This window comes from Homalodisca vitripennis, chromosome X (genome assembly GCF_021130785.1).
Source record: "Homalodisca vitripennis isolate AUS2020 chromosome X, UT_GWSS_2.1, whole genome shotgun sequence".
Lineage (NCBI taxonomy): Eukaryota > Metazoa > Arthropoda > Insecta > Hemiptera > Cicadellidae > Homalodisca > Homalodisca vitripennis.
The window spans coordinates 123,310,082-123,382,170 of NC_060215.1; the positions used below are offsets into that span (position 1 = coordinate 123,310,082).

The 72,089-nt window shown below is 34.7% G+C and overlaps 2 protein-coding genes across 2 annotated transcripts; one reads left to right on the forward strand and one right to left on the reverse strand.

Annotated features, from left to right (window-relative positions):
- The first annotated feature begins 20,058 nt into the window (after nucleotides 1-20,058).
- Nucleotides 20,059-23,422, forward strand: LOC124368594. Its single transcript, XM_046825836.1, has 3 exons — nucleotides 20,059-20,104; nucleotides 21,502-21,585; nucleotides 22,914-23,422. The coding sequence occupies exons 2-3, from the start codon at nucleotides 21,520-21,522 to the stop codon at nucleotides 23,313-23,315; spliced, it is 468 nt and encodes a 155-aa protein (XP_046681792.1). The 5' UTR covers nucleotides 20,059-20,104; nucleotides 21,502-21,519; the 3' UTR covers nucleotides 23,316-23,422.
- Nucleotides 23,423-23,613: 191 nt separating this feature from the next.
- On the reverse strand, nucleotides 23,614-56,287 carry LOC124369849 (neprilysin-2-like). The gene is made up of 8 exons (XM_046827979.1): nucleotides 56,171-56,287; nucleotides 52,074-52,121; nucleotides 51,027-51,133; nucleotides 48,715-48,853; nucleotides 45,665-45,870; nucleotides 44,475-44,654; nucleotides 31,029-31,246; nucleotides 23,614-23,747 (listed from the first exon to the last, which is right to left on the reverse strand). The coding sequence occupies exons 1-8, from the start codon at nucleotides 56,220-56,222 to the stop codon at nucleotides 23,687-23,689; spliced, it is 1,011 nt and encodes a 336-aa protein (XP_046683935.1). The 5' UTR covers nucleotides 56,223-56,287; the 3' UTR covers nucleotides 23,614-23,686.
- Nucleotides 56,288-72,089: the final 15,802 nt, after the last annotated feature.

A 72,089-nucleotide genomic window follows, 5' to 3' on the forward strand; every position in this document is an offset into this window, starting at 1 on the left:
TCCAAGAAATTTGTGGGATTCAACAATGTTAAACCCTTGTGTGTCTGAAATATTTGATAAATGTTTATTATGATTGTTGGGTTTCAACTGAATAACATTAATTTTTGAGGTATTTAAGATAAATCCATTGTTTTTAAACCATGATTCGAAATGTGCGAGTGATGTTCTAGTTTTTATGAACAAGTCATGTAATGATTTTTCTTGTAACAGTAAGGTTGTGTCATCTGCATATAAAAATATATTTCTAGGAATTTAATAGCGTAAATCATTTATATAGACAAGAAACAAGAGAGGGTCCAATATAGATCTCTGCGGAACCCTAAACTCAACCTCACTCCAGCCAGAGTAATATGTAATATCATCTACAGTAATGTTTTACGCTGTTTGTGACAGTTCAAGTATAAACAGGTCAAACCAAGAGCATCATCCTTATACCCAGACCATCTAGTTTGTGCAGTAACAGATCATGAAAAAAGCCTTGGATAAGTCACAGAATATTCCAGAAGTAAACTGTGATCCATCCAAGGCTCGGGCTATCTGATTAACAAAGTCCACTAGAGCAGTGCCTGTGGACAGTAATTTTCTAAAGGCATTTTGGGCACAGCACAATAAACAGTGGGACTCAAGGTCTTGCTGAAGTATTATATGAATTGACTTTTCAAAGATTTTTTAGACATTACTAAGTACTGAAATAGGACGGTAACTATTGAACTCATATTTGTCCCTTTTGAAAATAGATCTAATCTCTGTGTATTTCAGCCTTTCAGAAAAATGTCCAGGGGCAAAAGACACATTAATCAGTTTGGATAGTACAGGTGCAATCACATTGACACTTAACTTAAAAGCACATAGACTAACTGAAAAACAGGACCAACTGCTGTAACAATCTAAAGCCTTCTCTTCCTCTAGACGGACTCAAGGACACGCCTGACCAAGGAAAAACATCAACATTGTCCTGTGTTTGAAGGTTATTTTTGACGATGGAAGGATTGTGAAGGAAACAGGATTTTTTCGGACATTTGCATCGTTCAGTGAAACAAGAAATCAGTAACACTACGTTTCGAGATCTGCAATCTGATCTCTTCTTCCGGTAAAGAACTAACCTAATACATAATTACAAACTAGGTTAAAATAAACAAATCTTACCAAAGCGTTGTGGCACGCCTATGTCAGGAATCACAACCAACATGTTGTTTGTCAACTTCACTAACTTTATAACCATGCACTCAATAAAAAACTATACAAAACACTAATAATTATAACTGAACTACGGATATAGGTCACAATACGTCTTCATTCGTCTACTGACCACCTACGACTGACCAGAGGGCGCTAGCCAATGGTAATCGTCACGGCAGACCAAAACAAGATGGCGGAAATAAAAAGGAAGGGGGACAGGAATAAACCAGTACTAAATGACCCCTTGACAATTCAACTAAAAGAAATGCTTGTTAAGGCTCAAAACCAATACAATGCCTCAGGTAGAGAAGAGCATAAAAGAAATGCATCACAAATAAAAAAAGAATACAACCTAAGATTATGACAATTGAGACAGCAAGCTACAAAACACATTATAGCTGAAGCTGCCGATAAGACTAAAGCGCTCTGGAAGGTCATAAACTGTGAAAGGAAGTCAAAAGAACAGCCCAACCTACCCATAATCGAATTAGACCTTCAAAGTATCTTTACCTCAGCCCCGGCAAAGTCTCAATGATTTTTTCATAAACACAGCTGAAGACACAATAAAAAGAAATGGACAGGTTATCAATCAATTTGATGGTAATACCTATGTTCCTAATGTTCCTACACTCATCCTCTATCCGACAAACAGTCTAGAAGTATCCAAGGTTATAAATGGCTTAAAACCAAAGACATCTTCAGGATATGATGGAATCTCTGCCAAGTTACTGAAAACCTGTAATGAAGAACTGATTAACCCTCTAGTAGACATAGTAAACAAATCCTATCTTTCAGGAACCTTTCCAACTGCCTTAAAGTTGGAAAAGTTCAAGCAGGGTCCACCCACTCAACCATCACATTATCGACCAATCTCTCTGATACCAACATTTTCTAAGATCATTGAAAAAATAACATTACCTATAGTCATAGACCATGTAATGTCTAACAAACTTCTTTTAAGTCAGCAACATGGGTTCTTGCCAGACAAGTTTACAGCCACTGCACTGATTAGCTTGGTAGATTTCCTTATTTACTAATTAGAGGAAGGTAATACTGCTTCCGCAGTATTGCTAGATTACAGCAAGGCATTTGACTGTCTTAACCACGAACATCTTATGGCCAAGCTAACCACAATGAGCATTCGAGGAACTAGCTACAACTGGTTTCACAGCTATATGTCAGGGAGAACACAATTAGTTGAGTTAAAACATAACAGACAAGGATTCATACACCATATTGAATCTGACCAGAAAAGTATTACTCAGGGAGTCCCTCAAGGATCCTTACTGGGCCCAATCCTCTTTATTTTATTCCCTAATGACTTCCCTAGATATCTACAAGAATACAGTGAGTCACTAATGTATGCTGATGATACTGTCTTACTATTAGGTAATAAGAACCCAGAACAACACAGCACTCAATATGGCAGTACAGTACTATCATAAAAATAACCTTTTTGTAAATGAGACTAAAACCAAACAACTAGTCCTTGGGAAGCACCGACAAGAAATTGGGAGACAACCTGACCTTGAGATAGCTAACACTTGGGGTTAATTATTGACGAAGGCCTCAGCTGGACTCCTCACATTAATGTCCTTTTTAACAAGATAAGCTCAATTCTCTTTGTAATTAGAAGGGCGAAGAGTATGTGTGATACTGAAACAGCTAATATCGCCTACCACAGCCTGTTGGAATCCCATTTGTGCGATGGTATTGCTGTTTAGGGAGCCAATACGGGAGGTAATCTGGAACAAGTACACCTATTACAGAAATGTGCAATAAAAATACTTGGAGATCTCCAGCCCGGACAAACCTGCAGAAGACGTTTCAGAGATCTGAAAATTCTAACTGTTGTTAACTTATATATCTTGGAAGTCATCACATACCTACACCTGAAATCACCTGATTCCATGAAGAACGCAGCTCAGTTCCATAACTACAATACAAGACACTCAGCTAAATATTGCCTCCCTATACACCATCGTACTATGACAGAGAAGGAACCCAGCTACGCAGCAGCCAAGATGTGGAACACACTTCCCTTCATCCTGAAAATATCCAAGAAACAACAGTTTCGTAATCTTCTTAAGAACTGGCTCTAGATCATACCTTTTACTCTTTAAATGAATTTTTTGAATGGAGACTACTAGAAGATTTGCACATTTCGTAGAAGACAACACAATTGTTATGTTGTAAATATTTATTGTTTTTTAATTCAATTTTGACGCAAATTCTGTTCTTAATGTTCATGAATAAAGCACACTTGGCTATTGACTACTATTGACTATTAACATGAATAACAAGACAGGTATTGCATCCCATCCAACAGATTTAATATTTTTCAAACTAAGACTAGCTGGGTAACCTCTGCTATAGTCACAGGAGTGAATTTACTTTAAATACTTGAAGTTTCATCAATATTAATGTTATTAGTATTTATCTTAACTTTAGGAATGTTCAGACTATGTACACTTGAAAAGTAGTTATTGAAGTTTTCAACAATTAATTCACTATCATTTGTGACTCTTCCATTAATTTTAAATTCATAAGTGTTTGAAGTTCTAGTATTGAGACCTATTTCATTTTTTACAACTAACCAGCATGCACTCATTGTATTATTAGATTGTTCAACAAAAGCATTATTTGCACACAGTTTTAGTTTGTTTACAGTCCTTTTGAAACATTTTTTAAAACATTTTATTTAATTAATGAAGTCTGTATTATTACTGTATTTAGCCATATTATGTAAATCCCTTTTTCTTTCAGCAAGTGTCTTAATATCTGAAGTGATCCAACCAGTATTTTAATTGTGTACATTTTTTATCAATTTAGGAGGAACATTCTCATTCATACATCCAAGAAATGAGCTAAGAAATGTATTGTTATCACTGTTTAAGTTGTTATTAAATATAATATTGTTGAGATAAGCTCTCAATTGATCCAAAAATGTACCAAAATGCCTCTGAGGAAAAAATCTTTTCATTTTCCAGAGATTTTCTGATTTTAATTTTTAAGGAGGTAGAGGTAATATTACCTCTACCTCCTTAAAATAGAGAGCATTATGGTCAGACAAATCATGCTCAATGTTTGTTATATTGCACATTCCATATAACATATTTGTTACAATGTTATCAATACAACTTTCTGTATGAATTGTATTTTCTAGTCCACCCAAAACAGTTCAACCTAAAGCTATGTTGTTTTAATAGGCTCTTGAAAGTGTTAGTAAACTGTTGTAAAATTTTAATAAGTCAATGTTAAAATCAGCTAAAATCACATTTTTTTACTTTTTATTCTCCTTATTTATATAGAAAAGGAACTCTTTTTAACTTTTTAAGAAATGCTTTGGTATACAAATAGCCAGCTATACGATATAGTGTAAGTACAAGCAGATTGACACCCAATCTCAACAAAACATTCCTCAAAAAATATTCTTCATTGAATCTTGTGATATCAGACCTAAAATGTACGACAGATAAGTGTGTACAAGTATACATGAACCACCTTCTAATTTATTTCTGAAAATCCCATCAGCAAGTGTATAGTTTTTTAATTGATTTAAAATATGCCTATTGTCATGTTTAACTCAGTGTTCATTTATACATATTATCTGAATATTGTATAGAGTACTTTCTATACATATTAAAATTCATTTAGTTTTGAATTTATTCCTTGAATATTACGTTGCATAATAGAACCATTTATGGTGTTGTTATCAACGGATTTTAAACTTTGTGCTTTGCACTCTCCCTGTCTCTTACAAAATAGTTTTTCTTTGCATTATTATTACCTATACTAGACTTACTTGAAACAGGTAAATTTTTATTAATATTTGTTTTATTATTCATGGCATTTTTAGTTAATGGTGGAAAAGAGTTCATTGACCTAGGAGATAGAGAAGTCCCTGTAGCGTTAGGCGTACTCCATCCTATGAAGAGTGTACCGTAATGTGAGGCATCTGCTGGATCAGTGACAATTCCATTTAGCATGCTTGTGTCTCTGGATGGTGTTGTGTCATCTATAGGCAATGTAGTAGTAATTCCGGTAAGTGAGGTGTCATCTCCACTTGGTGTCATGGAATCATTAGTCATTAAAGAAGTTGTTCTAGACGGGGTACCAGCATTTTTCAGCACAGCAGAATCCGCAGTCGGTGACGTGGCAACATCAATTAGTGCGGAAGGGGTGTCAGTTGATATATCCCTTTCATTCAGTACAGCAGCATCCACAGACGGCATCGTGGTAGTATCGGTCAGTGCAGCGACAGCCCCAGAAACATCATCAGGCAAAGTGCTGGTGCTCAGTAGCTGTTTGACTGAGCCATTTGATGATATAAGAGTAGGTTTTATATCGCTCACTTCATCTGCAATAATCCTTCCTAAGGCTTGTTTTCCCCTCTTTGGTAGATGCATACCATGCATTACTTTTATCACTGAAGGTCTTCCAGATATAGTTATTTATTAGGAATATCTTACAATGTATTTCAGGACTTTAAAATTTCATGTCATATCTATAAGGTAGAGTGGATATCCATACATTGGCATTGCAGTTCTCAATCACATAGTGCAGCATCTTGTAAATGTTTTCAGTACTGTATTGTTTTATATATAATTTGAGCCACAAATAACACAACTTTATCAGAGGAGGTAATTATAGTACTTACTTAATTAACTTAATTTTACCCCAAGAAAATTTTCCATGTTGTCTCATGGTTTCTAAAATTACACCCATTTACATAAAAGGAGAGATGTGTCAAATCCAGAAAACTATCGTCCAATTACAATTTTGTCTATTTTAAGTAAAATAATCTTGCATGGTAGCACAGCTTCATGAATATTTTGTAAATAGTAACTTCTGTACACTTTACAATTTGGTTTCACACCTTGAAATTCCACTATATGTAGATGGAGTTGAAGCAATAATCGAATTAATTCTCAGTGGTTTTGAGAATAAACTTGTTGTCGGTTCAAGTCTGATGGACTTGAGTAAAGCCTTTGACACCATCTCTCATGCTTTGTTGTTTGTTGGTACTTTTCCAGTGTATTGGGATCACCAGAATTAGATCCATCTGCTAGACCCCAAGAAAATGCTTAAAAGTTCATCAATTGCGCATTTTCCTGTTTAATTTTAGCCCATTGGCTTGAAACCACCTTGATAGTTCATCCAGTGCCTCATCAATTTTACTTCCCAGTTCATTAAGGATTATCACATTGCAGATGTATCTGTATGCAGGCACACAGAACTAGTTTATTAGAAACATTTTTAGGCAAATCATTAACATAACAAAAAATGTTCTCCTCTGCCTGTCAACCTTTACAGCACTTTTTAGCAGCATCTAAAATATTTGTTCTATTGATATTATTCACTATTGATATTATAAAAAAAATTTATAAGTAAGTTTATAATGACTGTGTTTACACTTCTAATTTGGTTGCTTATAGCATGTTTGTATCAATCTTATAAATAAATAAAAATACCTTTTATTTTAACTGTTTCTCAGTACTTATAACTTGTTTGCGTAACAACTCGCATTAAACAACTCGAAAAAAAACAAATAGAATTGCTATGTGTAAGTTACAACACTAAACATTAACAATGATGGTAATACATCATTTATAAAGATTTTATAACTGCCTGATGACTAAAATTTAATAAATTTTCGGGTTTTTTCTAAGAAATTATGAACAGAAACAGCATTTCTGAGAAATTTGGGAAGATTATTATTTATCCTTGGTCTATGGTATGAGAAACTCCTCCTATCCACTTCCAGTCTTACTCTGTGGAAGTGAAGCTGTTTATCATGGTGGGTGCTGCGCTGAGAGACCTCATCCTGGTACATCAGCCTCTCGCACAAATACTGTGTCTCCCAAAGTGTTATCTTCCTGTGAATCATGCAGTGCATCATTATGTTGCACATAGTTTCTATTGGAAGCATGTTCAGTTCATATCTACAAGAAGACACACATTCAAACCGCTTCAGGCAGTAAATGAAGCAAAATACAGAGTTCTAAATTCTTTGAATGCTTTGGGTGTCCTCCCTTGAGATACTGTTTCTGTGAGCTGGATCACTGACAAGACCAGAGATTGGATCAGATCCAGCTGTATAGATTGCAGCAGCATTTCTGTATCTAGACAGATCCCTCGGCTCACCAAAGGTATGTTTAATGGAATTGAGCCTGTGGGCATAAAAAAGACATACCTTACTCCCTGGATTACCACAACACCAAGGGTTTTATCTTGTCACATACCTCCAAACTCTCACCATCGAGAATGGCACTCTTCCCTCTCACTTAGTCTGTATTACAGGTTTTGGTGCCACATAATGGGCAGTGCATTTGTCTACGTTTAATTTAATTGCAAATCTATTTAATATATATTCATATTTTCTAAAGAGATGAGCACCAAACTATCCCCAGGAGAATCTGATGATATGACAACTATACAGAAGATGGGTGCCACATTGAATGCCCGCACATTCTAACACCGGCCCTAGTAATAATGAATCCAATTCCTCTTCTTAATTAATGATTTTACTGTAAAATTAAAATTATTTTCTAAGCAAAAAGTTTTTAAATTTCAATAATCAACTCATTTGTATAAGTGTTGCTTCTCTCTTCGTGTTTCAGACTTGCTCTGGTAAGGAGCACATTTATACCCAAGTATTAACTTCTAAACAAAGAACAGAGCACTGTTTGCCGCTACAGTTTACCGAACTCGAGCTATCTACTCTGCCACTTTCAGTCTGCCTTTCGACTGTCTGCCCTGTCTACTTAGGCCACTAACAGCTCAGTCACTTAGTCCACTTAAACTGAAAATTTTGTTTGCATTTTTATTGACTTACTCGTCTAGGTGGTACTATAGTTACTCGATAGTTTTTCCAGTGAGAGAACAATGTCCGTCAGTTTGAGCTGTAACAATATCCTTTACTATATGTTTCTGCTTATCTGTCACGATAACGGTAATACACTAACAAGGGCCAGAGTAGAATACTGGACCTGACATGCTCTAAATATCATCCACTCCATGCATCTTTCTACATTACAACAAGTTGATCACTAGAGTTAATACAGGGCTCATAACACGATTCATACAGGGTGTTCATTTGAAAACACTTGAAAACCAGGATCACTGCTGAGTGCAGACGCTTAAACAGAGAAACTTTTAGAAAGGTTAGTCAAAAATTTGAAAATAGGTTATTTTTTTTGCTTGAACAAAAATGGCTACCAACTTTATCATTTTATTTTAAGTTTACAAAGAATTTACAACAGTATTCAGTGAGCAATTTTGTTGTTACTAGCAGTAGTACAGTAGTTTGTAGACTAATAATTGTTGTGTAAGAAATTACATAATTGGCTGCTGATACCAAACGGCTTGGCCGATTTCAATTTTTTTTAACGAAATACAGAATTTTTTACAAGCTTTAATTTGAGGTGTCACAAGTTATTAGTTTCCATTTCAAAATTTTGACTTTAGGTACGGGGAGCACCGCCTTTAAATGGGTGAGCACCGCCATTTTGAAAATTTGTTTGTTCCCTCAATTAGTACTATACACTCCTGTTTACACAGTTTGTATACTTGGGCTATAAATCTTTTGATACGAGTTTGAAGTTTTCAAATGAACACCCTGTATAACCGGACTGAACAATACTTCTATAATCTTACGTTTTAATCCTTTATCGCTACAAAAGCAAAGATACTGATCCAAGCCTGTCAATCTGGGATCATTTATCAAGCCACCTTGTTTCCTGTTCCCATTTTCTGCAGAGAAGAAGGTGTGGTTGACGTCGTCTTCTTCTAAGACCTCCTTGAGAAATTCTTAAACTCTGAACCTGCAGATCTGGAACATGTCCATGAGTAGTGGAAACGTATCAGTTACATTATTGGGAAAATGATGTTTTCAGTTTCATAATGGAATGAATTCAGTCGAAAATAGTAAAGGAGCTAGCTGATGGGAATATACCCAAATATCTATGGGCATTTTTGTTTTGCCAGTAATGGGTAAGTATTTCACTTCGTACAAATGTTCTCACCGCATTCTAACTTCGCCTGGTAATATAAAACATCTTTACTTTATTTTATTTTTACTTTATTAGTCGTCCGATCTACAATGTTTAAAATGTCATTTCATTTGTTGATAATTTTTCTAGAAACTTGTATTTGTCACTTTTTTTAATTAGTAGGCACTTCTTATGATAGTTTTGTTTAGATACTTAAAACGGCCGCCATTTAAATATTTAATTAACCTCTCGGTTTGAAGGTAGGGTACTATGCAGTATGGAATAATCCAATATGGAGGTACATATGAGTGGCAGAAATACGAGTATACTGCTTCTGACAGCGTATTTGTTTCCGCAGTAGATGTTTTAATGTTTGTATAGTTGGTAATATATTTTCTCTAGAACCCTAAAATTCCTAGTAATTGACGGATTGTTGGAAATGTGTAGATATTTTAAAATCTAAAGCTGCTTCTACTCTTCTGAAAAACGCTATGACATGTTTTGAAAAATTTGGTGTCCAAGAACACTATTCTTCTCAAATAAAAATTTTAATTTTTTCGTTTTTAGTTGTTTATTTTAACATTGGTGATGCCTTGAAGAATGACATTTGTATTTTCGACAGCTTGGTGTGTCTGTCTGACTTGTAAAACATGTCGAGACATACAAGTGCTATAGACTATGTGTGTTTGCTGAGGACTAATCTGATACTTTTTGCTCAATATTTAAGCTCAAACTCAAAGTTGTACCAATAGGTAACGTTCGTATCTAGATAGTTTGTCTTCAGTTCTTACTGACAGCAACAAGTTCATTTACTAATGAACAAGTATTTAATACTCGGTTAATTGAAGTACATGATGTCTTTCATAAGTGTGGTGTTAAATTTATGAAATTAGCAAGTTACTTTTATAGGTGTACTGGACTTACAAAACCCCAGTACAAAATTCCCTTCAAAAAGTCAAAAAATAAAAAAAACATTATGAAAGTATAATATATGTGGTACTTTTTAAATCAGTAAATAATCTACTTCCTTTTGACTAAGTAAAACATGGGTCGTCCATTAAAAAGATGACTAGAACCCTAAACCTTCTGCTTGCTGATCTTGGAAAATTTTTCATTATAATATGTAAAAACTAGAAGAAATTTAATGCAGATTCATGTTAAAAACGTTTCACTATAGGTACTAATAAAAAAGCTCCAATAGTTTGAAAATTTTGACCAAAAACGGTCTATTGAGCGCAACGAGTGAACGGTGTAACCAATAATAAACTTTACTACATTAGTTAGTTGGTTTTGTTATCATGCACAGCTTTGCCCATTTAATCTTTGCTTTATCTATTAAAGTTTTCAAGATCCCTTCAGTGTGCATACACTGTATACTAAGTTAAAATATCTATAAATAATCTATTTATAAAGTGTTATCACATATAAATAGACAGAAAGACGTACGGAATGTCCTTTGACCCAAAAATCAATGCAGTTTTTTCCCGGACCAAGAGAAATCGATGTATTAAGTTTCAAGAGTATAAAAAACCTTTTATGTAAACAGTTATCGTACATACGGTCTGACTGATCTTTGAAAATTTTACTCTAAAATCTATATAATTCTTCCTTGGACCAAGAGGACCTTTTTGTCAAGAGTTTTCAGACAGGACAGGCAGACTAGATAAGTTCGATCAGACAAATAGACAGGTAGATAGACAAACGGACAGATACAACCATACAATTTAAAAAGGATATGCCGAGTCCTTAATAATGGACAGATCTGTGAAAGACCCAAATGGTAATATAAAGAGTCTGACAGGAGCTAATATATCTTGTCCTTGTTGCCCAAGTACAATGTGAAGTAAATCTAGTGAAATACTGTAAAAGTTTATAACGATTTGTAGTATTGGCTGGGACAATTATATGAAAGGTAAAGTTGATAATTGTAAGATGTACGTAATAATCGCTGAATTATTGTTCAAGGCTGACAATCGACAACCGATGGTCTTACGATAGGCATTGGTGATCCAGGAGTGGGTTCACTTTAAAATTATGACACATCAAAGTTTTATTTAACTCAATGCATAGGCAAAACGGTGTAGTACCTTTACAACCGTTTTGGTTAAAATTTTTATAGATACCGGGAAACTAAATTTATAGAATATTATTTTATCCGTGCACATTCGAAATTTTGACTCAAAATTTTTATTAATTTTAATTGAAGGAAACTGAGGGAAAGCTTGGGACCATACGTACAGTTATATAACGGCTGAGTTAAATTGGAGTCTAAGGGTATGCGTACTGAACCATGTTGTTATATGCTATCGCACAATCTGAACAGATCTAATATTTCAGAAAACAATACGAGTAAATTTATTATTTTAAAAATAATTAGATTAAAAAATTACCAAAAGGAAAACAAATTCCGCATCTGAGGTGAAAGTGTCCCCATTATCTTAAACCTAATGTTATGCTTAAGACATGGGGTTCATACGTGTTAAATGTAGAGAAGTGAGTCTCTTTCGACACCTAGCTGTGTTGGTTATCCCACCAATGGTTGTAGAGTGTGGCTTTATAAACTGACTTTACATACACGAACCAGCGAGAACTGCATTTAAACTCTCTCCTCACTTGCATAACCTAGTAAATTCAATCCGTATCTGTATATTACTCGAAATGTTTATTTCTATTGGTTAGATAAAAAGGATATTGGTCATTAGATTATGTGTTGTTTTTACCAAGTATCCGAGCGAGAACTGCAGGTGGGCCTGGTTAGAGTTCGTGAACGGAGACACATTTTATTGATTATCACTGTATTACCTTTGTGTTGGAACAGGTAGACTCCAGCGTAAACTATGTTACTGTTGGAACTGACTCTCGTATCTTCATCAAACCATGTTTGATCGAAACTCTCCTAGTAAAATCTGCTGTGAGGTACTTTCCACAAATCGCACATTGCTCGCTAGTGTACCAGTGTAATCAGATAGGGGACGGCTCGATTACTCCACTGATCGTTGGCCCAACGACCCTCCTGGAAGAAATGTAATTTGTACAGGGGGTTTTTGGCCCAACGACCCATTTTACAAACACATATAGGTTCGATTACTACACTGGTTCGTTGGCCCAACGACCCTATTTGTTTCATTTCTGTAAATATTAAATATAGGGTCGTTGGCCCAACGAACCTTGTATTTTTTATTTACTGGTATAGGTTCGTCGGGCCAACGATTAGTGGTGTAATCGGACCATGAATTAATATTTAGCAATAACATTTGAAGGAGGTCGTTGGGCCAACGAACCCAAGTGAAATTAATCGTACGATGTTCAAAATAGGGCCGATTACACCACCAGGCGTTGGCCCAACGACCCACGCCGCTACATTGGCTCATTTCAGCGGCCAGAGGGTCGATTAGTCCACTACTTCATTGTCCTTCTCCTTATAAGTCCCCTTGCAAGGCAATGTTTTACTTTTTTAGCACTCCAGTTAATATGTCGTTTTAATGTTGTTCTCAAGATACTAATGTATGTAGAAAATATGTCATAACTGATAAAGTAACCTCATATATATTAAATACTAAAAATAAAATATATACATATTAGTAGGAGTATGTGCTATTATATTAGTATCCACAAATGCTACTATGAGATGACATTTTGTTTTTATCATTACCTGTTTAATATTTATATAACAAGGTTGATATAAAGTATAAGTGGTTTCATATGTAACCCAATATTAGATTATTAAATTTCGTTGATAGTTATATTTTGCATGGTTAATAAGAAGTCGGTAAAATGTATTGGAATTCCGTAAACGTTGTTAGACGCGTATGTTTTACAGGTTTAGGAATAATTATAATAGGAATATCATATAACGTCTTAACGCCATTTCAAACCTGATTATATTTTCATTATAAAATGTATCGATAATTATTTTGCATCTTAAAAACCTATTATTGTAAGATTTCTCAGGCTCCATAATGCTTAATATCATGTGAAAATTAATAATTGTTAAATAGTTATAACTACAGTTTGAAGCGTTATTTACATATTTTATGGTGTTTGACATTTGACACAGGTTATTAATATATTATTAAACAAGAATGCAATTTTAAACGAATGCTATGTATAGTTCGATAGATGAACCACTTTCACTGACAGATATTTTGTAACCATTTTAATTTTCAATCTTAAATCATTGGAATCAAACAATTATAAAATGCAAATAGCATAACAAGACACACAATGGAAAATATTAACACAAGATTTATACGTAAAGAAGAACATATAGTATTTGTCGATTATTACATTGCCAGTGCTATAAAATAATTAAGGTTGACTGAGGTTTTGAGCAGGACGATATGGTGTTAGCTGAATTATTGAATTAATTCAATTTAAATAGTTTCAATAAGATGGATATTCTTTTAAAATAATCTATAATGAATAACTTTTATAAACTATATCAAGACTCCTCCTTAATACAAACACTTATTCATTGATTATATAATGATTATGCAATAAAGCTACACTATTTAACGATGTGTTATTGTTTGACCGCAATAAATCGATACTGGAAGTATATGATATATAATCTAATTAAAAATATATTTTAAATTATAAAGAATTAGTGCAGTTTGTTTATACCAGTTTATCCATAAAAATATTTCTATGAATTATTTTTTTTTTTTGAAAGGTTGGGTTGATTCCTATTAAATAACAAACTTGTATATACAGTACCTACATGGTAACTAGATGTGAATACAATTGATATACTGTTCAAAATCTTACAATTTAGACAAACAAACTGTCCTAGTAATAACAATCCTCGTTTCTAGGCACTGAACTATGTGAAAATAAGGCTACATATATATTATTTTTAATATTATATATTTCCACTGTACTTTGCACCTGCAGCCCCGCTCTCCCCTCCACGTTTTACTACATTTCAAGAGCCCGACAACCCTACATATAAACAAAAACACAACAAGAAGAGTAATGTTCTTAATAGACGTTTATCTACATCTATTTAGGTGAAATTTCACATATAATACGAAAAAATACCATTTAAAGCAAAACTAGATGCTCAAAGATTAATTTATATAGTAATTTTTTTAAACAATAAAAAACCTAGATTAAGAATTTGATAAACATTGCAATTTATAGTCTGAAAAACAAAATGCCACATCGACCATATACATGCATTCACTGTAGTTGTAATCCGAGGTCAAAACCCTCAGGCGTTTCACTATAAAGTCGGTTTGTGGAATGAAAGATTAACAAATAAAGTTTGAGACAAGTCAAGTGCATATTTTCCATTCAATTTTTGCTCCATGTTAAAAATAGAGCCTCGGATGAGCAGGCAGCATCCACTAGCGTGTCCTCTTACGTACGGGATGCTCGCATAATCAAGCAACATTAGATACCGCTAATAAAAATTACACAGAGTCGATAAAAAAACCCTCAAAATTAGCATAACGATTGAATGATCCACTGACTTGAGTAAAGGTTTAGACAAGTAGTTGTAATGGGGTTATAGAAGCGATGCGACAATATGCTTTTCGAGGCTACATCACGCCCAACCCCGAACACAACACTAACACTGTTGCTGTCTTCACTTTTACATAGAGGGTAACTACAAAGTTTTCTTGTACTATAGTCAATTTACCTAAGGTTTACGCTGACACTCTAAGTAATGTTTGATATGATAAAGGTTGAGTTTTAAAGTGACACGAGCCTGTTTTATGTGTTGTTGGCTCAGTATCTGTAAAGTAATTTATACACATTCTTTTTATTTTTCTTCTTTTAGCCGCCCCTCAAAAACCTGCCGTTCTCGGTGGCTGCCTAGTTTGCCTAATGGGCACGATTGATTCTCCTTCTGTACAGGTCCACTGCTTCACTATCTAAGTCATACTGGACAATAATATAGAGTAAAAGTAAATAATGTACACAAATTTGAGGGTTTTAAAAATGTCATAGAACACTTCTCGGTGGTTGTTAATATAATTATAATAACCTTAAATACTAAAAGACGAGCTACATGATTTGATAACATCTAAGTTGTGGAGTTCACACCACATCGAAACGATGCTTACCCAATTAAATTCTTACAATGCATCGGTTTTTATGTGGAGAAATATCTTAAACAACAGATCTTAAACCGGAACAATATTGTGACTGAGGGTAGCTTTCCACGGTTAGGCCGAAATAGTTGGTTATGACACCGGCTGTGTAAACCGAAGGACTAACCCGTTTACTATATTTTTGATGTAAATTAACTGTAAAAGAAAACCACCAGGCTCAATGAAAACTGAATAAAATCATGTAAATAAACTCGTTGACTGCGACTTCACGTTATGGTCGACAGTTGTCACTCTTCACATCAGCCATCACAGCGTATAAAGCTACAATGAAGACGCCAAAGAAAACTTTTACTTCAGATTAAAATTATAAACAATTATAACACGGTTTATCACGGAGACATCAATTGAAGTTTGCATGTTTCAACTTGGAAATAAACTGAGGAATACACCATCAAAAGAATAATATTGAACTTATGGGAAATTTAAGCTCTAGTTGTGGGTAGTTGCATGTGAAACTTGAATTCTTTTAGCGACATCACTAATAAGATTATATTTCTAATATATTACCACAAATTGCACTATTCTACTTATAATTAAGAGTCTAACAGCTGCGTTACGGTTATAGATTACCTCATATAGAATACCCGTTATAAGATAATGTAATGCCTTCTCTCACATCCCATTAATAATCAACATTACTTCTTCAGACGCCTATATTTTAAAGTTGGCAACATATTCTCAATTAAGTTTGAATGATTGATAGTTTTCTTTAATATGTACTGTAAATGTAGTTTATGTATATCTAAAGAAATGTATCAGATACACGAAAATGTTTAAATGCTTCAGAACATTATACAATGGCTTTTTGAAGAGAATTGGCCAGTTCTTTTACTTGTACATGTATATGTATATGATCAAAAATCGATACTAATGTAGTTTTATTAAAGATTAAATCACGCTTTTGCCGTTTATACAAATTGTATATACATATATATATATATATATTATATATTCCAATAAATTCCAATAAATGAAAAATTTTTATTTTTGTGAGCCCTTTCGTGCTCAATGAACACAGAAGGTGCTCAGTTGTGTGGGTCTGACGATGTGTTCATTGAGCACGAAAGGCCTCACAAAAATAAAAATTTCTCATTTATTGGAGTTTTTGGTCATATATTAAACACATATATATTAGTCACGTCAATGACGTAAAGAAATGTGGAAAAAATGTATATATTACGTTTATATTAACCACAGTAGTTTTTTATTTACCGACCAAAAAATAATAATGTACAAGTTACCTCACACCTGCATTTAATTAATATATAATTTATAATAATATGTATAGTTATATATATATATATTTATATTTTCATCAAATGTATTCACGCTCATAATGAAGATAAAATTACTACAGTACAGGAGGAGAGGCTGCCGTACCGCCTGCCCTTGACCATAGTGGACTAATCGGTCAGTGGAGTAATCGACCCTTTTCATTTGAAACGCAATGTTTTATTTGATCGGGTCGTTGGCCCAACGACCCAGTGGACCAGTCGAACCTCTATAAATTATAAAACGGGTCGTTGGGCCAACGAACAGTGGTGTGATCGAACATGCATTCTACAATTTAACTTGTTACTGCAATAGGGTCGTTGGCCCAACGAAACACATACGCTATTAGTAATAGTAAGTGAATTTTGGATCGTTGGGCCAACGAACCTTGATTGTAAATTTACTGTTTAAATTGTAAATAAGGTTCGTTGGGCCAACGACCCATTTTAGTTATGTTTTACTTTATGAAACAAATCGGTCCGATTACACCACTGAATTTAAATTACCGATTACCACTCTTATTTAAAACTAAACTAATGTTTGGGTCGTTGGGCCAACGATCAGTGGATTAATCGAACCAGACCCATCAGATAAATAATAAGATCGCATGATTAGGCAGAAAATTACCAACCCATTTTTAAGGAATGTGCGTGTCACCGATTCTTTCTACTTTATTGCCTCTGCTATGAATTATAATATCTCTGCTCCCAAAATCCTCACCAACAACCAATGAGAATCGACTTGGGTACACTTAAACAATCACGGTATGCCCCAGAAATCGTTATTAATCACAACTCGGAAGTACACTTGGTCCTTAAGGACACAATTAAAGGCAACTGTAAACCCTAGAATATAGTGTTTGTGTTTATCAACTTCGTTTGGAGTTGATTTGCCAGTTCAGATTTAATACTAAAGATATCATTATTCTGTTAATCTTTACGATCAACATAAAATACCTGAATGAATAAAGGCAGCTGCTGGGGTTCCGGTTCGAGGATGAAAAATTGTACTTTTGGGGAACAAAAAGAAAATGATCTTCGAAACATGGTGATGTGTGAGGAGGCTATTAATAGGTTCAGAGTAGAGTTCAAGGATAGCTATATGGGTTGTGCCGATGCAGTAACACATTCCGGGGATTTTGTCCTTCAATTTCGTACCTGCACGGCACCAGGTACAGGGACACCAAGGATCAAGATCAACAACTTTGCCTTTGGAATAATCAATCTAACATTCATATTTAAAACCAGATTTTAAGCAATGTCGTAAGCCTATAAGACATGGCTATAATTCACAACTAGAATCAAAACGAGGTATTATTTTAAAGTTACTGATAATAAAACGGCCAAGAAGAGTTTTATTTTATAAAAGGTCTTTAAATAGCAAAGAGAATGTTTTCACTGGGATTAAAAAATAGATTACACACGATGTTCAAATGGGCTAAGCTTTTATAAAATAATATGATAAGAGGTCTTATAAATCAAAAGTATTTCCACTTAACTGGATACACAGGGTGCTTCAAACCACCCGTATCAAATGTCTAGTACTCATACGGTTAACTCAAAATGTTTTGATTGAACGGATTTCCCTCTAAATCGACTGCAAAGCATTTATTAAAATACTTTCAACTCTGTAAAACCATAGCGTGTTCCAAAAGCAGGTGGTCCCATGTTCGAATCTCAAAATTTCAAAGGTAAACACACGTCATGTTGTACATAATTTCTAAAGGTCTTTTTACTTTGGAGAAAAACAATCAAATTTCTCTACGCTTTTAAAAATGGCGGTCTAAAGTGTATAGATAATAGATATAGCTTTTATTGGCACCCTTGTAATACGAATCTACACCAAAATACATTTTTCAATATTTCATGACAGGAGCTTCCAAAAGAAAACATGCATGGCAGTATTTTTCAAAATTGTTTTACGACTGTAAAATATATTTTTTGGAAATGTAAATGCCCATAAACCAAAGTTATAATGGTAAAGGGCGATTCCCACCACATAAAATTAGAAGCAGTATAAAACTGAACAACTTTCATGTTTTAAGTTCTTTTCTATCTCAAACTATTACAAAACTGCGGCAAACAATCTGTATTTATTGGTACCGAGGGAGATTTTAACTGTCTATTTTCAGCTAATTAGGCAATTAAGAGGCAATGATGTTTTAATTTGTTTTACTATTTTAATATAAGAGTAAGTTCTATTTTTGAGAAGATTGCCATGTGGACAAAAATGTGCTATGGAAATTAAAACAAACACATGTCAAAGATTATACTGTATGTCGTAATATTGAATTTAAATTATTAACTACCACTTTTATACAATAATCTATAAACTTTGATTGGAAGGGTATACTTACGAGCAAGCAAGTGGGTACAGTCAACGTTCTATACAAAGGAAGCACAACACGTGCAAAGTATGTAGCCTATATACTAACTCCATGGATTTCATAACATGAATTGATATATTTGGAATTAAATTTAAGAATCAACTTAAATGTAAATAAAAATGCATTACAGTAGTCATATTCATTATGAAAGTGTCAAAAACAAGGCTTTACAAAATGAATGCTAAAATACGGATTGGAATAATGTATATAGTAGTAACTCTATTGATGATATGGTTGGTTTGTTGGAAGAGAGATTGTTATATTTATTTAATAAATTTGTACCTGAAAGAGTTATTCACAGGAAAAGAACACCATGCTCTTAGATAAGTGATGATCTAAGGGCAATAATGGATCAAAGAGACACTAAATAATGTAGTCTAAGGAAAAAACATCGTGTAGTCTGTGAGTATACATAATTAACAGATTGATGAGATGATTGATGCTAGGCTTCAACATTTCACTGTAAGATTAGAGTAACAAAAAAGTATGGAACATTTTCAATAACCAAGGATCTAATAAAGAATGTATCAGATCCCACTGTAAATATAAACGAATTGAACTAATGTTTTGTGGTATTAACAATGCCATTGACAATGACTTGATTGAAAGTTATAAAAGTAAGAACAGATTAGGGGATTTTCAGAATTTATTATTTTTTTACAAATATTAATAAAGATCTGATTTGTAAGGAAATTAATAATATATCTACCAATGTAAAGGGCAGTGATGGAATACTATTAAAACCCATAACATTAGTTAATAACGGAATAAAGTATGTTCCATGTTATATTTTAAAATTTCACTCAATAATAGTATATAGCACAGTCGGCGGAAGAGAGCATTGATTTTACCTTTATAATTAATATAATTTTATTCAAGCCATATTGAAGAAAATTTATTAGAAACGCTACATCCATAAAACTCTTATCATTGAACTAAACAACCACATCCATTGTATTCAGTAATAATTTATTGTCGAGTGTCAAGGCATGACTTACAGGTTTGTTACGCCAATTAGACGAAAACAATCAAATCCATGCATCGTATAGCTATCATAGATAATGATACTATTTTTAGAATGGTTATTAATAAGAGCTGTATATAAGTGAAGAAATTTTCCTCAGTACACACTTGCTTCACGTACAGCATACAAGGTAAGCATTTCAAATCTATTATTTATGTATTTTTAAGAATGAATGTAATAACATGTAACGTAATAATATATTTATTTTATTTAATTTCCTTCCAACGGTCAAAAACCAATTTACATTTATTAACTTATAATAGATGATTAAATCATACTTAAACAAAAGGGCGAAACCAAACATGCAACTGGACTCTAATCAGATCTAGGCATAATTAACGTATAATTAATGTAATAAGAAAGTATAAATTATATTAACAATTAGTGAAAATATATAATAAATTAGTGATAAAATTAACTTAATATACTACTGTAAAAGATGATATGGAGAAACAAACAGACAAAATAATAACAGTGCAAATAAACTATACAAAATTATTAACAACAATGAAAGATAAACTTTAAAATGTATAACAAGAGTAAAAAAGATATTAACATTAAATGACTGATAGTGGTAAATAAAAAACTGAAAAAAATAAAAAATATTTTAACTTAAAATTGCATATTCAACTTAAATGCATGCACATTACTGTCTAAGAACGTGACGTATGAATAAATAAGAGATAAATAATAACAGTGCAAATAAAACTATATAAAGTAAACAACAATGGGGAAAATACTGTATATAAAATAACAAGAGTAAAATATATAGGTACCAACAGAGAAAAAAATTATAAAAACAACAAATGCAAGCAATAAATGTAAATATATAAACCAAGAGGCACAGTCGTAATTATAAATGTGTAACAAAAGACAAGCAGAAACAATAACAGAGCAACACAACAAGAATAATGGGGGAATATTAGTGTTAGAAATTCTCTAAAATAGTTCAATGTTTAGGTGTGTATGGAAATTGCATGGATTGTCTTTGAAAATATGTTTTTGGTACATTGAAGGCTTACATAATTCTTGACTCTTACTACAAAAAATGGAAAACATTGCTCCTCACAAATAATTAGTTTAGAATACTTATTAAGTACACTCAGATATTTGCTAAAAACCTAACAAATAAAATGTTTAAAGCTTTATGGCATAATGATTTTTTATTTCTATGAATTGTTTTAAGAACGTAAATTCATGGAACCATTAAATAGTTCTTGGGTTTCAATTTATTAAATATAATAATATTATACTAATTTTATTCGATAACTAAAACAAAGTTTTGAAGTCATTAAAATAATAATTTCAGACTACTTTCTACATAATTATATTTATATCTGTAGCATTTAAGCTATGGCTTAATCACACATGCATTAAGTTTATCAGAGCATTTTTGACAAAAACGACAATCCTATATCACAATTTTAATATATCATAGTGTTTTATTTACTGTGATAAATATATATTTCAGTATTGTCTGCGATTTCTGTATATCATATATGATTGACGATGTATGATTCTTTTTAGGTTTTATTGTAACAGAAAATGGCTTTAGTAGGACTACTTTGTCTCTGCCTTCTGGCATCCTTGGTTGGCAGCTATCCTTTGACGGTAAACAGTTTTTAATTTTATGTATAATAGTAGTTTTAATCTGAATGGTTAATTTTAATTATAATTTATATATATATATATATATATATATATATATATATATATATATACATTATTATGTTACATCCAATATGTAATTAATTATTAAAGTGATTTAGTTTAAGTTTCAATTACAATGTTGTAATAGGTATGATAATATTTTACTTTGTTTGTTTTTTTTTTGGAGGTTAAGTGGTAGAGAGGACTTTTAAGTCCTAACTTCGCCTCTGTAAATAAAGGCATTTTGCATTTCATTTCATTTTTTTAGTTTGTAAGCTGGATAATGGATTGCCTCTCAATTTAAATACTATACTTCCTTACATAGCTAGTTTTCTGAATATACGTTTGCTGTAATCTATATAATATGCAGAGATTAATTACCTAAACACAAAAATTTGAATTTGTTTTTTTAAACAAGTTTTAATCTTAAAAGGGTTCATAATATCGAGAGAAGAAATTAATGTTTGTCCTAACTTATTTATGTTTATTTTTATGTAAAACTTATGGTATAGTTACAAACAGTTTTTAAGATGTATCCATAAATTATAGGATATATGAAAATCCTAATACTTATATACTGACATAATACATCCGTTAATTTTTAATATTTATCCGTAAAATGAAAGTTAGTTTTGAAATCTATCTTGGATATAGGCCTATTCTATACATTTTCTTTATCACGAATAGGTTTATTGCAGTTGTAGTTTACTAAAGATCCAGGATTAGGGTAGCCATAACACCGGATTTCCCAGGAGCTTATCTTAAATTTGAGGACATAATGATAGCTCCACAGATTTTATGCAACCTGTCCTAAAACTGGAAATACATGCATAAATAGGTATTTTGCACTGAAGAAACTTATAAAATTGAAAGCATTATATTATTTTAGATTGGTAATACACACATTTTACTATGTATATATATATATATATATATATATATATATATATATATATATATATATATATAAGACTTGTTCACAAAACGTATAAATATTTATAAAACACACACACACACACACACACACACTCATACACAAATATGTATATATATATATATATATATATATATATATATATATATATATATACGTATGTATACACATATACATACACACATTTGTGTGGTCGTCTTTTTTGTGTGTTTCCATGAAGCAATATACTGATATCATATGTTCAAATGCTTAACCTATATTAATGAAGTCTTGAAATGTTAAAATCTACTTTATTAATTTAAGATTATTATTTATAAAAATAAATATAAATAGTATTATTATTTATGATTTTCAGGACGAGAGTTCAATCTTTGAAGGCCCCATATTCACACCAGTCAGTATTGGGATACCAACAGCAGAAGAAGTCAGTATTGGGATACCAACTGCAGAAGAAGTCAGTATTGGGATACCAACTGCAGAAGAAGTCAGTATTGGGATACCAACAGCAGAAGAAGTCAGTATTGGAATACCAACAGCAGAAGATATGAAGGAGCATGAGGCAGACACAAATATAGGCGCAATTGCTCCTCGTTCTTTAAAATCGCTTTTTGGACTTGGCATTGGTGGAAATATATTGGGAATCAATGCAGGTGCAGGCATCAGTCATGGCCGAGGAGGCTGGGGAGAAGTGGGCATGCATTCTGGACATCCAGGATATGTTCCCTATTACGAGGAACCAAATCAGTACTACTACTAGTTCTGCCGTCATTACGATAATCAACATATTTCTTGTTATAATGAAATGATTAGGGTTGAGTAAAGTACCGCTATTCACAAATAATATGAAATAAAAATAAATCCACTAATAAACAATATCTATTTAATTTAGTTTGGTTACCCACTATTGCTTATATAAAAACAATATTTTTAACAATTGACGTCAGTCAAATAGAACCCCCCACCCCCCCCCCCCCCCACCCCCCCCCCCCCCCACCCCCCCCCCCCCCCACCCCCCCCCCCCCCCACCCCCCCCCCCCCCCACCCCCCCCCCCCCATTCCACCGGGGCTCTCTGGCAGCGATCCCTTCCGTGGTAGGGCGATATTCCATCTTCCTATTCCTCATCTGTTTTAGTCAGCTTGTCCGTCATACCTTCTAGCTGCTTGCCACATCATGTAGTTGGCAATAACCCTGACCACAGTAAGAAAATAAATTCGATATCTCTCTCCCTCCCTCCCTCTCCTCTCTCTCTCTCTCTCTCTCTCTCTCTCTCTCTCTCTCTCTCTCTCTCCTCTCTCTCTCTTCTCTCTCTCTCTCTCTCTCTCTCTCTCTCTCTCCTCTCCTCTCTCTCTCTCTCCCCCCAGGTTCGGGGAGGATTTAGAGAATTGGCCTGGAGCGGTCCCCTGCTTGTCGTAAGAGGCGACTAACTGGGAAGGAGGCGGGTACAGCTCGTACTTCAGGCGCTGTACCCCTAGAACGGGGTGTCACTACCCTATCCCCGTATCCAGTTGAGCGGTGGGGTAACGGGCGTGGCACTCTGAAGGAGACTGAAGTAGAGGTTGGCGCAAGTAGCCTCGACGCTGGGCGGGGTCGGCGAAAAGGGGAGCCTTTTCAAATCCGTCTACATTCCTAATCCTAAGGACCATGCCGAGGGGATGAATGGCACTGGGAAGACAAGTGTCGCTAGTGGAACACTGTGAGGGACCAGGCGACCCTTCACAAAATGTAGCCTTACTTCTCTAAGCGGGGCTCTGGAGGAGCGGACTGTTATTCCCTAGCTTCTCGTGGGAACGATTATGGAAGAATATAAAAAAAACCAACAAAAGAAGAAGGAGGAGGAGGAGGAGAACAGTCGAAGGGAGGAGGCGCAGAGGATTGCAGCTGTGGAGAGGGAGTTCTTGGAGAAGCATGCAAGAGAGAGGAAACTGAGCAAGTTGGATAAGGGAGGAGGGATCTCGGCAACCAGCAGCCAACAGGAGTCAGATTCAGAACTAGATGCTGGGAAGAAAAGAATGGAGAAAAGGACAAGGAGGAGTCCTAATGAAGCAGATAATAGACAGTCGAAGAACAGGAGAGTCGAGGATACGGAAGACGAGGATGAGGATGAAGACGAGGAGAAGTCGGAACTTGGAAGAGACCCCTTAGAAAATATGGGAAAGATCTTGTTGAAAATGCAGAACTGGTTTAAACAACCGCAAATTGTTAAGATGGTGAAGAAAACCTGATGCCAATAGTTATTTTCAGGGGGTACTTGAGTGAACTCCAGGAGCAGATCGTAAGGGCTAGAGAAGATAGAGTAATTTTGGAAACAAGAGTAGAAGAAAAAGGAAAAAGCATGGCAGAGCTCTTAAGGACGGTGGTCAGGGAGGAGCTAAAGGTGAGAGAAAGAAACGTGTGAGCCAAAGAACCGGGCAACCTTTGCTCAAGCACTGGGAAGGAAAGAAGTGCCAAAAATCTCAGGAACGAAAGGTCCTGTTTTGCCAGCACCTAAACTGGTGATCGTGAAGAGTGAGAATAAGGAAAGTGAAGAAGTTAAAAGCACTCTAATGAGACTGGTTAAGCCACAAGAAATCGGCCTAAAGGTTAGGAGACTGATTAACATCAGGAACGGAGTGATCGTGGAGGCAGAGAACGAAGAAGGAGTGGAGAACCTGATAAAGCAGAAATCGCTCTTGGAGGCAGGGTTGAAGGTTGAGAAACCGACAAAGGAAGAAGCCCGTCATAATGATTTATGATGTGAACGCTGAACTGACCGAAGAGGAGGTGAAAGAAGAAGTGTTCAGCAGGAATATGCATGGCAGTGAAATCGAGCAGGAACAGTTCAGACAGGAGTTCGAGGTGAGACACAAGTACAAGGATGCAAGATCTGGAGGGAAGAAAATTCATATTGTAGTGGAATGCTCCGTGAGAGTTAGGAACTTGCTAAGGATGAAAGACAAGAATCTTTGTGGAGTGGCAGTGCTGCAGGGTGAAGGACTACGTGGACATAGCCAGGTGTTTCAAGTGTCAGAGATTTGGGCACATTGCTAGGCATTGCACTTCGCTGAAACCTAGTTGCTCATACTGTGCGGAGGAACACGACTATAAAGACTGCCCTAATAAGAAGAAGAAAGAAGCAGTGTGTTGTGCCAACTGCAAAAGAGAAGGTCGAGGGGACCTAAATCATGATGCAGGCTCAAGGAGGTGTCCTGTGTACGAGAAGGCCGTTAAGATGAATAATGATAAGATTGATTATGGACTGTAGGATTGCCCAGTGGAATTTAGGTAGGAGTAAGGTAGCTATGGATGAAGCCATTAGGAGATGTTTACTAGATAAGATTGATGTTCTCCTGGTCCAAGAGCCATACATAGTGGGTGGGAGAGTGGAGGATTTCTGGATGCAGAGTTTTTCATGACCGGAGTGGAAGAGAAGATATCTGGAGTGCAATTTTTGTGATGAATGAGAAGATCGGAGCAATCATGAATGCAGGTGAAACAAGCGGAACGTGCGTCAGTGTAAGGTTGGAACAAGGAGGAAAGTCGATGCAAGTGATTAGTCTATACTGCAGGCCATCAGAACCTATTGATGGGCATTTAACATGGTTAGTGGACATAATTAGGAAGAAAGGAAACAAGGAAGTCTTATGTGGAGGGGATCTGAATGCGAGGTCAGGACTGTGGCGCAGTGGTTCTACAGATGAAAAAGGGTCCAAGGTAGAAGACGTTGTCTCGGCTTGGGATCTTCAGGTGCTGAACAAATTTAGTAGGTGGATGACCTTTGAGAACACACAGGGAGGCAAGTCGAACATAGATGTGACGATAGCAACGAGGGATATCTCAAGCAGGATTAAAGACTGGACAGTACAGGAAGAGACCTTGAGTGACCACAGACTTATCACAATGAAGGTGATATCAGATCAGGAGAATCGGGGTAACCAAAACGAGCAGAGACTAGGAACGTACTGCTTGAGGAAGGTGAACTGGACGAGATTTGACGAGGCGCTACGTAGAAGTATCGAAGACATGGAACTGGAAATGACTACAGCAGAGGTTCATGCGGAGAAAATCACGGAAATGACGTTGAACCTGATGGAGGACCAGTTTCCCAAGGCAACTAAAGGAATGAAGAAGGTCTATTGGTGGTCGGAAGATCTGGAGAAATTCGAGTGAGGATGAGGGGGAAGAGCAGGATTTGGAGAAGAACAGGAAAGGGAGGTTGACAGGAGAGCGTTTACCGGATCAAGAACAGAATACATCTGGGAAATCAGGAAGCAGAAGAGGAAGATGTGGGAAAAGCTCATCGCAGACGAAGAAGGTGATCCATGGGGAAAGGTTTACAAGATCGTTGCGGAGAAGATAAAGAAGGATATCGAATTGGTCAGCCTAGAGAAGGAAGATGGAACGATGACAGAAACAGTGGAAGACACTCTACGGAGATTGATCGAAGGTCTGCTATCGGACGATAGGGAGGATGAAGACACTGAGCAACAGAGAGAAGTTAGAGGGGGGATGATGGAGGAGAGCACTGGAGCAAATGAGGAAGACTTCACGGAGGAAGAGCTGACCGCATGTGTCAAACAAAATGAGAGACCGGAAGGCACCGGGGATATAACGGAATAAAGGGCGAAGTCGTCAAGAGGATGTACGGACGAATCAAAGGTACGCTGCTGAACTTGTACAACAAGATGCTGAGAGAAGGCAGGTTTCCGGACGTCTGGAAAGAAAGGAATAGTGAAAGTATTCTTGAAAAGCGAAGATAAAGACCCGAGCAAAGTCAAATCCTACAGGCCGGTGACCCTCCTACCCGTGTTGGGAAAGTTAAGGAAAAAGACTGGTCGTGAAGAGGATGAAGGATTGGATGGAGAGAGAAAATAGGACGAATGCTGCTCAGTATGGTTTCACGGAAGGTGTGGGAAAACAGTCGATGCATTGCTGGACATGAGAAGAGAGGTAGAAGAATCTGAGGAAAAATACGTCGTTGGATTGTTCATGGACATCTCCGGAGCGTTCGACTCCGCTTGGTGGCCAGAGATCCTGAGGGTGCTGGTAAGATGGCGGTGCCCCAACAACATCTACCGTCTGGTGAGGGACTACTTTAGGGGGAGGACAGTGACGCTGAGAGCTGGCAACGGTGAGTGTGAGCAAGAGCATCACAAAAGGCTGCCCCCAAGGATCAGTGGTGGGCCCTCTGTTCTGGAATGTCCTGTTCGATGGGTTCCCTACGGGCTGCCATTTGAGGAGGGTATTTCGGCGAGAGCTTATGCGGATGACGGACTGCTGCTGGTGAAGTCCAACACGAGCCCAGACCTCATGCGGAAGGCGACAAGAGCCCTAGAGCTTATTACAGGATGGGGAGAAGAAAGGAAGATGACGTTCTCGAAGGAGAAGACTGTGATGGTATTACTCAAAGGAAAGTTAGTTGAAAGGTTTATCCGTGTGAACATGGGAGATGTGACAATCCGGTGCTCGAACGAGACAAAATATCTAGGAGTAGTAGTGGGAAGCAGGATGAAGTTTTCAGGGCATTATGACCAGGTGATCGACAAGGCTATGAAAGCCTTTGGAAAATTGAAAGGACTGCCAAAAAAAAATCACGGAATGAAATGTGAAAACTTAAGGAGACTGTACATCGGAGCGCTGGAGCCCATGGTCCTGTACGGCTGTGATATGTGGGGGCAAAGAATGAGAGGACGAGGGGAGAGGTCGAAGCTGATGAGCCTGCAGAGGAAGATGCTATTGGGAGTGATCAAGGGTTACAGCACAATATCCCACGAAGCTGTGAGAGTGATTGCCGGAGTGATCCCGCTAGACCTGATGGTAGAAGAAAGAATCAAGCGAAGAGGGGACAAGGAGGAAGGGTTAGACAGCGGGGAGAGCAGGGGGATTAGAAGAGAAGAAACACTTGACGAATGGCAGAGGTTGTGGGAAAGAAGCACTAAAGGAAGAGAGACATTTGCGTTCGGTCCCGGATGTGAGGATCAGGAAGAAGGTGCACTGGGAGACGGACCACTACACCACACAGTTCGTGAGTGGGACATGGCAACTTTAAGGCCAAACTGAAGAGCTTTAACCTCGTGGAAGATGACCGCTGCACCCACTGCGGAGAGCTGGAGACATCTCAGCATGTGCTGATGGAGTGCTTGGTTCTATGAAGAAGAACGGAGAGATTTGAAGGAACTCCTCCGACGGAAGATGTGGGCTTGGGAAAAGATAAACTTTCTTAGAAGTAAAGTATCAGCACTGGAGTTTTCACGTATGTGTAGACGGATAGGGAGTAAGAAGCATGACCTAGAAAATGCCGGAAGACAGCAAGCAGCTTGAAGAGGAGCAGAAGAACATAGGCTGATAAAAACAAAAACGAAAGAAGAATTCAAAATTCCGATGATCCTAGTACGTAAGTGCTAGGTGAGGGGAGAGGTGTGTTGGATAGGCACAACAAGAGTGCCCGGAAGAGGATCAAGAGTAATCAAGAGGAAGGCTCAAGAGGAACTCAGGAAAGCGGCCTGGTGAATAAGTCTCCGACTTAAACCAGGGGTGGAGGAGGGACCGCTGGGCTTCGGCCAACCACCTCTCTCTCTCTCTCTCTCTCTCTCTCTCTCTCTCTCTCTCTCTCTCTCTCTCTCTCTCTCTCTCTCGTGTTTGTTTTGTAGATTATATTTACAATGTAATGAAATGAAGTGTTGGAATTATATTTACGTAAGAAACATAATAGTATATTTGGATTTTCAAAAAATATATATATTTAACTAGATATATAATTAACAATGTATTCCTTGTACAATGTATAAATCATGTTTGTAAGGTTCAAACGTTTGTAAGACCACGACCTATGTTCTGTGTTGTAATGTTTTGGTGCCTGTCCCGGTGGAAGAGTGGACCTATGGTCTAAACCGGGGCAGGTAAAATAAAAAAAATTGGTGTCAAATTGGTGTCTCTCTCTCTCTCTCTCTCTCTCTCTCTCTCTCTCTCTCTCTCTCTCTCTCTCTCTCTCACTCTCAAGATTTAAAAACCAGGATTCACAATAGGTTAAGAACTTTTTTTAAATTTACCTTAAAACAAATTTAAAAAATAAATATTAAATTTCAGGTTATAATATTGTTCACTATTTTAGTGAACCTTAAAAAGTTTATTCGTAAAAATCCACTACATTGTTGTATGTACGTACTTGCAATGCATGGATTTTAACATGTTTTTACGTTTGGTGCTGTTAGCTCAATTATTTGTTATTCAATCTTTTTGAAACAAAATGTTTCGAATTGGTAATAAAATACGCTAAAAAAAAGTTATCCTGGTAAATTTGTTGTCAAAGTAGCCCTTTCAAATCTAATACAAATTGAAAATTTTGAACGGCCGCCATTTAGAAATGCAATGAGATATTTGTTTTATTCTTTTCACTGAAAAGGACCAACACTAGGTTAAGATAACTGTTAAGTTTGAATTCTGTATCTGAAGTGGTTTTTGAGTAGTAAGTTTTTTCCCAAAAAACACATACAGACAGACAGACGCTAAACGAAGCGAAATAGGGCACCTGTTATATTGCATTATTTGTTAGTTTTGGCCTGCTGAACAATGTGGCAAAGTTTGTTCGAATGGTTGCTGGACACCCTGTATACTAATTCTGTTCATACTCGGTCAATTAGATTATTGAACTCATTGGAAGATAGTATCAGCAATTGTAATAGTGAAAAACAGTTTTCGAAACAAATCTAAAGTATGTTGTTAAAAAGGTGGTATGATGATTTGTGATAACAAATAAACTATTGTAATAATTCAGTACAGAAAAATTGTTTAAGTAAAAATGTAGATTTTTATTGCAGGAGAAAATAAAGAAATGTCAAATGCCAAATCTCTCTCTCTTTCTCTCTGTCTCACACACACACACGCGCGCACACGCGCACACACACACACACACACGCGCGCACACACGCGCAACACACACACACACACACACAATCATACACACAAAATTTAAGTACAAGTAAAGTAGGTTTTAATTGATTTCATATTCTAACCGCATAGATCGTAACATTTCGGAAAACAATTCTATATTGAGAAGAATAGTCTAAATTTACTCTACATCTTAACAAAAATATTCACACTATGACAAATATTCGACTATTAAAGGTCGGTAATTACTTTTATTGTTCAGGTTTGTCAATAAAAAGTCCTCCACCGGTTTAATATTTTCTGAACGACTACAGATAAAGCAATACAACTTATTACATCACAACTGCACCTAAAAACATAAATTTTAAAATAACTATCAGTTTTAAGACATTGATATTCTATTTTTAATGATTATATTTACTAATATTTTAAACTACCCCATATACATCCGTTACTTTGCAGATTGTCTTTTTAACCAAGATAAAAATACTTACTCAGAGAAAAATAGAAACTGCATAGAATTGAAAATCTGTTAGCTTGTAAACGACTTCTTGATCGATAAAACCAAAATGGTACCAGACTATCTCTATACATATTACAACTTACTCATCAGAGTACTTCTGTAGGAGCACCTCAAGCTTTTTGAGGAATTCCACTTCTATGACGAATATCAGCTCGTTTTTTCTGAGCTGCACAGACGCTGGCGTTATGCTTTCCAGAAGTGCTGCCCAGTCTACCCACTCGAATTCTGTTATTAGATCTTCCAGCTCGTAGGAATTGTACATGCGTTCAAATTCCCGCCTTTGTTCTTGTGGTATTGTTATCTAGAAAATAAAGCACTCTTATATGAGATTGTAGCAGTCGTACTTCAGTTTATTAGATTCACGATAGAGGATATTGTCGTAAAGTTAGTTAAGGAGCATAATTGTCAAGATTTTACGAATATTTTAAATTAATTATGAATCATTGAAACCTCAAAAATTTTAGGGAAAATTGTTATCACCTAACTATGTTATTATCACTACTGAGTATAATCACCATATAATCTGTCCACCACAAATGAATTCATCCCGTGGCGATTGTTTTTGTATTAAAAGTTGTCGTCTTAATGGTTGCACTCCATATTTGTAATTATTTTTAGACAATATATTAATTTTTAAGCCATAAAACCAGTAATGGATGACTGAATTTGAATGTATTATTATAAATAAATAAATAATAATAAATAAATAAATGTATTTATTTTCTCTTTCTGCCACAAAAACATACATAAAATATATGAAGAACTTACATGATTAAAAATCATAAAAAATATAGTTATACTTGCCAAGACTGACTATATGTACTAAATGAACATGTTTTTAGATTTAAAAAATAACATAACGTAACTTAAAAAATAACTTAATATAAATTTTTTCAGTCTCCTTACATATAATATTGTTATGAAAAAAAAACTTGTAAATATACTGGATTATATAAATATCAGAAGAGAAAATTTAGGGCCTCCAAGGCACGTGGCCTGTTCGGAGGTTCCAAATATTAAACATTATACTTGTTTTACAGCGTCCAGATTGTGAAAGAATGAATATTTTATTTAAACCTTTTTCGGCTAATTTTCTTCTTACTATCAGTGCTTCTTTTCTTTGTTGCATGATAAATTATTGAAACAAAAATAATAAAAAATATGTCGTATAGAAAATATATATTTTTTTTAGTTTACTTCATGTAAAAAAAGCATCTAAGCGAAAAAGATGGAAAATATTTATGTTATACAAACATAAATGTTATTGCTGAATTTGAATCAGAAAGTCAATGTGTTCCAAAGTTAGCAGCCACTCTCTAAGTCTTTTCAAAAATGTGTCAATATTCGATAATTCTTTAATATTGCTTGGTAATTTGTTAAAAATTCTTGGTGCTATAAAATTTAATGTTCTTGTAAAAAATGTAGAATTTGGTTTAGGAACTGTAAATTGATTCCCGGATCTTAATTTTTGCTTATATTCTATATATTTTTGTGGCATGTTACCACTCTTGCAAAAGAAAATCTTCAGAACTTTATAAACAAAAATATATTTCAATGGTAAAATTTTCAAATCCAAAAAAAGGGGACGCGAATGGACTGTCTTTCCTTTATTTAATATTAACCTAACTGCATGTTTTTGTTGAACATATATTGCATTCAGATAATTATCGTATGTACTGCCCCAAAAAATAATTACATAATCAATTCTGCTCTGTATCAATGAAAAAAAATAGCATACGCATAACTCTTTCATTACATAACTTCCTAAGAAAATAAAAATACCTTAAAATATTATTAATTTTGTTTTTCAAATGATTTATGTGAATTTTCCAATTAACCTCGCTATCAACAGAAATTCCTAAATACTTTATATGCGTTACTCTATCAACTACAGCACAACTATTCCCAATACATACAGTTTGAACACCTAGACACTTAGCACATTTGTAATAAACTTGATTTTCGAAGTTAATATCTTTTTTGAGGCTGAAATTTATATATTTAGTTTTTCTACACTCAGCAGCATGTGATTCATAGTAAACCACCACTGAAGTGCTTCCAAATCATTTTCCATACTGGACCTTATACTGTTCCAACTAGATTCTGAATAGCAGAGAGCTGTGTCGTCAGCAAAAGAAGTTATTTTTCCTTGTAAAACTACCATTGCATAAGTCATTTATGTATACAATGAATAATATTGCTCCCAGGACAGATCCTTGGGGTACACCTTGCTTTATTATTCCAGAGTCACTTAATACAGAATTAACTCTTACACATTGCTTCCTATCTTCCAAGTAACTCTGAAACCATTTGTATGCAATTCCACGCACTCCACATTGATGTAATTTATCCAATAAAATTTTATGATTCACTGTGTCAAAAGCTTTTGTTATATCGAGGAAAAGACCACTAATACATTTACCCTCATTCAAACCATCATTCACATCTGTCATGAAATGCAACAGTGCATTCTCTGTATTCATACCAGATCTAAATCCAAATTGATTACTACTAAAAAAATCTGTCATTTTAAAAAATTTTAACAATTTTTGTTTCATTAGTTTTTCAAAAATTTGTGAGAAGCATGAAAGCAAAGATATAGGACGATAATTACTGCTGTTCAAATCAGAACCTTTTTTAAATATTAGTATTATTACTGCATTTTTTAACTGCGTTGGGAAGACTCCACTGTTGAAACTCAAATTAATTATGTACAACAAGACATCCATGATTTTAGGATAGATATTCTTAATCGTGAAGGCACTAATTCCATCCAGACCCGGTGAAGTATTATTTTTAAGTGATGTAATAACGCTCACCAGCTCATGTGGTAGAACTGAATCAATAAAAATTTAATTTACTTGGTTTACTTTTGTAAAGGAATTTTTATAATGCAGTAGAGGAAAATTTTTTAATTGAGGATCGTTTAAGTTTAGTTTACTCACTATATTTAAAAAGTAATCATTAAAATAGTTTGCAACAGAAAATGGATCAGAAATCAATGTGTGATTTATGTCTAGTGTTATAGTCTTTTTGATTTGTTTAGCTTGACCAGTCACTTCTTTCAAAACTTTCCAAGTGCCCTTGGAATTTCTATTGCAATTTTCAAACTTTCGTTTATAAAAATTATTTTTTTGTTCTTTTATGTATGTATGAAGTCTATTTCTAAATTTTAAGTAATATAGTTTCAATTTGGTATTGTTTGGGTGGTTCTTAACCATTTTAAAAATATGGTTCCTTCCCTTAATTTTTGAACAAGTAAAATTAGTAATCCACGGTTTCTTTAATTTATATTGATTTATCTGTCGTAATTCCACTCTTCTTTGTATTAAGAAACTTTGTAAAGTTCCCACAAACTCATCAAACGCCAAAGACGCATTTGCCTGATTATAGACAAGAGACCAGTCTGCGCTATCCAACAGCTGATCGAGCCGAGCGTACAGTTCGAGGACTTTAGCTGTGCGCGTGACCTTGAGTGTGTGGTGATAGGCGGGAGGGGTGGCGGGGTGGTAGTATTATGCGCTGCGTCTCGAAAACATTTCCTGTGACACCCTCCTTTCAGGAATCGTATTGGCCCAAATAACTCGCTGAAATCAGTCTGTTTTGTGACAGTGCTGATTGTGGTGGAATTAAAAAATAATAGAATACCAAATAATAGCAATACTAGGACTTATTCCTTGTTTTTCAGTTGTTACAGTGTTGTTTAATGTGTTTTTGAAAATAACGTATTTGTAAGTACTAATCTGCAAATCGAAATCGTGAGTTTAAAGTCGTTAAAGAGATTATCGCGCCTTCATCTCAGCGGCTAGCACGTAAACGCAACCCGCCACACAGATAGCGTTTATTAGTTGAAAGGGTAGTATTAGGGCCCTACGAGCACAGCTAAATTCCTCCAACTGTAATCAGTGCGGTAGCGGGGCGATGACAGCACAGGCTCGCCACCCTATCCCCGCGCACCGCACACCAGCACGCCTACACAGACCATGGAGTGGTCTGTGATGTCCGCGTGTATCACAGACGCGTCTACAATAATCCTGTTCTTACTGGATACTATCATATAAGCATGATCGATGCAACTTTCAGACTGTTCTGTAATTCGTGTTGGCTCCCGTATTAAACTCTCAAACCCGTTTATAGCCATCAGAGTTTTATAACTATCTACAGACGCACAGAAATTGTCCAATAAATTTATATTAATGTCTCCAATAAGTAAAAAGTTTGTCATATTTTTAAAATTACAATTTGACTTAGTAAATTGGTTCCTCAACTCATCGATGAAAATATTAGCTGCATTAAACACAAACCTATATACAGCAAGTAAATAAAATGTTTCTTTACAAAAAACAAAAGATATCAATAACGCATCTGCCGATTGTAACTCAAATTGGATACAATTTACATTGTTGATTAAATCGTTAATATAAACCGCCACACCTCCAGCTCTATAATTATCATTACATTGAGTTATTAAATTATAATTTGGTATTTTATCAAATTCAACTTCGTTTGTACTTATCCATGTTTCTGATAAGATGATAATATCAGGAAAGATACAATTTGCCTGCAATTCAGAAATGAAAATATCAAAATTCTGTCTCATACTTCTAACATTTTGATGAACAACAAAAATTTTATCGTTCATTAACTGAAGAAAACAATAAAAAAGACATTTTTATCTATACATTTTAAGAAAAATTAAATTAAAACAAAACTCATAGTTATAAATGCTACATAAAATCTATAAGGTAATAATTAAGTATTTCACAAACATTTATCTATAACTGTATCAAAATATACATGTCATAAATCCTTGCACATTATCATATTGTTCAATTAAGCAGTTAAATGAACATTTTATTATTTATTTACAAAAATCTACACAATCTTTTAAAATGATTGCATTATACTTTATTATAAGATAAAAATAATTCATATTTCTATATAAAATATTTGCTAAGTGTTATGCAAATACATATGAATAAATATATAGCCAAAATAAATATTTGTTCCACATATAGTAATGTAAAAATATATATAAACAAAAATCATATACAAAGATAAATAAAAATTATAAGTATACTTCTTTCGTTTTTAGGAAAATAAAAATTACAGTTTACTTAAGTCAGCTTGGCAAGTCACCTGAATTACATTGGTTCCATCGTCTTTCCTTAAGAAGATTTTGCCGCCCCTCACCCAGAGGTGCTTGAAGTTCTTTTCCCTCTTGATCTGCCGCGCCGCCCCCAGTAGCCGCCTCCTCGCCGGTGTCAGGGCCTCATTGACGTACACCATTTGGTCCATGGTCATGTTCATGTGTCTGGTAGATAGGTTTCGCTTGACACGACGCTTCCTCATGAACTCCTCCTTGTCCATGCGCCTAACAAACTTGACAATGATGCCAGGCGGGGGGCCGCTGTGACCGACTTTGCTACCAAGACGATGACAGGCGTCAATCATGGAGTCCGTAACGGTTAGGTCCAGAGCTTTTCCCACTTCCTTCACAACGCTGACGACGTCTTCGTTTGACTGCACCGGAATTCCCTGTATTTCTATAGTATTTGCCCTGGAGTATTGTTCCATATCATCAATCCTCTGTTCAAGATCAGCGACCTTCTTATTTAAACTTTTGTTTTCTTGCATCAATTTATCAATTATGTTTAAGCATTTTTCCATAGACAAATTTTGCTGCTTCAAAGTTTTTGTATTTTCTTCAATTTTTTCAGTTAAGAATTCATAGGATTTGTTAAAAATTTTTTCTTGAGTTTTTTGCCTTCAGCTATTTCCTCGATTTTTTTCACTGTATCTTCGAGTGAAAGTTTCCCTTCCTGAGCTGCGGAGTCAAACCTCAAGCTCTTTCTTCGTGTTTCACTACACGGCTGACACCTCCAAGTTAGTCCATCGGCGGTGATGCAGTCAAGATCAGCCTTGTTCATCCGCATGCAGGTTCCATGAAACTCTTTGGAACAATCATTACATACAAGCTTGAGTTGTTTCGAAGTGATAGACTTTGTACAAGCATCACAATTGGCCATTTTTAATATATAGATAAGGTATTTTATATTTGAAATAAGTCAAATTTATATTGACCAAACTGCCAAGAAAAAAACCCACAAAACACAAAACAGAAGCACAAATTTATAATGAAAAACACACGAGCTCAACGCGAACTTAACACGCTGTATAGATTAGGCCGGAGCACTATCGCTTGTCCATCCGTCTTATCTGAGCGCTGACTCATCACTGACGGTCATTGTATTCAAATAATTACTATCCAAAAGAAAATGTTTAACTGTTCACCGGAAGTGCGACGTGACACTGACGTCTAGAGAGATTTATAAATGTAAAATCTTTAGTACACCTATTTACTGAATGTGGCGTCCTTATTTGGGTAGACACACAACATTATAGTCTACTGCTCTTACCGATAACAAGTTTTGATACGAATTTCCTTTATAAAAACAGAACTTTATGAACAGAACTGCTGATATGGTCTGAGTCGATGGTTTTCCTTATATATCCACTTTTAGTCAAAATGTGCTAGAATTTCAACTAAAATAATGTAAACTTGACAATGGCTGTCACTGTAACCATCCGGTGTAGACAATAATATTTAAGGCTAAAAATCATTGAAATTCACGAAGTTAATTTATTTCATTGATATGTGAATTAAAATGTACTTGTGTAGGGCGTCTTCGATGCCCAGGGCTCCTGGCCAGAAGTATTTCCTTCCTACTGTTACGGGTCTGAAAAGAAATGTTGTAATAAACTGAGGTAATTCTCATTATGTAATTATACATAGAATGTATTGCCACGAGTTTGCTTGAATGAAACACTCGGTGCATATTGAGTCCACTAAACATTTGTTTATTTTACAAATCAAAATATAATATATACTTCAAAGTAGGCTGGAGTTAAATAAACTACTTGTTTACGAAATTCACTGTCACTAGTTTATTCTATCTCAATCCACTGTGAGCTAAATTGACTATCTAATTACAGTGGAGACTATATTTAACACTTAGACACTCAATGGCTATAACAAAACTCCAGCTGTCACGAGTGTTATCACTAGTTTCTGTCACTTCATAAGTTCACTTCTGCAGCTCAACTCGACTCGCTGCGTCGCTACAGTTCCTTATAAGACTACTGGCGCTTCCAGAACATTCAAGTGGAGAGTCCAGAACCCACGAGACGAATGGAGGAGGGTCACAGCACCCATCCTTAGCTCAGATAAGAAGAGTGGTGACGGTCGGATTAAAGAAAACCGACCCACCCCACTGACCGCTCCTCTTCCAACAACGATATTCATCTATTATGTCTTTGTATAGGGGGTTTCCCCGTTTGTCTAGAACTTTCATCGACACGCTCTTAACAGTATCTTAGTGTCTGTTTGACAGCATGGTTAATAGCCAAACGCATTGACAGATTGTTTTTACTGTATATCCATATGTGTATAAATGTGCCCAAATTTATTTATGTGCATGAATTACAGAGGATACATTTATATATGTCTACATAGCTCTCATGAAATAATCTAATGTAGAGAGATGGTCACAGAGAACTACTACTTAAGCAGTATAATATAATGACGCTCCTGCACCAGTTTCTTAGACCAGTAGTTATAAATTACTAGGACGTCAAAGTTTTCAATGACGAATTGTTTATCGTATCCATTCTTAAGAAAGCATGGCAGAACAAACTTTAAGACTTGCAGTTGACAATACTCTTAAATTTTATTCTCCAACCATAATTTTATCAGTACTAGGAATACATTACGACTTTCTAAGCTGTATTTGTGACTAGTTAACGTCCAAAGTTAATCAACATATTTTTCAGAAATAAAGAGAAATATTGAACTTTGGAAAAAGAAATGATAAAAGTCCGCTTTTTTAGGGTTTGTATACAAGGCCAAACTATTGAAATTGTACTCATGATAGCACATACCGACAGGTTTTCCATAACTTCACCGAACGTGATCCTCAGATCGCAAAAAACACCCCCGTTCCAAAGTTTCTATAACAGGGTGACTCAGAACTTTTATCAGATTCTTTGGGGGAACGTTTCAACGGTTACATTAAATTCATTTTAAACAATATTTTGACTTTAAATATTAGTATTTTTATTGCAACACATTTTTCTATAAAACTCTTACTTATAATTAACTCAGTTGTGTATGGGGTTTTATCATTAATAAAAACGAATAAATAAATAATTAGAGAACATTTTACATCTAATAATTTTAAGATGGGGACAATTTTTAAATTTAGACTTAAAAGAAATAGCATTTTACTAATATTAAAAAAAAACATGTTTAGAACAAATATATACAATTCATAATAACAAGTACATATTGTTTACGTAAATTGGATGTAGAAGAAACTAAATATTGGAGCTTTAGGAAAGGGTAGTACGCGTTGTACTTGAGCCGGTTCTTAGCACAATAATTTTTGCGTCAAGATATTTTATTAATAACCAATCATATATAGGATTGTGCTAGTAGTCATACAGTAAAAGGAATAAATTGTATTTTAATCCATCTTTACGGTATTGAATTTATTATCAAACAAAATACATTGAATTATACATTGGTTATTATAAAGTACTGAGCCGATTATGTTTGTTGCAATACTCTATGGTTGACAAACACCTACTTGTTTGGAACTAGCGCATAATCAATCATCTGTTAAGTACATTGAAGTATTTTACTACACCATGTATCTAGTATTTATGACAACAGCAGTAAACAGACAGGTTCTTATAGTTGACGTTTTTACGGATTCCCTGTAACAATGATTGTAGTTATTATAGAATATCCTTTATCGGAAAATTGTGAAATTCACTTTTTATGGGCTGGCTGACGGTAAATCCGCTGAAGCAATAGCATTACCAATAACAAAGGGCGCGGTGTTTAATAACGACTGAGGATGAATTGTGAAGGTCTTCTTGTAACGCAATATATTTTCTCACGCGAGCTTTAAATACATGTTATACATTTAACGATGTGAGCACTACCACTAACCTACATTTGGTAGTTAAAAATGTCTTGTCACTTCAATAATTTGAATTGTTGCGCTAAGAACCTACTCCAGTATTACCTTTACTAAAGTTTAAATATTTCAGTTCTTCTACATTTAAAAAATATGTCGTTGGATTATTAGTAACTTAAAAAAAGAGATGCATTTTCCATAATATATGTACCTTACTTTAAAAGTTCTTAAACTAAACGTTCTTTGGTTTTATAAAAACGTTACAAAAACCATTATTGTTCTAAAATATAAGTAAAATTCTTGTGCTTTTAGTGCTATTGAAATTGTAAATAACTAGACTGGCAGGAATAGCTACGGAGTGTGTGTACTTACTACCTTAATTAAAGTTGCAAGGTATCGGTTATTTTACATTCAAATGTCTTAAACTATATATTCTTTCGTTTTATAAAAACAATATACAAACCATTATTCTTCTAAAATATTAGTAAGTAAAATGCTTGTGCTTTGAGTGCTATTGAACTGTTGAGTGGCAGACTGGCTCCAATAACTACGGAGTGTGCGTACTAAAATACATTTACCGAAGTTGCAATATATGGATTATTTTTCATTAAGTTTTCTTAAGTAATAAGTTCTTTGGATTTATAACACCGTTCTAAAAATCATTTAAAATATTAAATATTAGCAAAATGATCGTGTTCTCAGTAATTTTAAGTCAAAAGCTTAAAGTGATAAATTTTAGATTTTTTTAGATGTTTAAAATAAATGTTATTAGTGTAAATATACGTGCAATATTTTGTTAATGTATTTGTAATGGTTTTAAAGAATCATAAATTTAAAAAATACAGGAACAGGCCCATAAAGTACGCGAAAAGAGTTCTGAAACACCTTATCATACTACCTTGACTGTACATAAACCACCAATATCATCAATTCCGCCTTACTTACAACTAGTGAGTGTGCCATTGAGTGTTCACCAGCTTGATATTGAATTTCCTATACAATTTATGTACATAATCTAACATTGGAGAAGGATTTAGAGTAAATTGACTGTGTGTAACTTACCTTTGCTAGCTCTATCTCGAACATCAAGCTCTCGTTGAGTTTCACTTGTGCCAGACGTCTATCTGCACCGTACATCTCCGCTATGTCAATATTAATCATTGGAGAGGGCTTTAGAGTAAATTGACTGTGTGTAACTTACCTTTGCTAGCTCTATCTCGAACATCAAGCTCTCGTTGAGTTTCACTTGTGCCAGACGTCTGTCTGCCCCGTACATCTCGGCTATGTCAATATTAATCATTGGAGAGGGCTTTAGAGTAAATTGACTGTGTGTAACTTACCTTTCCTAGCTCTATCTCGAACATCAAGCTCTCGTTGAGTTTCACTTGTGCCAGGCGTCTATCTGCCCCGTACATCTCCGTTATGTCAATAACAATCATCAGAGAAGGCTTTAGAGTAATTTGACTGTGTGTAACTTACCTTTCCTAGCTCTATCTCGAACACCAAGCTCTCGTTGAGTTTCACTTGTGCCAGACGTCTATCTGCACCGTACATCTCCGCTATGTCAATATTAATCATTGGAGAGGGCTTTAGAGTAAATTGACTGTGTGTAACTTACCTTTGCTAGCTCTATCTCGAACATCAAGCTCTCGTTGAGTTTCACTTGTGCCAGACGTCTGTCTGCCCCGTACATCTCGGCTATGTCAATATTAATCATTGGAGAGGGCTTTAGAGTAAATTGACTGTGTGTAACTTACCTTTCCTAGCTCTATCTCGAACATCAAGCTCTCGTTGAGTTTCACTTGTGCCAGGCGTCTATCTGCCCCGTACATCTCCGTTATGTCAATAACAATCATCAGAGAAGGCTTTAGAGTAATTTGACTGTGTGTAACTTACCTTTCCTAGCTCTATCTCGAACACCAAGCTCTCGTTGAGTTTCACTTGTGCCAGACGTCTATCTGCACCGTACATCTCCGCTATGTCAATATTAATCATTGGAGAGGGCTTTAGAGTAAATTGACTGTGTGTAACTTACCTTTGCTAGCTCTATCTCGAACATCAAGCTCTCGTAGAGTTTCACTTGTGCCAGACGTCTGTCTGCACCGTACATCTCCGCTATGTCAATATTAATCATTGGAGAGGGCTTTAGAGTAAATTGACTGTGTGTAACTTACCTTTGCTAGCTCTATCTCGAACATCAAGCTCTCGTTGAGTTTCACTTGTGCCAGACGTCTGTCTGCCCCGTACATCTCGGCTATGTCAATATTAATCATTGGAGAGGGCTTTAGAGTAAATTGACTGTGTGTAACTTACCTTTCCTAGCTCTATCTGGAACATCAAGCTCTCGTTGAGTTTCACTTGTGCCAGGCGTCTATCTGCCCCGTACATCTCCGTTATGTCAATAACAATCATCAGAGAAGGCTTTAGAGTAATTTGACTGTGTGTAACTTACCTTTCCTAGCTCTATCTCGAACACCAAGCTCTCGTTGAGTTTCACTTGTGCCAGACGTCTATCTGCACCGTACATCTCCGCTATGTCAATATTAATCATTGGAGAGGGCTTTAGAGTAAATTGACTGTGTGTAACTTACCTTTGCTAGCTCTATCTCGAACATCAAGCTCTCGTAGAGTTTCACTTGTGCCAGACGTCTGTCTGCCCCGTACATCTCGCCTATGTCAATATTAATCATTGGGGAGGGCTTTAGAGTAATTTGACTGTGTGTAACTTACCTTTGCTAGCTCTATCTCGAACATCAAGCTCTCGTTGAGTTTCACTTGTGCCAGACGTCTATCTGCCCCGTACATCTCCGCTATGTCAATATTAATCATCGGAGAGGGCTTTAGAGTAAATTGACTGTGTGTAACTTACCTTTGCTAGCTCTATCTCGAACATCAAGCTCTCGTTGAGTTTCACTTGTGCCAGACGTCTATCTGCAACGTACATCTCCGCTATGTCAATATTAATCATTGGAGAGGGCTTTAGAGTAAATTGACTGTGTGTAACTTACCTTTCCTAGCTCTATCTCGAACATCAAGCTCTCGTTGAGTTTCACTTGTGCCAGGCGTCTATCTGCCCCGTATATCTCCGTTATGTCAATAACAATCATCAGAGAAGGCTTTAGAGTAATTTGACTGTGTGTAACTTACCTTTCCTAGCTCTATCTCGAACACCAAGCTCTCGTTGAGTTTCACTTGTGCCAGACGTCTATCTGCACCGTACATCTCCGCTATGTCAATATTAATCATTGGAGAGGGCTTTAGAGTAAATTGACTGTGTGTAACTTACCTTTGCTAGCTCTATCTCGAACATCAAGCTCTCGTAGAGTTTCACTTGTGCCAGACGTCTGTCTGCCCCGTACATCTCGGCTATGTCAATATTAATCATTGGAGAGGGCTTTAGAGTAATTTGACTGTGTGTAACTTACCTTTGCTAGCTCTATCTCGAACATCAAGCTCTCGTTGAGTTTCACTTGTGCCAGACGTCTATCTGCCCCGTACATCTCCGCTATGTCAATATTAATCATCGGAGAGGGCTTTAGAGTAAATTGACTGTGTGTAACTTACCTTTGCTAGCTCTATCTCGAACATCAAGCTCTCGTTGAGTTTCACTTGTGCCAGACGTCTATCTGCACCGTACATCTCCGCTATGTCAATATTAATCATTGGAGAGGGCTTTAGAGTAAATTGACTGTGTGTAACTTACCTTTGCTAGCTCTATCTCGAACATCAAGCTCTCGTTGAGTTTCACTTGTGCCAGACGTCTGTCTGCCCCGTACATCTCGGCTATGTCAATATTAATCATTGGAGAGGGCTTTAGAGTAAATTGACTGTGTGTAACTTACCTTTCCTAGCTCTATCTGGAACATCAAGCTCTCGTTGAGTTTCACTTGTGCCAGGCGTCTATCTGCCCCGTACATCTCCGTTATGTCAATAACAATCATCAGAGAAGGCTTTAGAGTAATTTGACTGTGTGTAACTTACCTTTCCTAGCTCTATCTCGAACACCAAGCTCTCGTTGAGTTTCACTTGTGCCAGACGTCTATCTGCACCGTACATCTCCGCTATGTCAATATTAATCATTGGAGAGGGCTTTAGAGTAATTTGACTGTGTGTAACTTACCTTTGCTAGCTCTATCTCGAACATCAAGCTCTCGTAGAGTTTCACTTGTGCCAGGCGTCTATCTGCCCCGTACATCTCCGTTATGTCAATAAACAATCATCAGAGAAGGCTTTTAGAGTAATTTGACTGTGTGTAACTTACCTTTCCTAGCTCTATCTCGAACACCAAGCTCTCGTTGAGTTTCACTTGTGCCAGGCGTCTAGACTGTCTGCACCGTACATCGTCCGTCATGTCAATAACAATCATCAGAGAAGGCTTTAGAGTAATTTGACTGTGTGTAACTTACCTTTGCTAGCTCTATCTCGAACATCAAGCTCTCGTAGAGTTTCACTTGTGCCAGACGTCTGTCTGCCCCGTACATCTCGGCTATGTCAATATTAATCATTGGAGAGGGCTTTAGAGTAATTTGACTGTGTGTAACTTACCTTTGCTAGCTCTATCTCGAACATCAAGCTCTCGTAGAGTTTCACTTGTGCCAGACGTCTATCTGCCCCGTACATCTCGGCTATGTCCACCATGTAACTGTAGTAGGCCTGGACCATGGGGTTGCTCAGCCCCTTCACTAGAAACTCCCGTGACAGTTCCAAGACCTCGGGTTGGTCAATCTGTATAAATACACCGGTACTAAACATTTTTTAATTTCAATTTATTTTTAAATAACTTCTATCTTAGTATTTCAGCAATTTAAATTAGATATGCACTCACATACGAGCCATATAGTTTGAAGTTCAACATTGATTATGGATAACTTGAAACCAGGTCAGAATTATGAATAATTACTACAGTGGTATGTCTCAAAAAATAAAACACAGCGGTTTAAAAAGAAATATTTGCTCTCTCCTTCGGCTGTTAAACTCTAGTCGGCTGTTAAAGTAACAATCGTGAAGGTTAAGAACAGTTATAACTTGGGCATCGAATTCTGATTATTTTCTTAATTTTTTTATGTTTAGTTTCTGGTCAATTATATGTTACAATTATAGCTGTGGTGGTGGATTTGCTTTCAACATACTCAGTTTACGGTTTTCGAATTTTTATACTTTATTAATTATAAACTTTACTATTTCTAAGTTCAAGATGTGACGTCAACAGTCTTGACCGTGAGTCTAGCAGTGGAGTTGCATATGATACACAATTGTATTTAATTTTAATTCCAATTTTATTTGGATATAACAGGATATTTGGGATCTACCCGTGTTTCATATAATTAATAATTAGGCTGTAATTATATTTTTATACGTGATAGAATTCAAGGTTATGATCAATAGTATAATCTACAAACATCGTAGGAAAAACATTAAAAATACCAAATTTGCCATCACTTTAAAGCTTTCAACTGTAAAATATCACTACAATAATTTCAACTTATCTGCACCTGATAGCTTAAGTACTTCAAAGCTAATGCTTTCAAACGGAAATGAACATACCACGTAATGCTTTCTTAAAAAATGATGTGATTTACTAACACTGCGGCCATTCCATTATTGCTTAATTATTGAAAATATAATATTTTTATTCTTTCTGTATTTTAGGAAAATTAAATGAAAAAGTAAGAATTGTCTCATATTTTCTTATTTTATACTATTCCCTAACCTTTACGCTATCCACAAAATCACACCTGGATGACACGTTTGCTGGCATTCTTTAGATCTACGGATACGTCTATCTGGAAGAGACTTCCGCCACCGATAGAGAGGTTTCTCAGTCGTATTTCTGTGTCCAAGAAGCTCCAGCCAAAGTGCCTCCAGTTTCCCAGCACCGGCCAGCCTCCAGCAGCCTCCAGCCTAGTGACCGCTGGACTTACTCCTCTGGCATCTATCTTGTCTAAGGCACCGAGAGTCAAATATTAAATAGTGTTACATTATACATTAGGTTTTGCTATAATATGCGAGTGATGGAAAGGTCATTAATAAAACATTTATCTAGAAATCATATGAAATCTGTATTATAAGAAGATATAAAACATTTGTTTAATTAACTGTATTAGTATTTATCATTTTATTCTTTATTTTTATAGTTGAAAATTCTGAATTTAAATGATGTATTAGTTAATTCTTTTATTAGTATATATATATATATATATATATATATATATATATATATATATATATATATATATATATGTATATGTATATATATATATAATGTAATTTTGTTATTAATTAATGCATAACACCGTTATAAAAAAAAACAATAGAATTATAAATCTCATTAATACTCTAACAAAAAGACAGATATATTTTATACTACACTTACCAAACAGACTGTTTGCAACATAAACAAGTTATTTGTAATTAATTACTTAGTAAGTTAAATTTAATCATAGTTATAATAATTTAGAAGTATAATATACACATTTTTCATGGGCTTAATGTAACAAATTGCATTTATTTGACATATCATATATTTATGTTTAAGTTTTGAATTTTGTACAGTCATTTTTAATATGTTTTTATGTTGCATAAATACAATATTGTATACATTGGACACGTTTTATAATTTAATAGATACAACATAACAAATTGAAACTAAATTATCAATATATTTATGAATAAATTTCGATATAATTACTATACAATGAAGCTATAAGAGATATTTTATCATTGTATAATAAGAAATATACTTTGAACATTTATTTTGTAAAACATCAAAATTGTTGAATATCAGATAAAAAAAACCAATCTATAATTAACTACACAAATGTAAAGCAGTGAATTTGACAGTATTTCACATAGTATAGTTTATTTCAACGTTGTTTATTTTAAATTCTTGTGAAATTGAGATAAAATAATAATTCTTTAATCTTTAAAGTGTTCAGAAGTATTTAATTTGAACTAGATATTATTCAAGTACTAAATATCGACAATTATACCAAGAAAACTTATCAAAACCTACTATTTTTGAATATAAAACATAAGAGAGGTTAACTAGCAGAAATTACAGAACCCCTAGATATTCTAGATCCTTGTGAACTTCGAAAACTTGCAAAAATTCGATGAATTTGAGATCCAAATCATCAATGATGACCATAATGGGTAGGAATGCCATCTATATATTTGTGAGTTAAAAGACGGATAAATGGAGGGAGGTAATGTAAACAAATCCAACAGTTCGATGAGTGATAAACTTTCTTGCTATTATAAATTTATGGAATCTTTTATCAAAATGAAATAAAAATTTAAATACCTTTATTATACATTGGCAATCTGTAAGTAAAAAATTTAATTATCAAGATTTGTACACAAATAAAGAGTGCGGAGGAGTAGAAGCCTACAAAAGTTATTAACTAATAATTGAAAATTAAACGTTTTACTGTATGTAATTTAATGATTTAATTATGCTGTGGCTAATACAAGAAATGGAAACTAAATGCATTGATGTTGTATTGGCTACTATGAACTTGATTACATTTAAAACACACAAAACTAATACATAAAAACTTTAATTTTTAGGAGGCCTTTCGATAGCATATTTGTGTTTTATATGTAATTAAGTTAAATGTATTCATATTTATATTATTTTAAAGCCAATATTAAGTGAAATGAAAATTTGATATTTATTATTGCAGTATTTCACATATTTTTTTAAGAAAGCATTACGTGTTATGTTCATTTCCTTTTGAAAGCATTAGCTTTGAAGTACTTAAGCTATCAGGTGCAGATAAGTTGAAATTATTGTAGTGATATTTTACAGTTGAAAGCTTTAAAGTGATGGCAAATTTGGTATTTTTAATGTTTTCCCTACGATGTTTGTAGATTATACTATTGATCATAACATTGAATTCTATCACGTATAAAAATATAATTACAGCCTAATTATTAATTATATGAAACACGGGTAGATCCCAAATATCCTGTTATATCCAAATAAAATTGGAATTAAAATTAAATACAATTGTGTATCATAAGCAACTCCACTGCTAGACTCACGGTCAAGACTGTTGACGTCACATCTTGAACTTAGAAATAGTAAAGTTTATAATTAATAAAGTATAAAAATTCGAAAACCGTAAACTGAGTATGTTGAAAGCAAATCCACCACCACAGCTAAAGTTGTAACATATAATTGACCAGAAACTAAACATAAACAAATTAAGAAAATAATTAGAATTCGATGCCCAAGTTATAACTGTTCTTAACCTTCACGATTGTTACTTTAACAGCCGACTAGAGTTTAACAGCCGAAGGAGAGAGCAAATATTTCTTTTTGAACCGCTGTGTTTTATTTTTTGAGACATACCACTGTACTTTTTATATATTAAACTGTGTTTATAATATTTACTGATAATTACTGCAATAATAAATATCAAATTTTGATTTCACTTATAAGCCACAGCATAATTAAATCATTAAATTACATACAGTAAAACGTTCAAGCATTATATATATATATATATATATATATATATATATATATATATATATATATTATATACTTATTTATGTAGAATAAATAATTATAGTTTTATAATAAGTTATCGTACTTTGTTATATTAGGCCTAAAGTATTATTAAATTTTTATAACCATATATACAACAGTATGATACATAAATATTTTTCATTACAACTGGAAACGATTACTATACTTCAATCATCCGTTATAAAATCAATGAAACAGGCATACAAGCTTGTCAAAGTATTTATTGCAATTTAGTGCACACACGATTACCTTCATCCAAACACAGAGAAAACAAATGTTTCATTGTCTTGTATGGGTTAGGTTCATCTGGTGTTGACTCTTCGAAAAGGATAGCCTTCAACTGATCTTGCACTATTTCGTGAACTTGGATGTACGAAGAGTTACTTGACTGAAATCATGTTTTAACCATTATAATAACACTAACAAGATATTTACAATAAATATATTGTGTATGTTTTTATATCTGTACCATCAGATGTTTATTGTCAGATAAACAATCAAAACATTATAGATGTTTAAAACGTGACAAAATGTAAATTTCTCATTGATATATTGAAACGTGCCTGAGACAGTTAGTACTATGACATAATGAGATACATTTGATGTAAGGAAGTTTTGTTAAATTTGTATATTAAACTTATCACTACAAGGAAATAAACATTCATTTACACCTAATGTTACACGTACCTTTGTGACACTTCCAAGATAATCGTGAAAGGCATTTAACTAATTTAAAAATTAAAGCCTCATCATGTGTTTACAGTCGTGGCAGAGTAATCACTCGCAATTATCTTGTGCGCTTTTTCAAAAAAAAATATAATATTAAATTTAAATACTACTAATCCTATGCCCGTCGTGTCTTGATTAAATCACCTCTGTTCCATTGTACAAATGAGATAATCTGTGTTCTGTTGAATAACATAAATAAACCAAAACCTGTTGTAAGTAGTAATATGTAAATTTTAATCTCAGAAAATAAATACACGTTTATAACCCATAAAATACAAGTGTACAGAGTCCATTGGTAGAGCAAATGCATGTGTAATAAATAAATGTTCTATTGTTGAAAACTTTAACGATGTTAAATGATTAGTAATCAATGTTGATTCTTGTGTCAATTGCAAAATTCATTCAACAAAATTAATAGAAAACGTAACAGCACACTTAGATATTTCTATTTCCCACAGAACATGAGCAGTACAAAGATCTTGAGAATTCTGTACTTTGTCATGGTAGAAAGCAGGATTGAATATGGAGTGATCTTATGGGGTAATACATATGAAATCTCCTTAAATCTTATATATTTTCAAGAAAATTATTTTATGAGATTAGTTTAATTTAAAAATAATTTAAGCCCTCATTCCCATTATTCTTACGAGAAAATTTTATTTTAAACTATATATTCTTGTTCAAAGTTATGAAATTGTTTTATGATAAAAGTGAAAATTTTCCGCAGAACGAAAATACTTACGAGCTATGGCTGAGATATATCAACCTCTATACAGTTTCTAAGCAATAGAATACTCTTTTACAAGAACTTTTAACTTTATAGAAACTAGAGTTTTTAGTGAATTGCCAGAAATTACAATAAAACTTCACCTAAGAGAAAAATATTCCTTTTGAAGTAAAAACAAATTTATGCTTGATTTTGACTGATGTTGAGCAAATACTGCTCATACAGTAATGATTATACACTTTTGTACATGTTATATAATTGAGTCTTGAGATTTATTTTGGATTATAGTTATTTTTAAAGGTAAAATGAACTGAAACAGTATTACCAGGAAAAGAGTTATTTTATTCTTATTACTTTATATGTTAAAGTATAAATGATATGTATATTTTTAAGTAATGCATATCAGTAATGATAAGTAATGATACATTTATTTTTAGAGTTAGACCGCACTAATATTTTTGTCTAATCACTCACTAAATATTGTATTACTAACGATGATACCTCTAAACAGGCTTAGCTATAGATGCCATAAATTTCCTCAAATTATGTGCTGTATATATTGATATTTAGTTGTAGAATTAGTGATTAATTGCATTTTTTACTTGTGGTCAGAACTTCGAACATTGTTATGGAAAATAGTAAATGTCTCAATATTAAAATAAAAATAAAGAATTTAACATGTGAAATAAAGTCACCGGAAGATGATTTTCGAACCGCCACGAATACTTGAGATGGGCTACTTGCAAGGAAGGAGTCGTTCAGCAGTCGCGCATCCAAGGAGCAGCCCCACACGTCGTTGCAAAATTCGGTTATCTAATTCTAAGTGATATTTGCTTTAAGACCTTGACAAGGCCATGTTCACCCTATCGGTAGACCTTTTCAAAATGCAACTGGACTAACGTAGTCCGATTTAAATAAGTTAATTTCTTATATTGATGTTTAAAGTGATTAATGTGTACAATTTATGTAAATCTAATGAAAACAATAGCCATAATAAGAGTTTAGATTAACAGTTTTAAATCAAGTTTATTTTAAAACAATACAATTATAATCATATAAAAGTGTGTATACAATTTGTTAAAGTTAGCTTACAAACTGGACGTACCAAATAATCACGTAGTTCTGCAGATTCCAGGAATTTCCCGCAAGCAAATTTGTAGAAGTCATCGCAGGGCCTGACAGACGGATCCATGTAATTCAGGATTCTATTGGCTGACAAAAAGCAATGTAAAGCTTGTTATAGTAATTTTATTATATGTATACTGTATATATTATATATACGGTAGTAAATTCATATATATTAATATTTTGTTTAAACGCATTACTTTTCATAAACTATGTTTGTGACGAATGGGAATTTTTGTTCATGTTAGAATTTATAGGTTTAGTGGTAGGTAAAATTGTGTAACTATTTGATCATGATATAATATTTATTTTTCTGGCGTTTCTTTGCGAGTCAAGTTCATGAGCATAGAAAAGGCGAAGATAGCTTACAAGCGTATTTCCTCATGGTAGCTTTTAAAACGTATTAATTATTAACACTTTAAAATACTCTGTCGATAATTTCATGCTCCTTTGTACTTTATGGTAACATTTCAAGGCCAACTGAACATCGAAATGACATCCTTGTTAAGGAGACGAGACCTTCTTAAAATCGTGTCGTCAGTCCTGTGATAACTCGATATAAAATTCTAAGAATAAAACTAAATTCTTCTTGGTCTAATACAAATATGGTTTTAGGGGGTTTTAGCAGTTAATACTATAGAAATAAACTCCATAATACGTTACACATTTCTCGTTACTATACATAACGTATTTCAGCATAAATACGCTTTGAGATCTTTTATATATTTTTACTCTTAAAAATTCTTTTTATAGTGCCCTTATACTTATACAATTATACTCCCATACATTTTATTTATACTTAAAAGAATATATTTAAACATATTAGCCGATAATTAGTCAATAATTTTATCTGCATGCATTTTATTTATACTTATATAACACATATAACGTAAGAGTCAGTGGTATGGTTGCTAAAATATCTGCCATAAAAATAGAATCAGTATTTCATGATATTAAACATTAGCACAGTTTTAAGGTAAAATCTGCTTAATCTAATCGTGTAAGCGGAGGATAAATAATGCCTTACCAGCTGTCTTACAGTCATCTGTCTCGCATATCGGTCGGATTAATTCACCTGAAAATTATAATAGTTTAGTAGTATACAGTATAAGTCTGAATTATCTGTCTGATTCACTGACTTGCTCACTCGTGTATTTACTTGCTGAAACATGGTATTGGGTACTTCAAATTCATTTTAAATAATGAAATTTCTACAATGAGAGGTTTTTAAAAGGTTTATAAGGTGAGCCCGTTTGGAAAGTTTATAATGTATTTACTTTTTGATAAGGGGAAGATTTTGGGGAGGGAATTACTGTTTTTCCTATAGGGAACAAAGGGAAAGTAATTTATTAAATTTTTCCTCAAAAGTTACTTATTTAAATATTACTAAAGAAGGTTCGTGCGTACTTTAAAACTAGGCATTTTATAACTAAACTAGGCAATGTATTGTAATGGAGTCAAAGAAATCTAAAACATTTGAAACATGGAGTTGTGTAAGTTATAGAGTGAATAATAAAATTCCTCTTACTTTTTTATCACTAAATTTTTACCAAATGTGTGTTTCACTAGGCCCAAAATTATAAGTCATTGCTTAGTATTTTATAAAATTGCCTTGAAACATACTTAAATTACCTACTAAGTTAGAGGCGTTGTATTGGTAAAACTAAAATTATTTCAGATGTTGAAATGACTTCTGGTTTATCAGATTCCAAAAATAAAAATGTAGGCTATTATTAGTAATTTTGAAAGCTTTAAAAATGTTTGTAAACATATTTATACTTGAATAGGATATACATATACAAATATTTTGGTATGAATCAGAAAATTGGTTGTTTTCAAAGGTTTATAGTTACAGGTCATTAACATTAAAGCGTGTTTTAACAATTTCCCCCGTATGTGTATGACACAATATTGTAATAAAACAAAAACTAAATTAATCTAAGAATCTTTTACTGAACACACTTCACCCTGTTGTTTCCCATGTACATTAGAGGGGCCATGTACGTTAAAATAACTCATAACGATATGAAAACAACAATACGTACCTTAATTAATAACTACTTTCTGACTGTTAAATAAGATAATAAAATGTCATAAATGATTACTTATGCAAACAATATATGTTTGTTTTTAAATAAACTTTAATTAAAAAGTTTAATTATGCACATACATTTCAACTTCTGATACACTTACTGCAGCGCGCGTATGTACTGTTCGCTAAGCTCGAATGGCATGTACTACCTGAGAGGTTAGCGCCTCAACTTTTCGTCCTAGAGGTCCGGATTCGAACACGGTATTTTTCGCATTCCAAGTAATTAATTATTTTACCTTAGCCTGAAGTTATGTGATGAACGACTCTCAGGTCTAGGTTTCAGCCGCCAATATAAATAACATTATAAATAATTAAATATATCCAAAACAATGTCATAAATCAGTACTTTGTGCCCACTTCAGAAAAATAGGTGCTTTTGATATTTAAATTAGACAGTATAGCTATATTTTGGACATTTGCCATCGTTATTTGTTACAAAAGGTATAAGAGAACGTTTCGAGGATTGGGATCTATTATATTCATCACATGGGGGGGGGGGAGGTTATGAATACATACAAAAATAAAGAACAGACAGAAGAAAGTAATGTAAAGATTTTGTTTTCTTCCAAACCTCGAAAAGTTGTGTTATACCTTTTGTTATATACAACGATAGCAAATGTCCAAATTACTGTTATCTTTTCAAACCTTCCATCGTCAATAACATATGTCCAGTGTTCATGTTCTAGACTTCTAGTATTATAATATCCCTATTTATAACTACAGCTGTAATGGCGAACCAAGATATTGGGGCCGCGGTATGTGAATCGACATCGACGTGAAGGGAAATTATTTATATTTGTTTAATGATTAATTTCGCAGGCATAGAACATAGAACATTTCATAAAAGATTGGAACCATTAGGCCCACCCCCAGATATCATATAAGTTCATTAATTATGATGAAATAATTAAATTTATTCCTTTAAAATTACAACATACAGTATAAAATATACAGTATAATGAGAAAAAATTAACAAACAGGAATATTAGTTGACCATAATTACAAGTATGTGTGGCCAACTCTAACCTAAAAACAACTTATTACACTATTTTGGCAGCAACGTGGCAAGTAATCATTGTATGTTAACATGAACAAGTGGTGCTTGTGAGTTATATGTTACAATTAACCTACTAAGTAAAATTTGCAAATCTAGTATTTATTACTAAGAGATCTCCAGCCTCACGTGTTTCGTCCATTCGGTAAAATCTCAAGGTGTGTATGAAGTGGAATTTGAAAAGTTTGTAAAGTGGAAGAAAGTATGATACTTAAGTACTGTTAATGATTACATTTCATTTGTTTTTCTACCTGAATAATTAAAACATTTCGAATCTATTAGCTATGGGAAAGTTTTTTAATCATTATAAGCTGCATAGTCGTAAAAGAAAATGTTAATATTTCACAATTTAAAATTATTTTCCTTCATCATTTGTCATTTGGAAAAGTGTAAAAGGGACGATTTACTTAGAGTACCAGTGATGTTCATAACAATGAAGGCTTTTTAGTTGTACTCCTAAAAAAAGGAAAGGAAAAAATCGATAAATACTTGTACTGTTACAAAAAAAAACATCCCTGTGATGTGCACCACATGTATAAAGCATTGCGCTCTTCTTGTATGAAAAGTAACAGATAGTTTATCGGCTGCAGAAACGGAACGTGTAATACTCAGCAAGTTGGGTGTCACACTATCAGGTAATGTTGCTGCGTTACAACCCTGACAGTTACAAGTCATACACTAAGAATATCATCGTCAACATTGCAGGCTGAAGTAAGTGGTGAGCTTCTCAATTTAAAGAGACGTGGATGATGGAGTGTTTCGGAAGGGTACATCGAAGACTATAGCTGAAGTTGGATGTATCCCGTAAGATTTTTGGAACTCGACCTCGAACATTAAAAAGTCAAACATAGCTGAAAAGCAGACAAAAATAGCAGAAAAAAGTAGGAAAGTGGAAAGGTATTTCACAGTTTACGAAACTTTTGACAATGAGCCGGAAACTTAAAATTTCGAATACAATGAAATACACAAATGAAAACAAAAATATTTCAGTCTTTCAAAAAGCCTTAACAATCAACGGCAACAACATTAATGGCAATACTAACTCCACGATCTACCTTACTTTTCAAATGTAAATTGTATTGGGAAATTAATAGTGCATTTCAGTTGACTGTTTTATGTTATAGGATGGATTCCGTATGCTTAAGTTAAGGTAATTAAATTATATAATTTAATGAATTTAACTTATAAGTTTTTGTTTTGCTTTTCATATAGTAAAAATGTGTATCTTTCGGCCTTTCATCTCATTTCATTAATATGATAAACACGATTGCGTACCAAAAAGAACCACGTTTGCTACTAGTGATGGCCTATTTTTTATTGCACTTTTCTTAAAATTAAACTAAAATAGCTAATCGAGATATTAAAATGTTGAACAGGATTCTTCTATAATTACTCACATCTATCAATACAAATTATTATTAGGCACTTCTATCATACTGCTGGATTGTATAACTAAATATATTTTATTAATTTAAGAAAAATCCTCCGTTTTTTTAACTCAAAATGCCATTTAACAACTTAAATATGACAACTAACGTTTTCGCTAACTTGAGCCAAAAACCCACCTAAATTTTCAATTTCAAGACTCTGACGGTTTTGATCAGTGGAAGCATATAAAATACTGCCTAGCTTCAATATCAAACTTAAAATGATTATCAATGAATCGATTCTATGCATAACTAAATATTACTATGGAACCCACCTGTGATGGTTACTCTAGCTCTGTACTCCGGCTGAATTACTCATCACTATCTTTATTACTCAAAATAGTATACAGTAACCTAATTTACTTAAATGAATCATCAAATGTTACTTGCACTTTACTGAAACATTGAGTACCGTTGTGTAGATTATACGTAGAAAAACATAAATAAAAAGATTTATGAACATAAATTTATCTCATTTTAATTAATAAATTGTTTTGTATCTCCCTTAAATATACAAAATGTACAATAGGGATGTGTAATGGTTTACTTACATGAACTAATGGTAAATAATATTACGAGAAAAGCCCAACCATTGGGTGACATGTTGCCAGTGAGCAACGACAACTAATGTTGTATGTGGCAGTCGCTCAGCATTCCCTCTGACACATTACTGAAGGACTTTTAAGTTACGGGGATTGGTTAATTGTAATAAATCACCATGTTAAAATTATAAGTAAAGTAATTTATTATTAAACAGATATTGCACATCAGCTGTTGATTGTGTAAAGATTTGATTTGTTTATTGTACATTTATTTAACGACCTGCAGTAAAGTGCATTACTGAGGAAATTTACAGCGTTTCACTCCATAAAATTGACTTGTTTTAGCACTTCTGAGACTTTCAGTTACCACGAGGCCCGTAGTCAGACCGGTTTATTGAGACAATTTTACCGGAACCTGGGCCCTCAGGGACGTCTATTTGATGGGACCGTGCACGGTGGCGGGACATGACGGGGCCCGAAAAATCAGAGTACGGCCCTGGTTACAACTGCAGTTTTTTATATATTCGGAACCACAATCCAACCCGTATGGAAAGAGTAATTAAATATGTTGTAGCTATCATAATTCCATCAACTTTGTTTTGTCACGTAATATGTAACTGTACTTGTTTACACCATAGGTGTTTTATAAATATTTAGGCGGCGGTGAGGGGGTGAGTCCAGATAACTGATATTTTCCAGTAGTGGACAGAGAGAGAGTAGGACCACATTTTGTTTCTTAAACAATTCTTTATCAGTTTCTTTGTTAACAACGATCTTTCAGCAGCACATGTCAGTAATACTGAATTATGTAAATAATAATTAATCGTTTACCAAAAAATTAATTGAACATTTTAAAATTGGGGGAGGGGGTTCCGGACCCTTGGACCCCGTCGCTGGGTACGTCGTTGTACGATTGAAAATACTTTTAATTCAATAACATTAATTGATAGGAGCAATATTTATGTACCTTTGAACAAAGCTACACTGGAGTAGCTCAGAACAGTCCTTTCATTACACAAAACCAATTCAACAGTGCCATAATATATTTAAAATAAAATTGAAACGTTTATTTTCTCTTGGCAATCAATGAATTACAACAAAATATCAATATTATTATATTTGTATATCTAATTTCCCAAGAAATAAAGCGTTAAGCAATTGGAATATATTTTTCCATTCTTGAAAACTAATAATAAAATAAAACTGCTCAGACATATAAGCTATCGCAGAACTTCTGAGAGAATAAATTATACCCGCAAGAGAAGATAAATCACACACACACACACACACACACACACACACACACACACACACACACACACACACACACACACACACACACACACACACACACACACACACACACACACACACACAGTGGAACATTTTTTGTCTTCATCGGGGAAAATCAGCCATGGCATGAAGGCAAACTCCAACATCGGTAACGTAATTATAATTCAATCCATGCACGTGCAAAGCCTACAAAATTGCGTGCGAAGCCGCGGGTAACTGCCAGTAATTTGTATAATTTGATTCAAGCCATATTTAAGTCGGTTTTGTTGAAATTTCTAAATCAATCAGCCTTAGTATTATTAAATTTTCATGTTCGTTTGTATTATTAATAAAGCAGGTATAGATGGAGACGCTAAATCCACAAACTTCTTATCAATGAACTAAACAATCACAATCAGTTGTATTAGTTAATAATTTATTGACAAGTATGAAAAACGACTTATACGTTTTTTACGCCAATTAGCATAAAACAGTAATATAAAGTACACCCACACTTCGTAGAATTACCATGGATTATTATTTAACGTCCGTTGGTTTTTAATTAAAGCACAATATCAGTGAAGAAGTTCTATTGAGAGTTCTCTCTCAAGAATATCATTGAGAGTTCCAAGATGGCAGCTTGTGCTTAGCTTTTGTATGTGTCGTCTGTTTCATAACATAAATTTGTGGGTTTTTCCAAGATCAGTTTTTGTGTTAACCTATAATATGAGTTCGTCACTGGTATTGTGAGTGTATTTATATACTGTATATGGAACTTAAATCATATTACGCTTATAATTATTTATTCAACTTTTATGTAGATGAATGCTAGATTTGACCAGGAATTATCATTCTGCATGCTATAGTTTGTCAGTTATAAATTATTCTCTAGTCTTATCACTCACCACTGGTTGCTGATTGCGCATGTGCATGGACTGTTAAATTAAAGAGTCATAGTCAACTAAAATCAAAAGTTGCCGCCTTTCTATAAGGCCAAGTTTAGTTCATGAAGCCTGTTGATGATATAAACTCTTGCTTGGCTTGAATCAACTCTGCATGGCTCCTTGCTTGGTTGAATGATAATTAATATGGTTGTTTGATTGCAACATTGAAGTGCACTATACGAAATATCTGTTTATATTTCTCAACATACTGTGTATATCTTATTGGTGTTCAATTCTGAGGTGGACTAAGTATCTTCAAATTGAGCGTCAACTCATTATAAACTGTAGAATAATACTGACACGTATAAATATCCTCAAATAATAAGGTGGGATATATTGGTCTATACAAGATGTCCTTTATTCCGAATAAGCAAAGTTGCACTGTTTGCATGAAAACAGTCCTTGATACTGAGAAAGGTTTACAGTGCGATCATAAATGTGATCGATGGTTTCATGCCATGTGCCCTGATGTCACAGAGTCCGAATATAATAAGTTAGCTAACGACAGCCGTCGACAATGGAACTGTGGTCGTGCGGACTGCATTGTTGCTGACCAACACCCCACTTCCCTGCTTATCTCTCAGATGGGTGAGATCTTGAAAAGATTGGATAATCTTTCTGGTGTTCCTGCGGATATCACATCCATAAAGAGTGATATCTCTGCTATTAATGCTACCATTTCTTCACTTGAACCACGTATCTCTGATGTGGAGAAACGGGTGGAATCTATGGAAAAGGAGGTAAATTCCTTGCGTTCCATCAAGTCGCAATCTGTGACTGTTGAAACTATCTTGCAAGAAACAGCTGATCGTACCCGTCGGGCTCACAATGTTCTTGTGTACGGGGCTTCGGAAAGCGATAGTAAGACATCTGACTTGAGAATCAAATATGACAATGATTTGGCCACCATTCTGATTAAGAAGTTTTGCCATTCGAATGGCCCTCATCATTTTAGAACTACTCGTCTGGGAGGTGCATCTTCTACGAAGCCTAGACCACTCAAAATAATTTTCGAGAATGTTGGCAATTTTACAGAACTTATGAAGAATTTCAACAAGGATGATCTGGACCAGATGTTGTCCGATATCAGCATTTCCCGTGACAGAACTCTTGCCGAAAGGCAGTTCCTGAATAATCTACGAGAGGAGCTCAAAAGCAGAGTAGATGCTGGTGAACCCAACCTCACAATAAAGTACCGCAATGGTGTACCCAAAATTGTTAATGAGGCTCCAAAAAACTAAATTACACTAAGCGCAATGACCTCTCTATCTATTACCAAAATGTAAATGGATTGCGCTCTAAATTACATGTCTTACGGGAAGCGATTGCAATTTGTGTATATGATGTATTAGTATTAACTGAGACCAACCTCCATGAGGATATTGGAAATGAGGAATTGGGTCTGTCAAACTATTCTATCTTCCGTAAGGATCGTTCGGCCAATACCAGTAACAAGTCATTAGGAGGGGGTGTCCTTGTTGCAGTCGAGTCCTCTATCAGAGCTACCGAAATACACCCTTCAGCTCAGGGTATTGAAACTTTGTTTATTTCCATCAAATCGTCTCTTTCTTCTCGATTGCTAATCAGCGGTGTATATACCTCCGCAACAGCCTGCCAATTCCTATGCTCAGTATGCCGACATGGTAGATGAGGTGATTGCTTCCGAGTTTGACCATGAGGACATTGTTCTGGTGGGAGATTTCAATTCCCCTGAAACTAACTGGCTGGATCCTAAGCTTGTGGGGGCTACTAGGGCTTCACAATTTATTATCGATATTGCTTCTACTCACCACTTGGCTCAGGTCAACAGAATCTCTAATGCTCAAGGAGTACTTCTTGATCTTGTTATTCTCGTTTCCTCCATATGGTGCCAGCTCCTGATCCCCTTTTACCAGTTGAGAATGCCCACCCGGCACTTAGTACCACTATCAATTTTAGAGTTGATTGTAATCATGCCGGTGAGACAACCATCCCTGATTTTCGTAGATGCAACTTGATTGATATCTTCAGGAGGCTTAGCATAAGTATTGGAACCACCTATTTTGATATTGAAAATCTTAATGAGTACTTTGACCAATATGTTGATGGCATACACAGGGTCGTACTTGAATCCACCCCATCAAAGACTATTGGTAGACGGAGGTTTCCTTGTTGGTTTTCAGCCGACCTGAGACATCTTGTGGTTAAAAAGAAGATACTTAATAAGATCTATAAAAGTAGCCTTGGACTCAATGATTATAATGAATTTTGCAAGGTTAGAAATCAATGCAAAGCCCTCAGTAGAAAGTGTTATTCTGATTATATAGGCCACATCAATTCTGCAATTCCCACCAATGTTACGTCTTTCTGGGCTTTTGTGAATAACATGAAGACTGAGCAATATTCAGAGTGTAGATGAATATTTTTACGAAGGCAGAAAAGAATCTTCTCCTAAATCAGTATGCAATCTGTTTGCTGCCTTTTTTTCTTCTGTCTTTTCTTCCTCTGATTTGCCACCTTCGCCATTAAACATTGAGTCACCTTTTCATATTTCTACCTGTGTTCTCAGACAAGAAGATGTGAACGCCAAACTAGCGTCTCTTGATCCTGGACCTGATGAAATTCCATCTAGTGTTCTAAGATATTGTCATGATTTGCTTGCTCCTCAGCTGACAGTCTTGTTCAACCGTTTGCTTGAACTGGGAATATTCCCGGAGAAGTTGAAATCTAGCTTTATTGTCCCTATCCACAAGTCCTCTGATCTTAAAAACATAAGCAATTACCGTCCTATTGCAATCCAATCTGCTATTGGGAAGGTATTCGAAAGCTTAGTGTTGGACCAGTTGTCTTTTACATTCAAGAGTATAATTTCGAAGGAGCAACATGGCTTTTTGCCTGGAAGGTCCACTTCAACTAACCTTATTCTATACGAAGATTACATCATCTCAGCATTTAGTGACGGACTACAGGTTGACAGTGCATACATTGATTTCGCTAAAGCCTTTGATAGTGTCAACCATGATCACTTGATTTATAAACTCAGAACCTATGGCATAGATGGCTCCTTGTTGAAATGGTTTAACTCCTACCTTATTAACAGGAAACTTATGGTTAAGTTTGCGGGTGCATTATCTGAACCCTTTCTGGCCAAATCAGGTGTACCCCAGGGATCCCATCTAGGACCCTTTATGTTTAACATCTTTATTAACGACATTGTTAGTGCAATTGGTCTTAAGTGTTTAATATTTGCTGATGACATCAAGGTTTTCTCTGCAATTACGGGTCCAAATGACTGTCAACAACTTCAGGACAGTCTCGACAGGATTGAAAAGTGGTGCTCCCAAAACTGCATGAGGTTGAATGTAAGCAAGTGTGCAGTTGTTACATTTCATCGTTCAGCTGACCCTGTTATGATCGGGTATAAGCTGTGTGGTACTGTGTTACCAAGAAAAACTCAAGTAAAGGACCTTGGTGTAATTTTCTCGGCTGATTTACGGCCGGACAAACACATTGACCATATTTTCAACAGAGCCTCTAGAACACTAGGCTTCATAATCCGCACTTCTAGAAATGGCCTTAGCACTAGAGCTTTGATGTCCTTGTACACTGCACTTATCCGCTCCATCCTGGAATATTGCTGTGTTGTTTGGGCCCCTTATCAAGTTGATGATACAGATCGATTAAAGAAGATCCAGAGACGCTTTTTGCGGATAATAGGAGTTAGGCTGGGCTATGATTATATGGCAGCACCTGTTGACACAATAGCAGAGTCTCTTGGGCTGTTGTCCCTTTCTGTGCGAAGACAACTTGCTGATGCTGTCTTCCTGCGTAAACTTCTCACTGGGCAGGTTGACTGTGATGATCTTCTTTCAAGGATTAGTTTCCGCATCCCTGGATCAACCAGATCTCGAGACTTGCTTTTTCGTCACCAGTATTCCACATCCTACGCCTACCATAGTTGTCTGCCTAGACTCCAAAGAAGAGGAAATGCACTGTCTTCGGGGCTGGGATATGATTTCTTCTATGATTCCGAATTAGCATTAAGAAGACTTTTTAAGTTATAGATTACTTACTATATTCTTACTTGTATTGTGTACCAATTAGTCTTGATCATATGTTTACCATATCATGCACTTATTAACATTATTTATTGCGTCCAGTTCACATCTAAGTTTGTGATTTGTAGATTAATTAGTCATTGTTGTTGCTTATATAGTTATTATTAAATATTGTCAATATGTTATGTTATTGTTTAAATTATTTATATTGTTGTTAACTTATTTATTTTTATCACTGTTAAATTTATCACACACATCAAATTAAGTGAAATTGTTTGGTCCTGTGTGGAACTTTACTAATTGGATTAGTTCGGAGCAGAATAAAGTGCTTGGTGGCGCCTTTAAAGGGCCACATACAGAAATTCAAAAGTGGGAAAGTTCTCCTAAAACTGATTGTAATTTATGTCCAATTGTTAGTTGCTTTTTGTTATTATTTAATTTACTCGTTATTGTTATGGATTTTAGTTGTTTTTGATATTCTTATCAATGTGTCTGTCACTTATTTAGACTATCTTGGTAAGTTCTCTTTTATATACTAATATAATTAATAAGTAAGTAGTCAAGTATTCTTGAGTCTATAATTTGTCATTAAATGGAAATGGTGTAACCGTTGATACAAATAAAAAATATAAAAAAAATAAAAGAAGTTTTCTCATTAAACAGCAGGTTGACATCCTATAAGGTGACCACATAAAAACTGAACTTATGTATTTTAAATTATAGATGTAATAAAAGTGTTATGCTTGTGATAGAGATACACTAAAACAATGAATTTTTAGGTTGTGCAAATTGCATGGATTGTTTTCGACTATTTGTTCTTGAATAAATTATAGGCTTATAGAGTTCTTGATTATTACTACAAAAAATGAAAAACATTGCTTCACACAAATAATTAGTTTGAAATATTTATTAAGTACACTCACACATTCATAAGGTTTATCAGAACATTTTGACAGAAACCACCATCCTATGTCACAATTGTAATATATCATATACCATTGTGTTTTATTTGCAATAAGAAATATATATTTCAGTAATGGCTTGGTTGTCGGTATATATATATATATATATATCATTGACAATATATTATTCTGTTTAGGTTTTGTTGTGAATGAAAATGGATTTAGTAAGGCTGCTCTATCTCTGCCTTTTATTAACATTGGTTGGCAGCTATCCTTTGACGGTAAAGAGTTAGTTATTTAATGTTTAATAGTACTTTATTAGCTGGATTTTGGTATCACCCACAATCTAAATACTATATTTCTTTAGATAACTAATGTCCTGAACATATGCTTGCTATAATCTATACAATAGGTAAAGATACATTATTACCTAAACAAACCATTAGGACGTGTTTTAAAAAGAAGGTTTAATCTTAAAGGCGTTTGTCTCAATCAAAAGGAGATTGTCTAAACCTTTTGCTCATTTTTATGTGAAGCTTATAGTTATATAGAATAGTTATATATTTTTAAGATTTATATATAAATTATAGAATATATAAAAATCTTAGTAGGGACATAATATATCCGTTAATGTATTTGTCCGTAAAATGAAAGTTAATTTTGAATGCTATCTTGGATATGTGTAGTATATTTTTGATTATGCTTTTTTTGTGGTTGGATCTAAGATTAGGGTCGCTATACCACCACATAAATAGGTATTTTACCCTGAAGATATGTATTATAAGAAAAAAAAACAAGGAATACAAAATTTAACACCAGATCTCGATAAAAAGGGGCGTCCCGATTTAATCTATTTAGGGCTAACTAAAATTGTTAAGTGAAAAATTAACTAAATTTAAGAAATAATCAATAGGTCGTTATTTTAAACAGTTACAATTGCTTATTGGACAGAAGCCGAAGGTAATATTATCGTTGTAGCCAATGGCTATCGGTATAGCGGTCACAACGGTCCTGTCCTTGCAAGCAGCCCGCCTGCCCGGTCATTGGTGGTGATTTTGAAGTCACCTTTGAGCCATTGGTCCCCAGGTTAAGTGTTAGAGAGGGCTTCTTAGCCCTAACTTCGGCTGGCAAAATAATATCTTTACTTTAATTTATTTTTCTTTTTGTATTTAATGGTTGTCAGTTTGTAGTTATTAATTAATATAATGGACGAGTTGACATCAGATTAATACAAATAAAGAAGGTTAAAACTATAATGCAAGTAGTCGGTAATATACCGATATAATAAAGAAATCAATTTGTCATTTGTCACACCACCAGTACTATTGCAATACATTTTATGATTACAAATATAATGCAAGAAGTCGGTAATATACCGATATAATAAATAAATCAATTTGTCATTTGTCACACCACCAGTACTATTGCAATACATTTTATGATTACAAATATAATGCAAGAAGTCGGTAATATACCGATATAATAAATAAATCAATTTGTCATTTGTCACACCACCAGTACTATAGCAATACATTTTATAATTTCAAATATAATGCAAGAAGTCGGTAATATACCGATATAATAAAGAAATCAATTTGTAATTTGTCACACCACCAGTACTATTGCAATACATTTTATAATTTCAAATATAATGCAAGAAGTCGGTAATATACCGATATAATAAAGAAATCAATTTGTCATTTGTCACACCACCAGTACTATTGCAATACATTTTATGATTACAAATATAATGCAAGAAGTCGGTAATATACCGATATAATAAATAAATCAATTTGTCATTTGTCACACACCACCAGTACTATTGCAATACATTTTATAATTTCAAATATAATGCAAGAAGTCGGTAATATACCGATATAATAAATAAATCAATTTGTCATTTGTCACACCACCAGTACTATTGCAATACATTTTATAATTTCAAATATAATGCAAGAAGTCGGTAATATACCGATATAATAAATAAATGAATTTGTCATTTGTCACACCACCAGTACTATAGCAATACATTTTATAATTTCAAATATAATGCAAGAAGTCGGTAATATAGAATTTGTCATTTGTCACACCACCAGTACTATAATATAATGCAAGAAGTCGGTAATATACCTATATAATAAAGAAATCAATTTGTTATTGGTCACACCACCAGTACTATTGCAATACATTTTATAATTCCAAATATACTGTTGAGTGATTATATTACACAAATAGGCTCTCTGCTCTTGTACTAAAATACCTTTCAAGATGCTATCATCTTGAATTTCGTTGAGAAAATGTTTAAAAAAATACTAAATAATAGTAGTCATATAAGCAAACTTATCACACTGTAACTATTGCCTAGAGAGGACATATACGTACGATTTACAATTAAACTTTTGCTATCAATATCTAAAACATGTAACTGGATGTAAACAATAAACATACAGATACACATGGCATGAGAGTAGGAAATACGTATTTATTCCGCTATTTATTATCCGTTGATAACATATAAGATATATAAATTTTAGCTCTTATACAAGTTGTATTTTGTTTGTTCCCACAATAAAATTGTTCACGTCGGTTTTGTTTTAAATGGCACAATTTATAAACTATTGATGATGTTTTTATTTTAGCAGAGAGTAATATATTAATATTTATAAGACATTAAATATTACAACGCTTAACAGCAGTTGTTGGGGTATGGTTTTGTTTATTAAAACACAGAAAGACAGACAGGTGCTAACTAAAATTAAGTATACAATTTTGTTAGAGAAACTGTTTTGTTTATTTTAATGTATTGAAGCATACCTCAAAAAACTTCTCTAAATATGTATATAAAAATATGCTATACGTTGTTTATGATTAGATAATTTAATACAGTATCGTGTAGCAACATGAATTTAATATGTGTGTTTGTGTGTGTGTGTGTGTGTGTGTGTGTGTGTGTGTGTGTGTGTGTGTGTGTGTGTGTGTGTGTGTGTTTACGTACATGTTTATTTAAAGCTATTTATAACATAAATACAAATGCTTAACCTGTATTTATTAAGTATTGAAGTGGATAATTTATATTATTGATTTATGATTAATATTTTTAATATATAATAATAAATATCAATAGCATTATTTATGATTTGCAGGATTTGAGTTCAAGCTCTGAAGAACTCACGTCCACACCAGTCAGTAGGGGTATGTCAACAATAGAGGACCTGAACGAACATGAGGCAGACACAGGGCATAAAGTAATTCCTCGTTGTTTTTTAGAAATAAAATAAATAAATAAATAAGTAATGACTTTATTTTCAAGCGAATTTCAGTATTTACAAACTGCTTTTCAAATTAACTCAGGTCAATTACATAATAAGCTGAAACAGCATAAAATAAAGTATACATAAGTGGCTACCTAATAACTCTTTTAACTTCCTTTTAAAACTTCTTAAGGGTAGGGTTTTAACAGCAGGTGGTAGGGCATTGTATTCCTTGGGTCCAAAGTACGAGAATCCCCTCTTTCCCCTCTCCAGGTGAACCCTTGGCAGTTGCAGCATGGCGTCCTGCCGAGTATGACGTTCCCTGACCGCCGACCGCAACATCAATCTTTTGTTCAGGTACGCAGGTCTACCAGTGTCAAGAACCTTGTGGACTATGGTGAAAGTCTCCTACAAATCTCCTTAATAGTTAACACACTTGCTTTCCGGCGGTAACTTGTAATATGGTCAAATTTACGAATATTGTAAACAAACCTTACTGCACAGTTTTGGAGCCTATGAAGAATTGTAAGTTGTTCCTGACTCAAGCTGTAACCAAACACGGGAAGTGCATATTCAATTATGGAAAATAAGGGCCTGCACAAGTTGCAACTTTGCAGCCTCGGGAAGAATATTCTTCAGCCTGTAAAGCATCCTAAGTTTGCACATAACTCTACGATGTATCAACTCAATCTGGCTATTGAAAGTAAGCTCCGAGTCTATGCTGACTCCAAGAATCTTCAGCCTATCACACCTTAATAAATCAACACTATTGAGCGAAATATTTCCCATATCAGCATTAAGGTTCTGTTTACCAAAGTGCATGACCGAACATTTTTCAGGGTTCAGCCTGAGACCGTGATCTTCTGACCATTTACTAACTGCTAACAAATCATTTCTCAGCTGAATACAAGCCTCGTTTGCCTCTGAGGGATGGTAAGATAGCAAGAGTTGACAATCATCTGCATAGGCATGCAATGAACAGAAATTTAACTGGCTGTCCAAACCTGCAACATACAAAATAAAAAGAATTGGCCCCAAACAACTCCCCTGGGGAACTCCTACAGTTTTAGGTAACCATTCTGAAAACTGACCATCAACCTTTGTCACTTGAGACCTGCCTCTCAAATACGATGAAAACCACCTCAGTGACAAATCATCGAACCCGTAAAACTTCAACTTTGCTAGTAAGACATCATGATTTACCGAATCAAAGGCTTGTCTGTAGTCCAGGGCAGCTACGACACTGCACATTTTGTTATTTCTGGCCCTGCAGACTTCATCGACCATATTTAAAAGTGCAGAGCAAGTGCTGAAGCCTCTCCTGAATCCTGACTGTGTTTCGGACACGATTTTCCCATTTTCAATATATGAAATAATTTGTTCTGTCACGACCTTTTCCATCACCTTTGATATAGTTGGGAGTAAAGAAATAGGTCTAAACTGAGAGGCAGTAGAAGCATTTGGTACCTTGGGGAGCGGAACCACGACGCTTTTCTTCCATGCCGTCGGATAACAACCATCCATCAGTGATTTATTGATAAGGTGAGTAATTACTCCAGAACAATATGGACTTAAGCCTTTCACCATACGGATGGATATACCATCTACTCCGAAAGCTGATGAAGAAATGCTGTTTATTACTTGTCTTATTTCATACTCACTCACTTGCCTAAATTTAAAATCACTCCTGGTTTCACTGTGTGAGTCATCTTTATAAAAATTAAGCATATCTGTACTTGAGGTGTTTCCTGCACCCATTTGAGCAAAGTAAGTGTTCAATACATCTGGAGTTATTTTGCAGGTATTCGTATTATCTTGACCAGTATTCATCGCTCCTTCTCTTCCCATCGCCTTCCAGAAGGCTTTAGGATTTTTCAGATCTAAATTTTTTTGAAATAATTTTTATTTGCAAGCATTATGGCATTGTTTAAATTATTTCTCAATTTGCAATAAGATTGCTTAATGGTGGGGCATTTTGTTTTTACATAATCGTTCCTCAATTTATTTTTCATTACGGTTAGTCTTTTTATGTAATCGTCACGCCATGGTGCTCTCCACGCTTTCTAACTAACGGAACACATATGTCAAAGATATTTAATATAGCTTTTGTCAGTTTATCGGTCATTTCATTGATACACTTTAATTCTTTAATCTCGTCCCAGTTAGTGTTTGATGCAAGATCAATAAAACTCTCCATATCGAAATCTCGAAAGTTTCTATAGGCTATATACTTAGCTTCCCTTTGGCGTTTGTATCGAGAAATATCACAAAACACAAGCTTATGATCAGTTATCTTTCTTCCCCTTGCATCAAGCATGATTGAAGTGTCTATTTAACCTACGTGTTTAGGAACGAAGTTTTTGTCTGCAATAATGTGGTCAATAAGTGTTGATGACGAATCTGTGGTGCGTGTGGGTTCCCTTATCAACTGAGAAAGACTTAAAGAGCCAAACAAATTTGTCAGATATTTCACTTCAGCCTTAACAGGCTCAAGAAGATTAATATTCAAATCTCCTAGCAAAATGACTGAGTCCACACCTAAGACATGATCAATAAAAAAGTGACTGCAACAAGGAACCCAGACAAGTGTAAGGAGTTTGAGGAGGCTTATATGCTATACAGACACAAAGTTTGTGGTTTCCTATGTCAGTTCTACAACAGATGTACTCCAGCCGACTGTCAATGTTGTCAAGAAAAATCTGATTTAAAGTCAGACCGGACTTCACATACATACCGACTCCACCACCGGATTGAAGTTTTGAAGTCCGTGGCATCATTCTGTCGCTTCTTAAGAGATTGTAGCCAGCCACCCTGAAACAATCTGAGGGGTCATTGGATTAAGCCACGTCTCGGAAACACCCAAAACATCAAAATCGAAATCCTCAATGACACTGCAAAGTTCCTCAAATCCTGTATTTAGTGACCGGATATTTACATGCCCTATCCTTGAAAACAAGGCCTCCTGCTGGACTCGTTTCCCGATGGCCGAGCCTGAACACGGTCCACCGAGTCCGTGTCACCGATTTCAGAATAAAGCTCTGGGCCAGCACTAGATCCAGAGGACACATTATTATTAGCTAAGGGAGTTTCTCCAACACAGATAGACAAGTTTAGAGCTGATGGCGCCGGCTCCCGCACCCCAGAGGCATCCTGAACGAGATTTTGGAAAATAAAATTCCCCAAATTTCGACTTCCAATACGATTTAGATGTCTTTCATCACGAGCTAGATGGTGATAGCCAACAAACCGATGATGAGCCACAACAAACTCCACACCAAAATTGCTGCACATGAGGCTAAGCTGATCATTTAAAGAAGACAAAGCATAGGGATTGATGTCCCTGCGAGGAAGAATGCCACCGACAACTACCCTAGTGTCAGGAAAACTCCGTCTTGTCACACTCAACAGGTCCGCCATACTGTGCAGGGCAGCGCGCTTACCCCAACCACCATTGTATCCAGGCCCTCCGTTGTAACCATTTACAAGATCATTTGTTCCCACATGAAAGAATATACATTTTGGTTTCGCCTGTACATAATTAATGATCTTTTTCTTGATTTTAAAAATCTTTGCCCCTGGATTTACATCTACCGTGGCACCATTGTCAGCACATCTCTTACCAGAGAACTTCAGTAAAGAATCTCCAATAACCAATGCGCCCGCCAAAGATCCTATTGACCTCTCGTACTTTGGAAGGTGTTGCTTTGAACTAGAGCTATTTACATTTTGCTTGTGCTTAGATCTAAGTTCACGATTTCCATGAAAAGACACTTTCTTATAACTACCTGTTTGTACATTTTTTATGTAGCTTTTCCGTTTTACCCACCAATTTCCACATTATGTTTTTACAGCTTGTTTATTTTTCTTCTCTGACAAAAGAGGTTCACTTAAAGCTAAATATCTATTTTCACAATTTATACTATTTTGCTTGTTAGAATTTTCTACAGTAGAACGAGGATTACGTCTACGTCTGGGTTTTACAAGGTGCCATTTAGACTGGATTTCACTCTGCGCAGGAGCATTTTCAAGAGACTTACAACTTAAACTAGATAAACTATTTACAATATTTACAAGATTACAGTCGTCTTCAGATGACCGTTCAGACACAACAATGGGATCAAAAGACGTCACTAGACGACCACAGTCAACTACAGACTCCTTACTCATGCGCTCATCTTTCCCAGCAAAACTAAGATACCACTCACGAAAATGTAACTTGCCAGGAGTTCTTACTCTACAAAAACCATCATTGATTAATTTCGCATTTACCAAAACATTCAGTCCGCATTCAAATGAGTTCCTCTGTTGTTGCACAGGGTAACTCGATAAATGTACTATTACCAAGACCAAGATTCTTGGCAACAGCCCTTGCAGAAGCAGCATTTTGATTAGTTAGTGAATCCAGGTGAAACACATTCCTTGCCGCAATATCCACAAAGATCAAGCTCCAGTGTGAACCTGAATCGTCAGTAAATGTTATAGGATTATTATTAATACATATAAAACATATTCTGAAGAATAAAATATCAATTCATTCAACATTGAGTTTACACTGTCTGAATCCCCATGCTTGATCAACTGACTCACAGTTGGGCCTAGAAACAGAGGTTTACACATTTCCTCAGTATAACTAGATGAAAAAGTCTGGAAATAACAATCGAGAATTTTATCGTCCAGCCACCTGCTGTTTAGCCACGATTTTTCATTGGCTTCCTGTAATTGTATTTCCATGTTAGAGACAACGTTTAAAAGCTTCTGATCTGGACTTTAAACAGTTTTCTAATCTGTCATTGAGATTTAAAATTATAGATTCTTTTTCGCTTATTTTTAATTGTAAAGATTTAAAATCATTAGTCAAATTGTCTAGGCTAGTCTTAACGCTACTTAAACTATTTTTTAAAACTACGTTCTCTTTTAAAATGTTGTCTTTTTCCTCTGTCAAAACATCTTGCACATTAAAGGAGTTGTTCAGCTCAGAAAGTCTATGCTGTTTTTCTTTCTGGAAACTTTCCTCTAGAGTGGCGACTTCGATCTTCAATGCAGCAGCAAGATTTTCCAGCTTAGAGTTGTTTTCTAGGGATTTGTCAAGCGCCAAGATCAAGTTTGCCAAGCCCGACTCCAAGTCATTCAAACACATCCCCGGATTATTAGGCCACAATTTTTGTAAAATTTCTGCAAAAATCCACGAGTAATGTCTCAAAAGATTCATCGAGATTTGTGGCGTCGTTTTGTACTAACGTATCATAATAGAAATGCTTTATGATACGTTAGTACAAAACGAGCCGTTCTACTACCGTGTAAATGGTATGATACCTGGTACAGATGGACTAGGGATAATGGAGGTAAGCCATGCTCGTGAAGGCTGGGGAAAAGGGTCATGCATTCTGGACATCCTGGATATGTTCCCTATTATGAAACACCGAATAAGCACTATTAATAGTTCTGACGTCATTAAGGCAATGAACATCATTCTGTCTACTTATAATTGTTATTGCAAATAAGTTGAGTTGTGTAGAGTTCTA

What these genes read in the sequence shown, in the direction of transcription:
- LOC124368594 (XM_046825836.1), top strand. Translation starts at nt 21,520, where the DNA reads ATGGCTTTAGTAGGACTACTTTGTCTCTGCCTTCTGGCATCCTTGGTT. An exon ending in TTGGCAGCTATCCTTTGACG is followed by an intron (nt 21,586 to 22,913) that starts GTAAACAGTTTT and finishes TATGATTTTCAG; the next exon opens with GACGAGAGTTCAATCTTTGA.
- LOC124369849 (XM_046827979.1), bottom strand. Translation starts at nt 56,222, where the DNA reads ATGTCACCCAATGGTTGGGCTTTTCTCGTAATATTATTTACCATTAGT. An exon ending in ATTATTTACCATTAGTTCAT is followed by an intron (nt 52,122 to 56,170) that starts GTAAGTAAACCA and finishes TATAATTTTCAG; the next exon opens with GTGAATTAATCCGACCGATA. An exon ending in CTACAGAAGTACTCTGATGA is followed by an intron (nt 23,748 to 31,028) that starts GTAAGTTGTAAT and finishes TACTGTGGTCAG; the next exon opens with GGTTATTGCCAACTACATGA.